The sequence below is a fragment of the Dasypus novemcinctus genome, chromosome 23 (genome assembly GCF_030445035.2).
Source record: "Dasypus novemcinctus isolate mDasNov1 chromosome 23, mDasNov1.1.hap2, whole genome shotgun sequence".
In the NCBI taxonomy this organism is placed as follows: Eukaryota; Metazoa; Chordata; class Mammalia; order Cingulata; family Dasypodidae; genus Dasypus; species Dasypus novemcinctus.
Genome location: NC_080695.1, coordinates 49,480,029 through 49,552,117, shown reverse-complemented (window position 1 = coordinate 49,552,117; position 72,089 = coordinate 49,480,029). Strand labels below are relative to the sequence as shown.

Sequence of the window (72,089 nt, the reverse complement as noted above, 5' to 3'; positions counted from 1 at the left end):
GGAACATTTGTTACAGATTATAAAAGAACATCATCAGACTATTATCACTAACTATGGTCCATAATGGTTAACCACACAAATATAAGAATGTTCTCCTGTGAACTAAAACAAACGTATGTCACTAACACAAGGCAATAAGAATATAGTGACACATGGGAAAACTACAACTAATATAATTAATATAACTTATGGACTGTAATTAACTGCAATATTGTACTATTCTTGAATCCATGTCGAAGAAGATACTGTATCAAGTATCAAGGGCCAGCAATAGGGGCATGGAACTATTGTTTTGGACTGAGGAAAACAGTTAAAGATTTCCTGGGTTGATGACTCTACAACTGTGTGATGACAGTCAGAGTCACTGAGCGCACACTTTGGACCGAATGTATAAGGCATGGGACTATATAACACTGTGAACCACGTGCTGGAAGATGGATTGTGGTTAACAGTACAAATCTGAGAGTGTTCTCTTATTAACTATAACAAATGTACAATACTGACAAATGTGTGAATAATAGCGGGCGTGTGGAAAAATATACCCAGCATTTTAGTTTTTAATTATGTCCTGAGAGAGAGCTAAGAGAGAGGACTGGTAGATCACTCTTCCCCTACAATTCCCAAAGCAGGAAATCTAGGGTGGACAAAAGGAGATGAATTGTAATAAGTGTGCAAGTTTATATACCTGTCAAGAAAAATTAGTTTGCTCTACATTATTAATGTAAACTACTTATTCCATATATGTCTTTTCACAACATTAATAAGAAAATATCTTTTACTTGTATCTTCCATATGATTGCCAAGATCATCCTGGCAGCAGAAATTTTGCAGGTAGACATTTATTGTGATATCAGCAGGAATAATTGCCTACCCGCCCTACCCTCCTCTTTGTCTCACTATGAAACCAGGGACCTTTTCTCAGCTGTATTTAGAAAAAATCTTTCAGCGCTATCCTCAGGTTGGGGAACTGAAAGGGAGCAATATGGGAGATTAAAGAAGAGGGGCAATAATAATGAAAAGAGACAGTGGACACCTTTGCTATGTTTCCCAGCTGTGTTTCCCTAAGAAGATTTTGGAGCTCTTGATTGAAAACTACAGATCCCTGAACTTCAACTCAAATGTACTTTCTTAAAATTTCTAGGAAAGAGATTTGAGGTTTGTTTATTATTTGGGAGATTCTGGGAAGCACCTCCTACTAAAACTAAGGAAACAAGAGCACCTATGTTAATGGTAGTGTTACGGGTATAATGACATAATGAAATAAGAGAATCTAGTTTGGAATAAGCTGATGAAAGGGGAAGAAGAAAGTGATTATTTTAATTTTATACCTATTGAATCTGAGGTGGCCGAAGTAAAAATATTTCATGTGCACATGAAAACATGATTTGGCATTTGAGAACAAGACAAGGGATGCTATTTTTTTTAATCTTTCTTTTTAAAGACACATAAATCACAGAAAATGTTACAATAAAAAATATAAGAGGTTCCCATATACTCCACTCCCCACCCCACCCCCCACACCTCCCACATCGACAACCTCTTTCATTAGAGTGGTACGTTCTTTGCTTTTGATGAGTACATTTGGGAGCATTGCTACACAGCATGGAGAGATGCTGTTTTCAGAATCATATATGTAGAGAGTTAAACCTATGAGGTGATGATGTAGAGTAAAAGAAGACTAGAAATGAATCTGAAACAGAAAGTGTTTTCAATTATAAAAAGTGATGGTGGTTTGAAAACTAAGCGGTAAAATTTTCTCTGCATCTTCTAAATATCAAAAAATTAGTTAAACCCCTACAAAGTAACCCTAACGGGAATAATGATATTCCAAATATCCACTCTGCCAAGAGACCAACCACCATTGTACCTCACCCGTCACTAATTTTCTAACTTCATGTTTTGAAGTGTATTTATATATTATCAATTCATAACAGAGAAATCTAGTATATTACTTAAATTTTATCTGTAAGAGATTATTCTAAAGCATAAATTCATCTACTATAAAAAGCTAAGGATGGTCATGCAGTTTTGTATGCATTTAAGTTTATTTTGTCTTTTCTGCTGGATGCTTTTTAAACCAAAATACTATGTAATATTGAATATTTTAAGACATTGTGATTCATGATATTTCATAATTTTTTGGTGGTGTTGTTTTTTGGCCTTACTTCAGATAAATATTTTGCTTAGTTTCATAGATCCAGATCATGAATTCAGACAATATGGTTCAAATGATTTTATTTCCGTGAATTATCCTCTTGCATATTAGTTTATGAATGAAGAGAATAAGGATTTATACCAACCAAATCATCCTTCTCAGAAATTTTACGATGATAAATTTGGGGTGAGGGAAAATAAAGGAAATATTTATACCATTCAAGAATAAAACATTTCTAATGAGTTTTGAAGGGAAAGTGAGAAATATTTGAAATAATAAAAAAGCTAACATTTTTACTGTTTAACATATGGCAAGCCCTGTGCTTAACTTCTTGCATGAGTTATTTCAGTCAATCCTCACCAAAATCCTATGACGTTATTTGAGCTCTTTAAAATTTTTGTATTACTTTTCTCTCTTTATTAACTTTTTAATGTTCCCCTTTGCCCTCAGGGCTCCCTCGTCTGTCTGTTCATTGTCTGCTCATCTCCTTTAGGAGGCACTGGAAATTGAACCCAGGACCTGTCATGTGGGACACGGTACCCAATTGCTTGAGCCACATGCCCTACAGAAGTTTGAAAGTTGAAGAAATGAAGGATCATGGAGATTCATCCATTCTTGTAAGGTCACAGCTCCAAAATGATGGAGCTGCAATTTGCAGTAGATTTTTCATTCTTTGCTATTTTCTACTATGAGAATATGTAAAACAATGTAGAAAGCCTCTGTGGATCTGCTGTTGAAAAGCTCTTGGGTTCCATGTGTCTCTGATGCAAACTTTAACACCTGACTCTAAAGAAAAGGACTAACCAAGTCCTTATCTTCAGACTTCAATCCTAAGAAAATTCCACACAGCTTTTGAGAATAACTGAGACAATGTTGGTTTTGTAGATTCAGGACCCTCTGTTTTATTAAGCTCTGAGAAGAATCATAGTTGCAATGTTCAGAATGTTTATTATTTGAAAAATCAAATAAAACTAAACTAAAAAGCCTGGTAGAAATAGAGAACTCCTGTAATCTTTTTTGCATGTGAAGAGGGTCTTCTTTCCTTATCGCAATGCTTTCTGGGTGAATCTTCAAGGACTCAATAGACATGAACGCCCACAGCTGTTTGCTCCCCCTGAGGATGCTCCTCCATGTTCCTCCTCTCTCTCTGGTGTTGCACAGCATTTCAACATGCGCACACCTTTCCATACCCTCGCCAGCAACTTCATGCCTGATTATTCCTCTTGACTCCCCTCTGCTGAGCAAGTCTGTCCTGGCCGTCCCATGCCATAGTCATATTACTACTGCCATTCTAGGCAGACATCCTTAAAGCCAAACCTGTGAAATCTTAATAGAAAAATAAAACCATCTACTGGAGCAGTGATATGGCCACATTTATATTCAGTTGTCATTCAACTAACATCTATTTAATACATCGGTTCACTATTATTATATATCAGTAGAATTCGTGAGTACTTATATTGGTACATCTATTAGAGTGTGTTCTCGTGAGAAAATCTCATGTGGGAAAAACCTTGATTAATAGATTTTATCAGTCATTATAGTGAATTAATGCATTATGATTCAATAGAAACCATTTTCTCACAAGGAAGGGAATGAGAGGGAATCCTAATTTCACAAAGACCATGCGTCTCTGAACACTGATCAAAATGGAGTTTTACTGTGCATGGCAATTAAAATTATTAACTAAGGTGGATAACCTGAAAGTTCATAAAATATTTATGAAGGAATAATGTTTTCAACTTGTGTGTCATATTCAACTTAAAATACGTTAGAATTTAAAAAGTGTGAAAAATTTCCAAAAGAAACAATACCCATTATTGAACTCTGGCAATAGATTTGAAAAGGAGGTATTATAAACACAGAGATAGATAAATGAATTAGAGATGTTGCATTTTGCACTTCACCTGCCCAGTTTATCATAATTCAGCTCATTTAATTTGCCTTGAAGAGAGCTGCACAGCTAACAGGATTTTTCAAATAACTGTTAGTTTTAAAAGTTATTCCCCAGAGCTTTAAGTTGTAAGCCACTTTCAATTAAAGGCACAGTTGTGTTAACAGAAATAGGTGTAATTATTATGCAGCTTAATTCTGTTCAAGATAGAAGAAATGAGAAGGTGAACTTTAAGAATGGGAACTGTGTTCACTTACTCTAGCCAATAGGCAGTGAGATCTTCCTAGGGCAGTCTAGGGTGTTGGGGAAGCTGCCTGGAAATCCTGGACTCAGGATCACGGCCCCAGCTGGACAACGTTCCTCCACATGTGGCTGTTAAATGAACAACAGCGTCAGTCCCGCGAGGGCACCCTTGTCTCCCAAAAACATGTAATTCAGACAACTCTACCATGCTAAGTGAAAGCAAGTCTTCCAAACTGAATTTTTCATCTAATTACAGCATGTAATACTAATATTTTACATTCGTTGCTTAAGGGACTTTTGCTCCCTCTTGACTATGAATCTACTTAAGGTTAAAGACAATTTCTCAAAATATACCTGTTCCTCGTACATAGAGGCTCTCAGTAAAAATTAAATTAATGTTTACATTTTGGTCACATATCTTTACTGGAAAGTATTTGTTAATGATATGCTACATACTATGCAGAGATAAATAGATCAACTCTCACAACAGCTCTAAAAGTTGATATTATTATTAATTTTTTTAGGAGCTACCATGATGGAACCTGGGACCTCGTGCATACAAAGCAGGTGCTTAACCACTGAGCCCCACTTCATTGTTATAAGGTTTAGACCTTAGAACCCCTGCTATCAAAAAGCAATAAAACAGAAAAAAAGTTTTATGAACCATGGTGTTTTATTTAATAGTATCAACAGATACATTTATTTGATCATTTCAAATATTAAAATTTGGACATTTAAAATATGCTGACTTATATAATTAGGATTAAATTTAATATCTCACAATAGATGTTTAAAATCCTGGCACTCTAATCTGGAAAAGCAAAGAAAACAAAACAAAGCCATAAAAAGACAAGTTCCCTAATGTGAACAGAAATACAGTTTAATGACTTCACCGACCATGGACCATAAAATGTAAAAGTTATGAATTAGACAAAAATGATAAGCCTCATCATGTCTCTGGAATTTATTGTAGGCATTAATCCAAAACCATTATACAAATTTCAAAATATAGTTTGTTTAAAACTTATAAATGAAAATTACTCTGAAACGTATGATAAACATGCAATTTTTATCAAATGTTTAGAAGGGAAAAATAGAATTTTGTAGATAAAATGAGTTGAAATAAATTTGCACAACTTTCTTCTACTTGGCATTGTCTTCATATTGATTGAGATGGTGAATTTCACCATTAGAAACTTAAAAAATATGCTATTCTAACTAAAATCTCAAAGTTGCAATGAATGAAGTAACCAACGAGAGAGGAAAGCAATCCAAGTGGAGAGATCAACTGAGTTGGATTATTTGTTAGGGAAAGAAGTCAAAGAATATGTATGTGAGTACTTGAACATGCAACATATAAGTAGATAATCATACACACTATAGAAAATTGGGAAGACTATCCTATAACTTTATTCAGAAGAAATCTTGCTCACACAGTTTAGTGAAAACAATTAAACAACAAATCTTTTGGAAAAACTCATATTTTATAAAAACTCATCTTTCTTTATGTGCATTTAAGTATAATACAACCTAAGACAGAATTGTTTTCAACTGTCTCTGTAAATCCAGACACAGGTGGAGGAAGAAATCACAGGTTCACTTAGGGAGACCCATGTAAGTTTGATGATACAGAAAATAAATGACAAATGCCATGGTCTCATAGACATAATATAACTGGGTTACTCTGGATACAGAGTTTTGTACTTCATTGTTTATTTAATGAGTTTATAAATCTTCATAACCACAAATGTTATTGATTGAGGAAAGTCCATTAATAAAAATAATATCCAAGGAAATCAAAGCAAACAGTTTTTTTCCCCTCATTTACTACCTAAGAAGTCTAGAGTGTATATGGAGCTAAAAATGTTTTCTTTTATCTATAAACTGTTGAACAGTTTCAGCCCACATAATAAACACTATTATGAATAAATGTTATTTCTATTTCTTAATTTTATTAAAGACTTAGTTTTATTATTTTTATTATTATTATAGATTGTTATTAATTGTTTGGTCTCTTAAAATCATAGGAGATTGTGTGTCCAGTGTTAACAGAGATGATAAGATAACTTGGGGGGAGTTGAATATTTTATCCCCCTCTTGGAGTTTCATAAAGTATGTTAATGTACTAAAAACATGGAGAAATCCAGCAGGGATTCACCTTCTTCAACTTTATTTAACTCTGGATTTCAAATATTTAATTGATCACAGAGCAAATTCAGTCTTTGTACCACCCATTAATGATATAGGGAGCTGGTGTTCTACAGAACATTTGAGAAGCACTGATCTTTTCCAATATTCTCATTTATAGATAACAATGTCAAGTCTCAGAGAGGTTTAAGTAATTTATCCAAGTTCCTATAACCGGAAAATGACAATGTGGTTTAAAAACCCAGATCTTATAAATGTCAGTCTCTTACTCATCCCACTAGCACACAATATAATCCTATGTATCATAGCAAGAGTAAAATTGTCCTGGACCATCAACTTATGTTATCTGGCTTGACAGGACTACAAATCCATTGAGACACAAACTGTTCATCTTTGATCTTTAATATACATCCTGCAGCTAGCTTGCTGTCCAGAAGAAGCCAAGATGTACTTGATTTGTTAATAAAAAATAGATGAAAGGACGATGAACTTTGACAAAAAAAGTCAGTCATTACTTTAAGAATATTTTGGCTGCTAAATAATGGTTTTTTTTCATATTTTCCTTTAATAAAGTATTAATGCTATGAAAGGAGTTGCTTTTGATGAAATGTATCTATTTATGAAATTACAATTAACAGGTTAAGAGTGCACAAGACTTGTTATTCAAATTATTCCTCTCTTGCACTGAAAAATGAAACATCTGGCTTTACATAGGGTCCTGAGTTGTGTGTGTATGGTTGATTTGAATTTTACAATTATTTTTGTGAATGGGAATTATTTATTTTATTCTTTTTTTTGGCCTTTACATTTTTAATGTTACATCCAAAAAATATGAGGTCCCCATATACCCCCCACCTCTCCACCCCACTCCTTCCCCCATAACAACCTCCTCAATCATCATGAGACATTCATTGCATTTGGTGAATACGTGTCTGAGCACCACAGCAACTCATGGTCAATGGTCCACATTATAGCCCACACTCTCCCACAGTCCTTATTAAGGATACAGTTGTGCTTTTTTCCTTCATGGAGCTATTTATTACTAATGCAAACAACTTTTATTCACATGCAAATTTATTAGACATACATGTAGCTCAAGAAATTTAGATGATTATATTTAATTAGAATTTAAATATCAAACATTGCAATTGAACTTAGTCTCGATTACACAGAAATGAATTCATTGTACTTTATAGCATTTCTGAGTAAAGACCCATTTTATTTTTAATGAGATAACAATGACAATAATATTTTAAAGGCTTCTTAGGTTGCTTAATTTGTATATCAGCTATATTAAGATGAATAATGACATTAAATGTGGACATTCAATATAAGTGAATATTTGTACATATATGATGCATTACAAATAATTTATATTCACATGGTTTCTGGATTTTTAATTTATACAACAAGTACCAGATGCTCAGATTTATTTAAAATCCTTAAAACCCATAGGCCAAATCAATAGGGAAATGGACTAATTCAAGCAGTTTTATTGAAATATTTAGTAAACAATAACCATAATTCTCATAAATGTCGTTTCAAGGTTTTATAGTTGGAGTCAATAAACTACATACTGTGAGAAATATCAGTCCATCCCTGTTTACATATAGTTTATAGATGTTACAATACTTATTATCCAATTCCTTAAATAAACATTTCTTGACCACGTGTTTATAATATTTTACTTTATGCTCAAGATATAATCCTAAATTTTTAGATATAGCTATTTGATCATTACAATCAGATCTTTTTGATATTTATTGTTCCAGAAATGCGAGGAAACAAGCTGGACTAATATATATATTGACAACATTTTAAAATATAATGTCAGAAATCTATGCAAAGTAATCATATTCACATTGAAACAAAATGTGAAATAATGTGACATAGAGGATTTTGATATTACTTAAAATTTGCAAGTTATTAACTCTTAACCACATTTCATAACAAAGGTAAATAATTCAACTATATACAATTATTCTTTGCTAATAAAATTAAGAAATTGATGGTGCAATAATGAAATAAAGGAATATTTTTAAAAATTTCTGTTGCATGAAAAATGTGGATTAATTTACTTAAGTCATTGTATTGCCTGATTCATACTTTACCCCCACCCCAAGATGGCTCTGTCATATCTGTTTGCTTGCTGTTTTTGCTTGTTTATTTGTTCTTGTTGTTGCCCATTGCTTTAGCTCATCTGCTAATTTTTTTTGTTTAACTTTTCTTTTTTGTTTTTTTGCTCATTGTCTCCTTGTGGTCTGTTTGTTTTTCTTTAGGAGGTACCAGAAACTGAACTCAGGACCTTCATGTGGGAAGTGGGTGCTCAACGACTTGAAGCACATCTGCTCCCAGTTCTTTGCTTTTGCTCATTGTCTCCTTGTTGTTTTTGCTCATTGTCTGCTGGTTATCTTTTCTTGTTGTCTTTTCTCATTGCCTACTCTTGTTTTTGCTCATTGTCTGCTCATGTTTTTGCTAAATGTCTGCACCCCATATGAGCGCTTCATGTGAACCTACGAAGATCTCAGTTCTCATCCCCTATGGAATGTCCTAGTTCTGAAATCCCTGGTATCACCCCTCATTTTTCTGTCTCTTTGTGGAGTGCTCTCTTCATTCTCTGAACTGCCATCAGAGATTCTCTCCTGTTCATAAGTCCCAATGAAGCATATTCCTGACTAAATGCCAGGTGTGTTCTCAGGTCTAGTGGCTGTACCAACTTGTGCCCTTTTGGAGTTGGGTTGTAACAATAGCCTTAGTAAATGCTTTCTTTTTAATGACTACATGCATCATGTGCACCTATAGAAAATACAAAGCAGTTGATAAATATGTAAAATTCAAAAATTATTCACACATTAAAGAGGTTAATTATAAATGTGTTTCCAATTGAATGTGAAAAGCAAGATATGACCACAGCTGCATCCTTGATCTCTTTAAGCATTTTCCCCAGATTATGTATATCAGTTAATAATTAAATCTCATGAAAACAAATGAGGCAACAAAATTTATTGAATTCAATGAGGAGATTAAAGAAAGAAGAAAGAGGCAAACTTGGGGGGTTCTAACATTGCCTATGATCCCAAAGGGCTAACTGTCTAATGAGGTACAAAGGACATAAGGAACAAAAAGTAGAAGAGAAAGACATGACCATGAATTGACATATTCAGGACTTAGAGAAGGGAACATCTTGAGCAGTTCTAGAAGTAAAATAAGGAAAATTAGGAAAATACAGAAGGCAAGAAGAATGCAGCAAGCATTTATTTGAAAGTGAAAACTTATAAGGCATTTGGGGGACTACATCAGTCTGAATTAAAAGAAAAGAGACAGAGATAAATCATTTGGCATTATGAAGATCCTGAGTACCAAGAAAAGGAGGGTGCATAATGGCACAGCACTGAAGGATTTTTAAGATGATTATTAATCACACGATCAAAGTGACATATGGGACAATGAAGAGTGTGACACTGTGATTAAAAAAAGGCAGAGACAGAAAGGTCGGTTACAGATTTATCACTTTAGTTCAAGAGTATGGAAAGATTGTGGAGAACAGACTATTTTAAAATGAAAAATATACAAGTGTCATAAAAAAAAGAAGTGCCATAAAAAGCTTTATTGCAAATTTCACTTACTTTAGGAAGTATTTCAAGATTTCATGATAAACTGTGATGAGTTCTCTAGGAAAGGAAGTTTTGACCTTATTTTCACTTACTGAGCAGAGCATAAAGACCAGGCAACATTGGTGAAGGGATGCTAGGACAATCCAAAAGTATGGGGAGTGGCCCTGTCCTCATGTCCACTTCTAATATCTCTTGACTCTCATAACTATCCCTCCAACCTGCCTCAATCCCATTTATACGACCAACATCCACTCCCCTGTGTCTAGTTCCTTGATCACAAAATCTAATAGGATTGAGTTGATCACAAATGATTAATTGGTGGTTGGCTAAATCACATATCCATTAGTCATTATTTATTCCCTTTCTAGCATCTTTATTCCATAGTTACTTACCATGAAAATGTTGCAAGACCTGTGATAGAATAGAGAATTCTTTCAAGTTTTAACATCCAAGAGATGATAATGTAGCATCACGAAATTTATGGTCTGTCATTTTAAAGAATATCCTAAAACCAAAAAACTGACTTTAAAATTAGAGTAATAATAATGTTCAAGTGACTGCACCTTGTTAGTAAGATAATATATTTCTAAATATGAGCCCCTATTGAATTAAATTCTGTGGAGGACACCTCCTTACATGATTCAATTATCTGGTCATAGAGTATTTATATGAATACAGAAAGGGTAAAAGCAGAGAATTGAGAATTGAATTTGTCTTAATAATTTAATTAAGTACAGATAATGTAAGTTTAATGTCTATTAAATAATTTCCCTGTAGTTTTCCCAAATGTAGACTCATAAACCCACTGTCTGAACAATTTTAGTTTTCTGCAAAATCAAATACTTACATTACATGTTCGATTATAGACTAGATTTAACTAAACAATGTAGCACTTAATGAAATCAAACTAAAAAATATATAGCTTTCAAAATTATAAAGACAGCTGCATTACAAAGAAAATAAATATCTTGCATTTTTCAGAACTATATAGATTCATATAATAAGCTAGAACCCCCAAATATTTCAGTTCCTTCACAATTTATGTGCAAACTCATGCTGTAACATCAATGGGGAAAGAAGCACACTGTTACATATTGGAAGTTTCAACATTTGCAGCAGACATTCAGAGAAGAAAACTGACAATAAACCCTCCACAGTTGGGAACAAACAACAAAACAAGGCATTAAAAAGATGTAGCTAAGAGGCATGACATGAAAAGATGGTGGTGTGAGATGTTCAAGGTTTTCCTCCCAAACACAAAATCTTGAAACAACCAGCAGATCCTGACAGAACCATCTATATTTAGTTTCCAAAAACAAAGCGCTGTATTAACTGGGTAAGTTCCAAATCTAGAAAAAGGTGATTTAAAAACTGCAGGAAAACTGTTGCTGATTCTTTCCTTACCTGCTTCCAGCACAGTGTGAAGCCAGCCCACAATCTCAGTGTGGGTCTCTGTTCTGGGTGCTGGAGAGAGCCTCTTTCTGTATACTGGTGTCAGCCGGAAGGACTGAACCAGGACACTGTCTCAAGCTCACTGTCCCAGAACCTGACCTGTATGCAGAAACAACCCACAGGCAACTAAATCAGTGTAAGAAACAATCAAATTCCAGAAGTCTGAGACAAAGGATTATCAGCTTTCAGAGATACAGTAAACTATGTATTCTTTCTGTATTATTTCTGCAATTTTCCTGTAAGTTTGAAATTATTTCAAAATAAAACACTTTATGTTAAAAATTAAAGATATGTAGTAGAGTGATCAGGAGTAGGAAAAAGACTATTTCATAGGGGAAAGAGGGGTCATCAGATCCCCGTAAAGAGGGGAAACACTAAGACTAAGAACAAAGGCCCAGGACAAAACATATTTAGAAAAGACCAGAGACTGCCCTGTTCAGACTGTTCTTCAGCTTCATTGCGAAAAGGAGTAAGCTCCAAAGGATCTCAGTACCCAACATGGAATCAACCTGCAGGAACTGTGAAAAGTATTTATAGTGTGTTTGTTTTTTGTTGTTGTTAGTTCCTGGTACTCAAGGAAACCCCCATCCGGTCATATCACTAGGTGGATAAAAGCTTAAGGAATAGATATTTCTAGGGCTATATCACTGATTTAATATATTAAAATATTAAAATATAATAGACAATAAAAAAATAAAAAAATATTGGAAGGAGAAAAAAAGAATAGTGGGGATGGAGAGAATAGGAGACAGTAGAGATCCAACCTACTCTTCTTCCATAAAGGTTACATTTTTCAATATGAGAATATATAATGTCAGCATATTTTGAATCAAATTCCATTCTCATCCTATTTCTCAAATTTTCATGGCCAGTGGGCTTGAGATTTCATTTTATCCTCACTTAAATAAAATCTTATTTTTATTGTCATACTTTTATGGAAAACATCTTAAAAAATAAAATAAAATAAAATAAATAAAATAAAATAAAATAAAATGTACATTGCATAACAAAAGATTAAAAGGCATACGAAGAAACCAGAAATGACGCCCCAACCAAAAGATTAAGGTAAAACAACAAAGCGACTCAATAAAGACCAGACTTTTTGGCCACACCATTCAAAGACATTAAACTAAATGGTACAAAATATGCTCAAAGACCTAAAGAGAAACACTGAGAATGAAGTAAATCATATCAGGAAAATGATATATGAACAAAATGAGAATTTTGATAAAGAAAAAGAAATTCTAAAAAGGAGCCAAACAGAAATACTGGACCTGAAAATTACCACAACTGAAATTTTTTAAAAAAATTACCTAGAGGGGGTCAACAGAACATTGGAACTGGCAGAAGAGACAATAAGTAAACTTGAAGATAGGATAAGTGAAATTATTCAGTCTAAGATTAAGAAGAAAACAGATTAAATAAAAGTGAATAGAGCCTGTGGGACTTGTCCCAGAGAAAGAAGGATAGAAAGGGACAGAAGGAATATTTGAAGAAATAATGGCAGAAAACTTCCCAAATTTAAGAAAAGTCATGAATATAAATATTAGAAAGTTCAACAAAATCCAAACAGAATAAAAGCAAAGAGATTCGTAAACAGAAACATAATCAAACTGTCAAATGCCAAAGACAATGAGAATATCATGAAAGCTGCAAGAGAGAAACAATATGTCAGGTACAAGGGGCCTTCAATAAGATTCAGTGCCACTATCTCATCAGGAACTATAGGGGCAATAAAGCAGAAGGGCAACATAGATAAAGGACTGAAAGAAAATAATTGACAAGTGTTTTATATGTGGTGAAACGCTCTTTTAAAATGAGGGAGAGATTAAGACAACCCCAGATAAACAAAGCTGAGGGAGTCTGTCACCATTAGAACTGCCCTACAAGCCAATGTTAAGGTGAGTTTTTTAAATGCAAAGAAGACACAAGATATTAGATTTTATAAAGAGAAAAAGAAAGATCTCTGATAAAGGCAAATATATGGATACTTATAATCACCAATATTCTTGTATTTTTGGTTTGTAAGTTTACTTTTTACTCCTTACAATATCTAAAGCAATGATATATCTATGGTTTTGAACACACTGTGTCTAAAAATGTACAAGAAACAACATAAAGGAAAGGGGAAAGAGGAGTATAGTAACATAGTTTGTGTGTTATTGAAGTTTGGTATCAAATCAAATGAATATATTATAAATATAGGGTGTTAGATGTAATCCCTATGGTAGCTACAAGTAAAATGTCTTAAAATATTCACAGAAAAAAAATAACAGAATAAGGCAGGAATGGAAGAATTGAGGGACAGAAAAGGCGTAAGACTTACAAAACAAATAGCAAAATGCAGAGGAAAATCCTTCTTTATCAGTAATTATTTAAAATTAAATGGTTAAACTTTCTAGACTAAAGGCAAACATTGGCAGTATGGACAAAAAAACATGACCTAACTATATATTCTCTGCATGGGACTCATGTTGATTTCAGAGATACAAGTAGGTTGAAAGTGAAATGATGGCAAAAAATATTCCATGCAAATAGTAAAAAAAAAAAAAAAAAAAAACTGGGATGGCTATGTTAATATTTGATAAAACAGATTGAATAAAAAAAAACTGTTACAAGAGACCAGAGAGGGCCCTCTATATTGATAAAAGCATTAATTTATCAGGAAGATGTAACAATTATAAATGTATATGCACATAACAGCAGAAAACCAGAATATATGAAGCAAATATCAACAGATTTGAAGGGTTAAATAGATGGTGCTCTATTAATACTAGGAGACTTTAATATATCACTTTCAAGAAAGGATAGACCATCTAGGCAGAAGATCAATATGGAAATAGAAGACTTGAATAATACTCTAAGACAACTAGATGTAATTAACTGGCAAAGAGAGAGAAGATACAAATAAGCAAAATCAGAAATGAAGGAGGTAGCATTGATTCCAACCCCACAAAAATAAAAAGGATTATAACGTGATATGAACTGTTCCATGCCAACAATTTAGAAACAGAAAAACTACCAAAACTGACTAAAGAAGAATCGGAGACGTAAACAAATCTATAACAAGTAAAATATTTGGTCAATGACAAAAAACAAAAACAAAAACTTCCAAGAAAGAAAAATCAGGACAGAAAGACTTCAGTAATGAAATTCACCATATATTTCAAAAAGAATTAACACCAATCCTGTTCAACTACTTCCAAAACATTGAAGAGGAAGGAACACTTTCCAACTCATTCGCTAAGGTCAGCATCATCCTAACACCAAAAAAAAAGACAGAGTTATAAGAAATGAAAATTGCAGACCAACTTCTATTATGAATATAGATGCCAAAATCCTAAAAAAAAAAAAACACCAAGAAATAGCAAACTGAATCCAATGGGATTATTCACCTAAGAGGGATTTATGCAAGTAATGGAAGTTTTGTTCAATATATGAAAATCAATCAATATAATGAACCACATTAATAGAATGAAAGCTAAAAAAAAAAAAAGCAAAACCAAAAAACCCAAAACACATAGTAATTTCAATTGACAGAGCAATGCCATTTTACAAAATCCAGCATGCATTCTTTAAGAGCACTGTATTAGTCAGCCAAAAGGATGCTGATGCAAAGTACCAGAAATATGTTGGCTTTAAAAAGTGTTTATTTGGGGTAGAAGCTTACAGTTACCAGGCCATAAAGCAAAGTTACTTCCCTCACCAAAGTCTTTTCCCACGTTGGAACAAGATGGCTGCAGACATCTGCAAAGGTTCAGTCTTCCTCTTCCTCTTAAGACTCTGTGGCCCCAGCTTCTTCCAATCTTAGCTATAGGCTGTGATGTCTCATCTCTCCCACGTCCATCTCTCTCTGAGCTCAGCTGCTTTGTTCTCTCTACTAGGTCAGCAGTAGACGATCAGGCTCTCTCTCTTCCTGGAGCCTCTGCTGTGTATGTGGAGCCATCTCTCTTCCTCTGTGTTCTTCTTCTTTGTGTATTTACTTCCTAGGGCTGCAGCATCAAAATACCAACTCTCCTCTGCCAAGTCATTTTCTAAACATCCTACTGATGTGGCCCAATCAAAGCCCTAATCATAATTTAATCAAGTAAAATGAAACCTCTGAACATAATACAATCTAATAGGTCCAGAGGAACAGACCCGTTTATAAACATAATCCACTATTTTTGGAATTTATAAACAATGCCAAACTGCTACAAACACTCAGAAAACTATGAATAGACAGAATCTTTCTCAACATTCCTCAACATGAAAAGAAGCATATATGAAAAACACACAGATGTCATCATGCTGAATGGTGAATTACCAAAATCTTTCCCCCTAAGATCAGGAAAAAAATAAAGATACACATTTTACTCTTCAACACTGTTCTGGAATTTCTAGCCAGAGTAAAGTAAGTAAGAGAAAAAAATATGTTTAGTTACCCAAATTGGAAAGAAAGAAAAAAAATTTCCCTGTTGGCTGATGACATGATTCTACATATAGAAAATCCTGAAATATCTGCAAGGAAGTTACTAACGATAATAAATTCAGCAAGATGTCAAGTTCCAAGACGATCTTAATGAAATCACTCATGAGTTTACACTCAGCAATGAACAATTCAAAAGGAAATCAAGAAAACAATTCCATTTACAATTCTAGGAATGAAATTAACCAAGGATATAAAGGACTCGTACACAGAACACTGCAAACATTGCATAAAGAAATTAAAGAGAATAATTTAAAAAGTCCTAAATAAATGGAAAAAGCTTCTGTGTTCATGGAGTGGGAGACTAAATATTGTTAAGATGTCAATATTACCCAAAGTGATTGACAGATTAAGTGTAATTCCAATCCAAATTCCTACCGCTTTCTTCACAGAAATGGAGAGGCCAATTTCCAGATTCCTATGAAAAGCAAAGGAGTCAGGAAAGATAAAATCACCTTGAAAAAGAACAATAAATTTGGAAGACTTACACTTGCTGATTTATAAACACATTAGAAAGCTACAGGAATCAAAACAGTGTGGTACTGGCACAATGACAGACAAATAGACCAAGATAGAATTGAAATGAGAGTTGATCAATAAACCCAGCTTCTATGGTCAACTGATTTTTGACAAGGATGCCAAAGTCTGCTCGATGGGGAAAAAAGTCTCTTCAACAAATGGTGCTGGGATAGTTGTAGATCCATATACAAAAGAAGGAAATGAGACCCTACCTTACACCATATGCAATAATTAACTAAAAATGCAATCAAAGGCCTAAATATAAAACTAACACTATGAAAGTCATAGAAGAAATTATAGAAGAATATCTTCTGGACCTTGCATTCCTCAACTCTACAGCAAAAGCAGGAGCAACTAAAGAAAAAAAGATAAGTTGGACATCATCAAAATTTAATAAATATTATGCATCAAGACATCATCAAGAAAGTGAAAAGATATAGAATGGGGGAAATAACATATTTCTTAAGGGTTTAATATTAATACCTACAATATATAAGTTCACCAACAATTCAACAACAAAAACAACTTCATTTAAAAGTGAGCAGGGGAGAGAAAGCAAGATGGCGGGTGAGTGAACTTCCCGGTTACTAGCTCCTGCGGGGAATTGGCTGGCGGCGTTGGAGACTCTTCAGGACTGGGCTGTTTTGGGATTTTTGCTGGTCCGGAGGTGTCTGGACATCGATTTGGAGGGAAGGTCCTGCAGGAAACACCTCACATTTGATGGGTTTCCTCATCCTCCACTGCCTCATTTCTCTGTGAATAGATTTAGGATATCTACACTATCCCCTTTCCCCTACAACTTGATATCCTCCACCATCTGCTATCTCTCCTATATTCCACCTCCCTTTCTTTGACCCACAAAGTGTCTAACTCTTAAATTCTAATACCTTTGTTTAGTTTTCCATCTGGTATCCGCTCTTGAAACTATTACCTCTGTTTTCTCTTTCCCTCTCTTACGAAAACAATAGCTTCTTAGTACGTACCATATTCCTCCCATATTCAGTCGTCTACCTCATTATAGGTACTTTCCTACTACTATAACTCTACACAATTTACACGATGTAACCTCCATCCTCCCAGAACTCATATTGTTGCTTTGTTAACATATATCACCAATATTATTTTACACTTTTTCCTTCCTTACACAATTGCCTTTCCCCAGCACTAATACTTTCCTTTAAAGTGAACTTAACCAGCAATAAGAAATCGGAATAGGAAGAACAAAGGGACAAAGAGAAGATATACCACTTACGCAAAAACAACAGCTAATTAATCTCCAAGACTAGACAAAGAAGCTAAGGAACTGATTAAACCCATCAAGAAGAAATGATGACAAGACAGCAACAAAAATATACAAACCAAACCAGTAATCAGGAAAACATGGCTGAATCCAATCAACAAACTAAAAATCAGGAAGGGGAGCACATCTTCGCACAAGCAATGAAAGATCTCAGAACATTTATCACCGACAAATTTGATGAAGTAATGAAAGAGGTTAACAACATGAAGACAACACTTGGAGGGGAAATTGCAGACATGCGCAAAAAAATAACAGATATGATGGAAATGAACACCACAATTGAAGAAATCAAAAATACACTTGGAGCAAATATCAGCAGACTAGAAGAGGCAGAGCAGAGAATTAGTGATGTGGAAGACAGTACATTGGAAATCAAACAGATAGTAGAAGTGGTCAATAAAAAGGTAGAAAAAATCCAGATAGGACTTAGGGACCTGAATGATAATGCAAAACGCTCAAACATACGTATTATAGCATTCCAGAAGGAGAAGAGAAGGGAAAGGGGTCAGAAGGAGTGTTGCAGGAAATAACGACTGAAAACTTCCCAAATCTACTGAAAGAGACAGATGTACATATCCAAGAAGCACAGCACACTCCACTGGTCATAAACCCCAACAGGCCCACCCCAAGACATATACTTGTCAAATTATCCAATGCTCAAGACAAAGAGAAAATTCTAAAAGCAGCAAGAGAAAAGAAAACCATCACATACAAGGGAAGCTTCATAAGATTAAGTGCTGATTTCTCATCTGAAACGATGGAGGCAAGAAGGCAGTGGTATGATATAGTCAAGGTACTAAGGGAAAACAATTTCCAACCAAGAATATTCTATCAAGCTAAAGTAGCATTCAAAAATGATGGAGAGTTCAAAATATTCACAGATAAACAGAAACTGAAAGAGTATATCAACAAGAAACCTCCCCTCCAAGAAATTCTTAAGGGAGTTCTGCAGGAAGAAAGGAAAAAACAGGACAGTCAGAGATGGAGGAGAGTGTAAGAGCAACAAAAAAGACAAAAATAGAAGGGGAAAATAAAATATTACAAACAAAATATAACAAACACAAATCCAACCAAAATATGGCTACCACAAATAATTCTCTGAACGTAATAACACTGAATGTCAACGGACTAAACTCACCTATCAAAAGATTCAGACTGGAACACTGGATAAGGAAATATGACCCATCCATATGCTGTCTACAAGAGACACATCTTAGACCCAGAGACTAATGGAGGTTGAAAGTGAATGGCTGGAAAACAATCATACAAGCAAACAACAACCAAAAAAAGGCAGGAGTAACTATATTAATATCAGACAAAATAGACTTTAAATGCGAAACAATTGTGAGAGACAAAGAAGGATACTACATTTTAGTGAAAGGGACAATCTGTCAAGAAGATCAAACGATCATAAATATTTATGCTCCTAACAAGGGTGCCTCTAAATACGTGAGACAAACGCTGGAAAAACTAAGTGAAAAAATAGATGCATCTACAATTCTAGTGGGGGATTTTAATACACCACTATCAATTCTGGACAGAACATCTCAAAAGAGAATCACTAAAAGAAACAAAACATTTGAACAGTATACTAGAAGAGCTGGATCTAATAGACATATATAGATCATTACACCCAAACACAGCAGGATATACATTTTTCTCAAGCGCACATGGAACATTCTCCAAGATAGACCATATGCTAAGCCACAAAGAAAGGCTTAATGAATTCAGAAAGATCAAAATCATACAAAACAATATCTCTGATCACAGTGGAGTGAAGCTGGAAATTCGCGAGGGATGGAGGCCCAGACTTCACACCACAATTTGGAAATTAAACAGCACACTCTTAGAAAAACAGTGGGTCAAAGAGGAAATCTCAAAAGAAATCAATGAGTACCTTGAAACAAATGATAATGATAATACAACATACCAAAATTTATGGGATGCAGCAAAAGCAGTACTGAGAGGGAAATTTATAGCCATAAATTCACATATCAAAAAAGAAGAAAGAGCAAAAATTGAAGAAGTAACTGCACTTTTGATGGAATTAGAAAAACAACAACAAAGTAACCCAACAGGAAGAAGAAGGAAGGAAATAACAAAGATAAGAGCAGAACTAAATGAAATAGAAAATAAGAAAGCACTTGAAAAAATAAACAAAACAAGAGCTGGTTTTTTGAGAAGATCAACAAAATTGACAAACTTTAGCGAGACTAACAAAGAAAAAAATAGAAAAGATGCAAATACACAAAATAAGAAATGAGAAAGGTGATATCACCACTGATCCCACAGAAATAAAGACTATTATAAGAGGATACTTTGAAAAACTATATTCCAACAAAAATGACAATTTAGAGGAAATGGACAAATTCCTAGAAACACATAAGCAGCCCATATTGATGAAAGAAGAAACTGAGGATCTCAACAAACCAATCATAAGCAAAGAGATAGAATCAGTCATTAAAAATCTCCCAACTAAGAAGAGCCCAGGGCCAGACGGCTTCACAGGTGAATTCTACAAAACATTCCGGAAAGAACTAACACCAATCCTGTTGAAACTATTCCAAAAAATCGAAACAGAAGGAACATTGCCGAACTCCTTCTATGAGGCCAACATTATCCTAGTACCAAAGCCAAACAAAGACACCACAAGAAAGGAAAATTACAGACCAATTTCTCTAATGAACCTAGACGCAAAAATACTTAACAAAATACTTGCTAATCATATTCAACAACACATTAAACGAATTATACACCATGACCAAGTGGGATTTATTCCAGGTATGCAAGGATGGTTCAACATAAGAAAATCAATTAATGTGATACACCATATAAACAGATTGAAGGAAAAAAATCACATGATTATATCTATAGATGCAGAAAAGGCATTTGACAAAATACAGCACCCCTTCCTGATAAAAACACTCCAAAAGATCAGAATACAAGTAAACTTTTTGAACACGATAAAGAGTATATATGAAAAACCTACAGCCAACATTGTTTACAATGGCGAAATCCTGAAATCCTTTCCTCTAAACTCAGGAACAAGACAAGGATTCCCATTGTCTCCACTCCTATTTAACATTGTCTTGGAAGTACTTGCTCGAGCACTGAGGCAAGAACCAGATATAAAAGGCATTCAAATTGGAAGGGAAGAAGTCAAAATTTCATTATTTGCAGATGACATTATCCTATACATAGAAAACCCTGAGAGATCTACAACAAAGCTTCTAGAACTCATAAATGAGTTCAGCAAAGTCGCAGGTTATAAGATCAATGCGCAAAAATCAGCAGCATTTCTGTACACCAATAATGAGCAAGATCAGGAGGAAATCAAGAAACAAATACCATTCAAAATAGTAAATAAAAAAATCAAATACCTAGGAATAAATTTAACTAAAGAGGTAAAAAACTTATACACCGAGAACTATACAAGACTGTTCAAGGAAATCAAAGAAGACCTAAATAAATGGAAGAATATTCCTTATTCATGGATAAGAAGACTGAATATTATTAAGATGTCTATCCTACCAAAACTGATCTACACATTCAATGCAATCCCAATAAAAATCAACACAGCCTTCTTTAAGGAACTAGAAAAACTAACTATGAAATTTATTTGGAAAGAAAAGAGGCCCTGAATAGCCAAAGACATATTGAAAAAGAAAAACGAAATAGGAGGAATCACATTTCCTGACTTCAAAACATTCTACAAAGCTACAGTAGTGAAAACAGCATGGTATTGGCATAAGGAGAGACACACAGACCAATGGAATTGAATTGAAAGTTCAGATATAGAACCTCATGTATATAGCCATATAATATTCGATAAAGCCACCAAAGCCTCTCAACTGGGAGAGAATGACCTATTCAACAAATGGTGCCTGGAGAACTGGATAGCCATATGTAGAAGAATGAAAGAGGATTACCATCTCACACCTTATACAAAGATCAACTCAAGATGGATCAAAGACCTAAATATAAGAGCCAAGACCATAAAGATCTTGGAAAGCAGTGTAGGGAAACATCTACCGGACCTTGTAATAGGAAATGGCTTCATGAATTTCACACCAAAAGCACGAGCAGCAAAAGAACAAATAGATAAATGGGACTTCCTCAAAATTAAAGCCTTCTGCACCTCAAAGGAGTTTGTCAAGAAAGTAAAAAGGGAACCCACACAATGGGAGAAAATATTTGGCAACCATATATCTGATAAGAGGCTTATAACTTGCATATATAAAGAACTCATAAATCTTGAAAACAAAAAGATAAACAACCCATTTAAAAAAATGGGAAAAAGATTTAAACAGACAATTCTCCAAAGAAGAAATACAAATGGCTAAAAAGCACATGAAAAAATGCTCCAAATCTCTAGCTATCAGGGAAATGGAAATCAAAACTACAATGAGATACCATCTTACTCCCATAAGATTGGCAGCTATGAAAAAAAACAGAAGAATACAAATGCTGGAGAGGATGTGAAGAAAGGGGAACACTCATCCACTGCTGTTGGGAATGCAGAAGGATCCAACCATTCTGGAGGACAGTTTGGCGGTTTCTCAAAAAACTTAACCATAGATTTGCCATATGACCCAGCAATACCACTGCTGGGTATATACCCATCAGAACTCAAAACAAGGACACAAACAGATATATGTACACCAATGTTCATAGCAGCATTGTTCACTATCGCCAAAAGTTGGAATCAATCCAAATGTCCATCAACAGACGAGTGGATCAATAAAATGTGGTACATACACACAATGTAATACTACTCGGCTGTTAGAACAAATACACTACAATCACACGTGATAACATGGATGAACCTTGAGAATCTTATGTTGAGTGAAGCAACCCAGGCATTGAAGGAAAATTCTACATGACCTCAATGATATGAAATAATCAAACTGCCTCAGAGAGCTAGACACCGGAAAAGAGGCTTACAGGAAATCGGGGGGTGGAGGAAGGATGTGAGTTAACGTCTGGAGGGGTGGAATCTGTGATGAGCTGGTGGTAAGTATGAGCACAAAGAAGGGACAAAATGGGGGCGAGGGGTTACCTTCGGGTGGGGCTTTATGGGTTTGAGGGGGGCTGGGGATAGGCAGAGGGGAAATATTGTCCAAAAATTGGGGGGAGGGAAGGGCAACATACGAACATGGGAGAGTGCCAGGTGTTAGTTGAGAACAAAATGTTGAGAAAATCGTATTAAAGTATAAGTAGGAGGGTTACCTGTTTAGGATGCTCAGGGGGTATGGGCTGATGCAGGACAGACTCTGGGCAAATGGCTGAAGGCTCATTTTGCCAAGGTGGGTTGTACCATTGGGAAGAGACCCAAGAAGTGAGAGTTGGGGTGGACCCACATCCTGGGGAGGACAAATGCCGTCAAATAGAGAGAACTGTATCTCTAGTGAGAAAGGATGGCTCCCAGGGCATTAGGGCAGTTGAGAAAGTCAGGCCCTGAATACTGCTGCAAGTATCTCTGGACATGGCTTCTTGGGAAATGGAGATTGGCTGGCGCTGTGGGCCCCAAGGGGAGGGGAAAATGGATGTGGAATGGATGGAAACAAGGTAAATATGGGGGCAAGAGAGGAGTTTTGTGAGAGTATACGAAGATGAATATAAAACATGTAATATTACTCCAAAAACATATAGGGGATGACAGACTAATAATGTAAACCATAAGGCAAAACATAGGATAACTAAAAAATTTAGAAAACTGTACAACCTAAAGTATGGACCACATAGTAAGCACAGATGTCACCTTGTTTGAAAGCTATTGTCCCGGAATCTGTACATCAGTATCAGGAAATATGATATGAATAAGCTAAAAGATTTTCGCTATGGAAGGGAAAAGGTTTTATGGTGGATCTGGGGAAGTACTGTATATTGTATATATGAATTTCGGTGATCTAAGACTCTTGTGAAGCTGACATTATGTTGGGATTCACTTTACAGGAAGTTTTGAATCATAGCGTGGTTCAACAATGGCAGCAGAGGAATACTGATATAGGATGTTATTGACATGATATATATGGCTGACAGGGAGTTATACAGGGCATATGCCCAGGATATATAGTAATGTCTAGATATACTCATAGTGGAAACAATTAAAAACAACAGCTGGGGCGGGTACTGGGCGCCTGGCCGGGGGGTCACGGTCATGGACCCTGGGAGCAGCGGCAGTCCGCCAGGGGCAACAGCAAGAACCAGGAAGGAAGGAGGGCCCAACAGTGGGTCCCTGATACTAATGGCTATGCTTTTGAGCCTATACATCTGCAATAAGAACAAGGCCTAGAGTAGCACTGTGCCTGGGAGTTTCCTCCTGACAGCCTTCATGTTACTCAAATGTGGCCACTCTCACAGCCAAACTCAGCATGTAGATGCAGTGCATTCCCCCCAACGTGGGACATGACACCCGGGGATGAGCCTCCCTGGCACCGAGGGATCACTACCACATACCAGCTGAAGATGCAACTAGAAAATGACCTTGAATTAAAGGTTCAATACGGATCAGCAGAATATCCTTGTCTACATATAATAACATGACTTCAAAATGCTATTTGACCAGGAACCCAGTACCCCCCCTGCTGTGGTTTTTAATTGTTGCCACTATGAGTATATCCAATCATTACCATGAACCCTGGACATATGTTCTGTACAGCTCCCTGTCAGCCATATATCACTTGTCATTGGTATCCCATACCAGTATCCCTCCATTGCCATTGTTGAAACACTCTGTGATCCAGAACTCCCCGAAATTTGAGGCCCAATATAATGTCGTGGTCCCTTACTAGTGGGTTCCTGGCCAGTGGTGCTCTGTCGTGGTCCCCAGGGGAACAGCGACAGTCTCCCAGGTACAGTGGCGGGGACCGGGAGTGAGGGTTCAACAGTGAGCCCCTGATGCTAATGACTATGCTTGTGAGCTGATAAACCTAAAATAAGAACAAGGCCTAGAGCAACATTGTGCCTGGGAATTTCCTCCTGTCAGCCTTCATGTTACTCAAATGTGGCCAGTCTCGAAGCCAAACTCAGCATGTAAATGCAATGCCTTCCCTCCAGCGTGGGACATGACACCCGGGGATGAGCCTCCCTGGCAACGAGGGACCACTATCAAATACCAACTGATGATGCAACTGGAAAAGGACCTTATATGGAAGATTCAATGCGGATCAGCAGAATATCCATGTCTACATAAAATAACATGACTTTAAAATGCTGTTTGACCTAAAGTAAGGGGGAAATGGAAAGGAGAAATGAGTTTATATGGCTACGAGTTTCTAAAAAAGAGTCTGGAGGCTGGCAGAAGGTTTGCCCTCATGCACAACTGAGCAGAGTCAGAGAGACAGATAAAGCAGATACAACCCCCAGATATTGGTTCCTATGAAGGCTAAAGAGACCCATGAGAGTTATGGTCATGGCCGATGGGGTTTACTGCCAGGGCAGATGGCCCCTCTTTGGAAATGGTGTTTATGTGTGATGAATCTGGACTCAGATGGGATCTCCCTTCATAAGACTTTCATGCTAATGTGCTGGAAGTGCAGTTGGGGTTTAAGATAGATTTAGGGGATTTGAATCTCTGGACCGACAATGTGATAACCAGGTCCTGAGTCTCAACAGACTCCAGCACCTACAATCTGATTTATTGGACTTACCACACTCAGCTAAGATGGAGTTGAAGAAGGACAATCACCACACCATGGAGCCTAGAGTGATTACAACCGAAAATGGGAGGATTGCATCCAGCATCCATGTGGAATCTGAGCCTCCTCTTGACATAGAGGTGCAATGGACACTACCAATCCAATGTCCACAAAGAAGAGGTGGCATTGGATTGGGAAAAGTGGACATGGTGGACGATGGGTGTGGGGAAAGGCAGGAAGAGATGAGAGGTGGAGGTGTCTTTGGGTCATGGAGCTGCCCTGGATGGTGCCTCAGAGGTAATCACCGGACATTGTAAATCCTCACAGGGCCCACTGGATGGAATGGAGGCGAGTATGGGCCATGATGTGGACCATTGTCTATGAGGTGCAGAGGTGCCCAAAGATGTACTTACCAAATCCGATGGATATGTCATGATGATGGGAACGAGTGTTGTTGGGGGGGGAGAGGGGGGTGGGGGGGTGGGGATGAATGGGACCTCACATATATATTTTTAATGTAATATTATTACAAAGTCAATAAAAAAAAAACAAAGTAATAAAATTTGACATCCTAATAAAATAGTTTTTCTCCCAAAAAAAAAAAAAAATGCTATTTGACCTAATATAAGGGGGAAATGGAAAGCAGAAATGAGATTATAAGGCTATGAGTCTCTAAAAAAGAGTCTGGAGGTTGTCAGAAGGAATGCCCTTATGCACAACTGAGCAGAGTCTAAGAGACAGATAAAGTAGATACAACCCCAGGTATTGGTTCTTCTGAGGGATAAAGAGACCCACGGGTTCTATGGTCATGGCAGATGGGGTTCACTGCCATGGCAGATGGCCCTACTTTGGAGCTGGTGTTTCTACATGATGGAATTGAACTCGGAGGGGATCTCTTCCCACAAGACTTGCATGCTACTTTATTGGAATTGTAGTTGGTGCTGGGGTTTAAGATATATTTAGGGGATTTGAATCTCTGGACTGATAATAAGACACCCAGGCCCAGAGCCTCAACAGACTTCAGCTCCTACACTTTGATTTATTGGACTGACCCCACTCAGCTAACATGGAGTTGAAGAAGGTCAACCACCACACCATGGAGCCTAGAGTGTCTACAACTGAAAGCAGGAGGAGTGCATCCAGTATCCATGTGGAATCTAAGCCCCCACTTGACATAGATGTGCAATGGACACAACCAATCCAATGTCCACAGAGAAAATGTGGAATGGGTGTGGGAAGGGTAGCCATGGTGGCTGCTGGGTTTGGGGAATGGGAGGAAGAGATGAGATGTGGAGGCATTTTCGGGACGTGGAGTTGTCCTGGGTGGTGCTTCACGGACAATTACAGGACATTGTAGACCCCCCCAGGGCCCACTGGATGGAACAGGGGAGAGTGTGGGCTATGATGTGGACCATTGACTACGGGGTGCAGTGATGTTCAGAGATGTACTTACTGGGTGCAATGGATGTCTCACGATGATGGGAGAGAGTGTTGCTGCGGGGGGAGTGGGGGTGGGGGCGGTGGGGTTGATTGGGACCTCGTATTTTTTGAATGTAATTCGTAAAAATAAATAATTTTAATTAAAAAAAAATAGTTCATATTGAATGCCTAAAATTATCTTATGAGAGAAAAATTCACATTCCTGTAAAGATCTCTTTGATGTGAGGTAGAAGATAGGACTTAGAATATTTTACATGTTCCCATGGTCGTTAGTGTGTCTCAAACAAGTAGGGAATGAGGAAGTCATGAATTGATCTAAGGCAATTTTAACAGGAAGCAGGAATACATTCTTTACTCATCAAATCATAGTTAAAGAGCATCTTAATAAAATTTTTAAAATTAAAAACACTTAGAGAAAACCTCAATCATTGGATAATTAATGCAGAACAATGTATAATAAGTAGTTTAACATGAGGTGATTAGGAAGATAAGTTAGTTATACCATTGAGTGAGCACTCATTTATAGAGCATCCATTTTGTGCAACATTCTGAGCTGTCATTTCTGGATATCTGGAAATTTTCTGTAAGCATATTCTGAAGTATATCGAAACTCAGTCTTATCCAACCTCTCATTAATCATCATTCAAGTTGAGAAATTTCATTAATATTGTTAATGTAACAGTTAAAGTGCATAGAAATATATTAATATTCTACATGAATTTGTAAGGATTATTATAATTGTATAAGGCTAACCTAAGTGGTCAATATTCAGTTATAATAACATACTGTTAAGATATTTAGTACATTTCATTTTAAAAGACTTAAGTCATTTTGCAGATATTTAATCCTCAAAACACATGCCTGTTTTGAGACTAGCACACAAAGGAAATTAAAAGCAGTCCATTATAAATTACTGAAAACAAGCATGGAGAAAAGTAATTTTAAAAGAACAACTTCAAGTAACATGATTTTAGTAACAATTTTCTATTGGCTGATTTAAACATTCCCCTGAAAAAATTAATGTGAAGTATATCATATTCCCAACATTTTATCAAAAATTGATGAACGATTGTCATATAAAAATCATTTCTGTACTTTTTAGAAAATCTTCGTTTGATGACTACTTCCCTCACAAGTGACAAGTATCATGTCGAAAATAGAGCCTAGAGTGCCTACAACTGAAAGCAGGAGGATTGCATCCAGTATCCATGTGGAATCTAAGCCCCCTCTTGACATAGATGTGGAATGGACACAACAAAGCCAAGGTCCACAGGAAGGAGGAATACAGTAAGGATTAGAGTGGACTTAATGATAGTCTATTCATGAACTATTGTGGTTAATAATCGAGAAAATGTGACACTGGTGTGGAAAAAGTGGCCATGGTGGCTGCTGGGTGCGGAGAATGGGAGGAAGAGATGAGATGTGGAGGCATTTTCAGGACTTGGAGTTGTCCTGGGTGGTGCTGCAGGGACAATTGCCAGACATTGTATGTCCTCCCATGGCCCCCTGGATGGAACGTGGGAGAGTGTGGGCTATGGTGTGGACCACAGGCCATGGGGTGCAGCGATGCCCAGAGATGTACTCACCAGATGCAATGGATGTGTTATGATGATGGGGGAGAGTGTTACTGTGGGGGGAGTGGTGGGGTGGGGGTGGTGGGGGTGAAGGGGGACCTCATATTTTTTGAATGTAATATTTTTTTAAAAAATGAATAAATTGAGTAGAATTTGAAAAAAAAAGTTTACTTAATTGCTATTTCCTTTTTTAAAAAGATTTATGTAAATACATCTTATTTAATGTTTTTGCTTTTATTGTCAGAAGATTCGAAGCTAAATTTAATGTTTAATAATCTAGGTGGCTAGAAATATTTATATCCTTTTCTTCAGTTTGGTTGTCTTTTTTAAATTTTTATTTCTTTTAAATAATTGTATTTTTGTATACATAATATTTTAAGATGCAGCAAATACTTTTTGGAAAGCAAATTGATGATCAAGTTTTTTAAAAGCCTAGATAATCATTTTGTTAATCATTTATCTATATACCTTTTGAATAAGATCTTATCTATTCATGATATATAATGTTTGTTTACCACATATCTACCAATTACACAAATGCATATGGCAAAGGCTTAATGAGTTTTAAGAAACTTGTACTTTGCACAGTAATACTATATTTCAGAATGCTCTGAATAAATTAATATCTGCAAAATTTTTGAATTGTGAATGAAATCAGCTATAAAATATTTCTTATGTTTGATAATGGTAAGAAATCATTTTAACTAATTACAGTAATTACAAATTATAAACATGCTAAAAATGTGGAAAATGTTTTTCATTTAATCCTACCTTGTAAAGGAATAGCATTTAATACAAACAAGTAATATTTACTTTCTTTCTAATTTTCTCTTTTCTCTCACATCTACAAATCATTGATTCAAATTTTTCTTTTCTTAGATTAAATGTAAATCTGCTACTACAATATTTTTTACTTTCCTTTACCTTTTCTTTTTTTCCTTTCCTTTCCCTTCTTCCCTCCCTCCCCTCCTCTCCTACTCCTCCCTCTTTTCCTCCCACCCTCCTATTCTTCCTTCCTCCCCCTTTTCCTTCCAGGTTCCCTCTTCTACTTCCTTCCAATTTCTGTCTTCTTTTGGGTATGAAACTGACATTGCCACTGATTTTGTGTTTCTTGTTCTGATCCATCTGTAGAGTCTTTTATATGTGAGAACCAAAGCCTACACATAGGAGCATGGTTTCCATATTGAACTGTGTCTGCCTGCTAGACTGCTTTGTAAGATAACTGGAATTTATACTGTTCAGTAGCACATCTATCTTACTTTTCTATTGCATTTCCCAGTAGCAAATGTTAATAGCAAAAAGCTATTAAAGAGAGTAAAATAAAAATGCTTCCCTATATAAAATTACATTGGTGCCATTTTGAATCAGTGCCAATCATTATCACTAAAACAGTCTTGAATAATTGCAGCAAGCTTTCCCTTGAGATAAAATAAACTGATCAGTTTTATGACATTGATTTTGGATAGATGCCAATAAATGTTGGTGTTAGATGGCTCACTCCTGTCTCAGAAATTAACTATCTCTAGTGATTTAGCAAGAAGTATAAACTCACAATAATTGTCCAAATTAATAAAGAAGTTCTTAAAAATGAAAATATGATTATTAAACAAGCATTGCTATATATAAAATCAGAATGAATAGTTTCTATTTCAAGCAAACTCTAAATTGGAATCACATCCAAACTAGGTAAGAGTTCCCTGTTAATTAATTTATTTTACTAACCTTCTGGTATTTTTCATAGTTATGGTAAAAACTATATCACTACTTTAAAGTTATGTGGGTATAATTAGATAGATAGATAATTTCTTTTAACAATATTCGTTCAAGAATAAGTTTCTCCACGGTAATGTCATGGATTGAGTCATGGCTCAACAAAGACATGCTCAAGTCTTAGTCTCTAGTCCTTTGGATTTGATCCTATTTGTCAAGAGGATCTTTGAAGATGTGATTAGTTAAGGTTGGCACCATATTGAGTAAGGGAGGATCTCATCCAATGTGACTACAATCCTCATAAGCAGAGGAAATTTCAAACTCATGACAAGGAGACAGATGTGTAGAGCAATGACCACGTGACAGAGGCAGATATAGAGTTATGGATTGCCTGCACGACACCACCAGGTTATTACAGACTTCAGAGAAAGCATCTTCTTACTGAAACCTTGATTTTAGACTTCCTGTCTCCAAAATTGTGAGCTGATAAATTATGGTTGTTTATACCAAGTAGTCTGTGATACTATGTTACAGCATCCCTGGCAAACTGAGAGAACTAACCTAAAAAATAATCTTAGTATCCATATAACCATTGTTGATCCAGACATTTAATAAATCTTATAATGGGAAGTGGCTGTGGCTCATTTGATTGGGCTCCCATCTATAATATGGGAGCCCTGAGTTTGCATCCCAGGGCCTCTTTGTGAAGTCAAGCTGGCCTGTGCCTGGAGAGAGTTGATAAGTTGTGCCCTCAGAGGGCTGGCCCAGCAAGATGACACAACAAAGGGAGACAAGCAGACACAGAAGAATGTGCAGTGAATGGACACAGAGAGCAGACAGCAAGCAAGCTGCAAGGGGGCAAGATAGATAGATAGATAGATAGATAGATAGATAGATAGATAGATAGATAGATAGATAGATAGATAGATAGATAGATAGATAGAATCTTTTTTTAAAAAAACCTTCTGATGATTTCCACTTTTACTTATGAGGTAGAATCTGCAAAATAAAACAGCAATCCCATTTTAACAAGGAGAAAAACTAGAGAATCTATAAAATAATAACTTTTTAATAATGCATCAGGATGCTGATGTGGGAAGATAAATAGGTAATCCAAATTCAAAGAAGGACAAGCCTTTTCAAGGAGAGCTGGGACATATAAACTGCTCCCTTTTAGCTGAACACAGGAGGAAGAGACCAACTTCCATGGAAACAGGAAAAAATAAATCAGTTAACATTTTAGCAAATTGTCAAGGCCATGTGTAGGTCTCAAGAGCTCAAAGACCCAGACATAAGGGGAGTTTGCATTTCCTTTCCACCAGGTGATTGAGAGAAATATTCAGGACACAGCAGGAGCCTGGAGACAGTCCCTCCTCAGCGTTCTGTGGAAGGAACAGTCATCAAACATATGACCATGCACCTCTCTCAACCTTGTGCTCTTGGAAATCAAAAGTCTTAAATTATCCAAAAGCCTGCAGGGAACATGGGGGAAATGAAAACAAAAAACAGATGAGTCAAACAGAAAACAATTGGAAAGATGGTAGATTTAAATTTAATCATTATTGATAATTATATTAAATGTAAATGGCTAAATCTCCCTACAATTTTTTTGTTGTTTCTATTTCCCTGTGAAGCTGCTGGAAGGGTTCTTTCAGTGAAGAAGGCACTTAACTTTATACTACAAGACTCACAGGATTTTCATTAAAGATGTTGAAAGAATTAATACAAGATGTATAGATATTTAGTGCCCTTTGAAAACATTTTATAAGACATTTGATACAGCATAGCAAAAATATTAAATTGCATCATAATTGTATCTTCATGGAACATAAAATATAATGAGGAAATTAAAAACTAGCCAGACCTATGTCTATAAGTTGAGTAAACTAGTCACATGAATGGTTTTCTTAGAATAAAGGAGCTACAGCTTTATTTTAAAATACTTTAACATTAGGGAAATTTGGCTTACTGGAGGAAGTAGAGGATTTCAGAATACAAATAAAAAAGAAATTCCCTGAAAGGTTATCAGATATTATTATACTGTCACCTCACATAAATGATAGAGATTCCAATACCATGGCTCATGTGTTCAGTCTTTTAAATCTTCTTCCCACCAAATTCCACACTGAAATGAAAATCTTATTTAGTTGAGTATGTGTATTTAGTTTAGTTGAGAGAGAGTATGTGTATGTATACATGTATAGTCTCTTTCTCTCTCTAAATATGTACACATTATATTTTCTGCTTTTTTTGTCATGGTGAATTCAAGAATATTTACTGTATTCTAGTTCCCTCTCAGCAAGTTCCATGCCTTTAGGTCAGATTTTGTAATTTCCAGGGTACAATAACACCACTATTATCTACATATCTGTATTCTAAATTTTCTGGATATTTTGTTCATTTATTTTGTTTTGTTTTGGTAGTTTTTCTTCAGAAAAGAAACTAGGTCAAGAGTGACAATGTATATATTATATTGTTTTACTCTGGTCAAATATCAAATCAAACCACTAATATAAAAGGAGGATAGATGGCAGCAGGAATATAAGTGGCATTTCAAATATCCTGATCTTTCAAGTTTGATCTAGGTTTTCAAAATTAGCAGAAAATCTAGATCATACATACTAAAGTGGACCTCCTTGGAACTGCTGTGTTTATTATTAATATTTTACATCCTATCACTTCAAATGAAGTTTATTGTTTACTGTGTGAGATATTCTTACCAGCTTTCATTGAAAATAAGGGACTGTTATATTTTCTAGATGAGAAAATTTTTTCTAGATGAGAAAAACAATGCTCCCCAGATGAAAGCAAATGTGGGAGAGTCATAAAAGCATAGGGTCTTAAAGCCAGACCACCTTGATTTCCAACACCAACTCACAAGCACTTTGATTTTCCATTCAATGTTTAATACTACTGACTCTTACTATCTGAAATTGTAAAACAGGGCAATCTGCATGATACTTTTCTAATATGGGAATTGGGATAGTTATAACAGGATAGTTGGAATACTAACAAAAGGTAATTGGTGAAGTGTTATTTGTGATAAAGTATCTTTTTGTGCCTCTGTATTCTATCAGTATTAGCAGTGTGACTGTGACCAGGGTAGGTTAATAACACTCCAAATTCTCTTCTTTCACCTTTAAATACCCAGGATACTAATACCACACTAGCATTGTGTGAGGGGAGAGGAAAAAACAGTTGGAACTCGCTACAAGCAAGATGTGGCACAGGATAAGTGTTTACTGTTGTTTTAATCAGTATTGTAGGATATAGATCTTAGGGAAAATCTCAATTTAGAAAATTGCAAATTGGAAATACTGACTTTGAGGCATATGAAAAAATATGTTAACAAATTTAAAACATTGGCAATCTCTTGGTAACATTTCAACAGTCTTTGTACACTTTGGTGCAGATGTTAATAAGGTTAATTCTACGGATTCCTCATATAGTCCATATTTCAAACTCTGAAACAATGCTTTATTTTTTTTATTTTTATTTTTTTTAAAGATTTATTTTTATTTATTTAATTCCCCTCCCCTCTCCCGGTTGTCTGTTTTCTGTGTCTTTTTGCTGCGTCTTGTTTCTTTGTCCGCTTCTGTTGTCGTCAGCAGCACGGGAAGTGTGGGTGGCACCATTCCTGGGCAGGCTGCACTTTCCTTCATGCAGGGCGGCTCTCCTTACGGGTGCACTCCTTGCGCATGGGGCTCCCCTACGCGGGGGACACCCCTGTGTGGCAGGGCACTCCTTGCGCGCATCAGCACTGCGCATGGGCCAGCTCCACACGGGTCAAGGAGGCCCGGGGTTTGAACCACAGACCTCCCATGTGGTAGACGGACGCCCTAACCACTGGGCCAAAGTCCGTGAAACAATGCTTTAGAATAGAGAAATGACAGCCTCTAAATGCATTGGAAGTAATGAATGACATGAACTATCAGAATGGTGTGAGCATCAGAAAATAACCACTTGAAAACGAAATGATAACACATGAAATGCTCACTTTAAATTGGTCCAAATAAAAATAAATTAATTAAATAATTTAAATCTTAGACTCTTGAGCAAGGTTCATTTCAATGATAAATATAGTAGTCTTGCTCTTTTAATGAATTATAATGATTTAGAATTAAATAGATTGTAGAAAATTATACTGTTAGAGCTGAAGCCCATCTGTGTAATCATAGAAGAGGTTGCAGAAAAATTATTTTATTAGTACCTCTTTGTATAAAAAAATGAATGAAAAGTCAGAAACTATTTTAATAGGAATAGAAAGGAGCATTCATCAGTTTTAACACTGCTAAAATACTAGTGAATTTATTAAGACTATCATAAATAAATTTTATAATTTACTACCTACAGATGTTCACAAAATGTACCAAAGTAACAGATTTTCCCAAATATATCCTACACAAATAGCATCCACAGTATCATTTTACACTATCATAAAATGGTCTCTTTCAAGTAAATTGGGAAAAAATTATATAATAATGCCTGTAATAGGAAAATTTAACTAGAATGCAAAACAGTCCTGTATTTTTACTAGATTTCTAGTGGAAATCTGGCCTTTCAAAAACATGCATGCAAACTGTTGATCTCAATTCAAAAGATCACTTATTTAAGCTTATCCATGTGTTTGCTTATTTGCAGCTGCTTATTAAAAGAGATGAATATCAACATTAAGCATTTTTAGTGCTCAAAAACATGTCCTAAAATAAACCTCACCCTCATTGGAAATTCTTACTTTACTTTTACAAATTTTACCTGCACAATCAAACACCAGAGAAGATTTGTGATTTTGACCTTTGTCATCTTATTTAGCAGACCATTAACTCAAGTCACACATTCATTTTTAAAAGGTTTGAGCCTCCTTTGTAATGCCTACATCCAATTAAAATGAATACACAAATGAAAACACTGAAGATACTGCACTTTGTTAGTCCTGTTTTTAAGAGCTTTTGAGACTAGAAATAAAAGGGCTTATAACCATAATCTATTTGGAAATTACAGTTTTCTATATTTTTGGACACTAATAAGAATATCTGCTATCACTCACAAGAAAACTGGTAATATATTAAATATATATATATATATTTTGTGCTTTTACATGCGAACAATACAAAATTTTAGTAGTTGTTTTATATAAGCACTCCATTCATTGACTTTCCAATTTTCTCATTAATATTTTATTAAAATGAATATGTCATCAAGACAGGTTTTCTAAGATCCAATTACATGCAAATCTTAAACATGGTTTTAGAATAATATTATTTCCATGTACAATAAGATCATGAATTTATTTTTCTCCTTTAAGAAAATTCCTCAATATAACAAAGTTGGCAGCAGAAATGGTTGATCATACTTTTGTATTCCAGATGAAAACCAGCAGTGGCCACCCTAATATCTGATTGGAATTTTAAGTAGAGTCAGTTGGAAGTGCTGGGACAGTGTTTCCTATAAGAAATAAGGTAGATTTAACTTTAACCAAAGCATTCACTTTTTCAAGTATTAAATTTGTGAGGATATTTTTAGGCTTATAAATCTCCATAGTTTGTCTCATCTAATGTAAGTATTGGCATTTAGCATTATATATTGGGTCTTTCTACTGTTGACTGTACAACAAAAATTTAGACTTCGTCTTCTCTACCCTGCTCAAGCAGAAGACATGACTAGCTTTATATCATGTCAGTGAATGAACACAAAAAATCTTATTATATTTTAATGATGCATTTGGTTTTCTACATTGCTTTTTTAACATGTAATATTCTACCTTTTTTTTTTTTTTACTTGACATGTACAAAGAGGGAATAAAATCTAAGCCTCCAAGTCTAATGGGGATGAGGGAGCAGTCAGTCTGAGGAGATGTGGATCCAATGGATTATTTTTAAGATGTTGCTTTTGATTATGTATCTCTGTTCTATTCTCTGTGTGACTCATACTGAATCATGTTCCCCCTGAAATCTTTGAATGACTTCAACTAAGAATGTGTGAAAAGGGAAATAAAGGTTTATTTTTATATAATGCTCTTTTTACTTAAAGTGTCCTAGCCTGTGTCACAGCAACCCAGAAAGGGAATTACAGATGCCAAGGACAAGGGGGAGAAAGAAACTCTGACACTGGAAGATGCTGAGGTAAAGAAAAGTGTTCAAGTCAGTTTAAAACATTTTGGCTCAATGTATTGTCCTGTGGGAAAATACTAAACAAGTTTAAATAATTTATTTCCTAAAGCACATATGTTTGATATTCTACTATATTAAATCTATTCCCTAGGCAAGAACTGTGTACATAGTAGTTGTCAAGGAAATATCCATTCTATAAAACTCACCACCGTACAGGCAAATTATTAGAGGAAGGTACCATGAAGATAACTCCAATGTATGAGAAAATAATATTTATGTAGTAAAACAAAGAAATAATTTGATTATTAAAAACAGATAAACATTAATGAAAAGATAAGATACTCTATAATTTTCCTCGTCTACTTAAGCAATCCTGCTGTCACAATATCAGCCAGTAGCTTTAAATAAAGAGCTCCATGCAAGGACTCCAGTTTTCTCTTGATTATCTTAAGGCTTCTTAAACTGGATGTGTCCAAACCTGGATCATAACCTGCCTCTGGATGACCTCCCTTGTTCAATGTCTCAGTCAACAACACTATCCATCTCCAGCCACACCCTAGCACTGGAAAGTTCCTTCCTCTCCATCGCACCATACTGCTTGCAGTCAGGCCATCAGGCCCTTAGTAGCCTGCTGCCTAAATCCCTCCGCCTTTCACTCACCCCATCTTTCCATCTTCACAACTAGCTGGTTCAAGCCACCAATTCTTTTAACCAGGATAAGGGTGATAATTTTCTAACATGTTTACTGAACCCAATCCAATTCGTTCTCTGTTTGGCAGTTAGAAAGCTCCTTTTAAAATAAACATATGATTATGTCATATAAAATTCTCACAGATTCCCCATTATTGTAGGATGACTTTCAAATTCCTTAATTTGGCCTACAGAGCCTCTTTAATTTTCACAATTCATTTCTCCTGTCACATGGCATTCCCTAAATATAGGCCTAGAATGCTTTTTGACCTCATCTCTAGTCCATTTCCCCTTTCTTATTCTTACTTGTACAGAAGAATCCACTTTTTCCCTAACTAAGCCATTCACTATTAACTCAACTACCATGGCTTTACAACCCATGTAGTTCTATTAGACATCTCTCCAAATACACTAATTACTTTTTTTTCATTTTAAAAACATTTATTGAAGTATATCATTCATACATAAACAATCAGTGTTTAGTAAATGTTGTGACCTTACAAAACAAGCATGCACATCATCATACAGGGCTCCACACATCACCCTACCACCAATGTCTTACATCGCTGTGAAACATTTGTAACAAATTATGAAATGGCATCCTCAAAATATTACTACCAACTACAGTCAGTATCTTATCTTACATTTAGTGTATTTTCCCCCCAACCTATTCTCTTTTTGTTTGTTTGTAAACCATATAATTTATCTAAAGTGCACAATCAATGGCATTCAGTATAATCACCAAGTTGTGAATTGATCATGTCAATCAATATAGACCATTTTTGTACTCCAAAAAAAAAAGAACGACAACACCGGAAAACAAACCACTATCATTCCCATAAGTTAGCACTTTTAATTACAAATCCTATAATGTGCTTTCACCATTTCTATTCATTTCCAAACATTTCCAAACAACTTTTTATCAATTTTGCACAGACAAAATCTCAGCATTCCATTCTCTAACCATATTCTATTCTCTGGTGACTTACATGCAAGCTATTAACTCTAGGAGTTTGCTCATTCTATTTAGTTCATAATAGCAAAATCATACAATATTTGTTCTTTTGTGTCTGGATTGATTCACTCAACAAAATGTCCTCCAGGTTCATCCATACTGTCATATGCTTCATGATTTCTTTTCTTCTTACAGCTGAATAATATTCCACTGTGTACATATACCACATTTTGTTTATCCATTTGTCTGTTGATGGACACATGGGTTTTTTCTATCTTTGGCAATTGTGAGTAATGGCACTATGAACATTGGTGTGCAGACGTCTGTTCATGTCATTGCTCTCAGTTCTTCCGGGTATCTACCAAGTAGTGGTATTGCCAGGCCACCTGATAGATCTACATCTAACTCCCTTAGGAACTGCTAAACAGACTTCCACAGTGGCTGTTTTGACTCAGTACAAAGTCCTGATTGGGACTGAGCTCCAAAAATATCAGCTTCTTTAAATGCTTTAGAAAGATGAACAGACCAATGTTGCCACACCAAATATGAGACGGCTAAAGTTTCAGTCATCTATTCCTTACTTCTACTGCCATCATGCTAGCCTAAGCCACCTTCATCTCTTACCAACACTAATGAAATCGCCATCAATTTAACTTCAAAATCCCTATTTGCCATTCTATATATTCCTCCTCCTGCGTGCAAAACAAGCTTTTGACAAATGCATATTATTTGTTAATTTTATTCATAAACACGTGATATGCGCTATTTCTTTTAAATATTTGCTTTCTTTTCTCTCCTTTCACTTTTTTAATATTTATTTTTTTTAATTTTAAAGCAGTTGCATTGAAATATATTCACATACCATATGCTCTATTGGAAGTATAATCAATTGCTTTTAGTATAGTCGCAATATTTTGCATTCATCACTACAAATAATTTTATAACAATTTCATTACCCTATGGACTATTTCTTTTATTTAAACTCTAAAGTAATTTCAATATGCCCTGTGGGCCATTCTACAGAGTTGGGGGACATTTCATCTCTAGCATTACTGAGGAGTCCTTCCCTGCCCCAGGATATTAAATAGTCTGAACACTGGGTCCCCTGCTTTCGATTCCCCATATCCTCATTCTCCAAGCTCACATTACCCCTTGAATTCTAGGGCTTCCAATACTCTCTTGCACACTTTTACAGAATACACTTTGCCAGTTAAGGCCCTGACCCTAGAATCTAGCCTTTCTAAGTACTTCCTGCTGCCATTTTCATTCTGAGGTACTACCACCTCCTTGTGGTGCTGCAAGGATATTGTGATGACTTAAGTTATGGGCTGATGGCTGGGCCAAGGGAAGGTCACTAACTTTCAATCTTGGCAGTCATTTTAACCTGTTGAACTTCGAGCCTTCACCACCATCCTCTCAGCTTCTTCAACAGTGAGCTTAGGCTTTTAAGTGTCCAAAGCTAGGAGGAGATTTTACCTTAGAATATGGACACCTGCTGCTTTTAGTCTAAGCCAAATGTTAATGAAGATCTGGCTCTCTTCCTGGAATGAGGTAGAGAAAAATAACAGTCGAGAGAGACACAAACAATTTCACAATAATATATCCTGTCACAAATGCAAATGAGTTTTTTTTTTAATTCCATTCTGAAAATACCTCAAGGACTTCTTGTTGAACTAACACCAAAAAATCTTTCATTGGGTTTAAAAGTTTCATCTACATTTCGGACATATAAACGCAACTAGTAATTTTGGCATTTTTGACCAATGAATCTCAAACCATTATCAGCATGTATAGTAGGAACAGAGAAAAGGAGAGAAAGATATCTATCATTCACTCCTTACAGATCATATGTGAGCCTGTGTGCATTACACACATGCATGGAAAGGGGCTCTTAGAAATCGTATTCCCGACTGAGATTTAGGGTTTGTGCCGCAATCCATTTACTCACATCCAAAGTGGGTTGACTTCCAGGAGTCTTTCCATTCCTGCATCGTTAGTGCACAGTTCACTGTAGGGGCACTAAAAATGCGTGTGAAATGTTTTCAATTGTTACTCCTTTGCTTTATGACCCTGGTAAATATATCTTCTAATTGAACAGTTTGGGGGGAGAAGCTGTAAGTTTCTCCCTGCTGGTGAGCAGAAATATACAGAGAGAATACTGCTAAAAGCTACATAGTAACTCACAGATATACATGGGGAAATGCAGTGAGTGGGGGAGCCCAGGCCTTTTTCCCAAAGAAGCAATCTTCCTGAGTAAAACCCTCTCCTCTGCCAGAAGCAAACTGCTGGCTGCCAAGTTTAAAAATAGAGCCCACTGTGTGGCCACGAATCCCAAGGACTTAGAGTGAGACTTGTGCAGGCCAGGGAAAGAAGCAAGGAAGTGAGTGAGAACTGGACTGTGCCTGTGGTTGGACCAGCTCTAACCCATTCTCATACCAAAAAAAGAGACATCTATTTAAAACAAAAGTTATTTATCTATTTATGATGTTTGCTGCCCTTTTGTCCTTTCACTAGGTATTATTTTTATATTTTGGCTGATATTTGTAGAAAATACAATATTACTATAGCTCTAACTAATTTAACCAAAAAAGTTTCTATTGTAGCATATACTTTTTGCCTGGCTTTCCTATGATTTGTATTAGTTTGTGACTTTTCCCACCACATTACTCTAGTATTTTAATTAACTGTAAATCCTTGTAAGAAATGCTGTCCTTCCTTGCTTTCCAACTATGGATGTCCTGTTACCGAGATGAGAATCAGCTCGGTTCTCACCTACTCATAGAAACCACTGTTGGCCACCCGTGTCTGTAGTGGGATATATTTTCTCTGTATGGAAAGATACGGCTTTTCACTTCTCATACAATGCTTTATGCTTGGTTCATTTTTTTTTTTCAAGTATAGCCTTTTTTAGAGATGAGACCCTCCTTATCTTTTTTTTAACAGCCCACAACCCCCAGGACAGTAATTCCCACATGTAGGTATTCAATACACATGCATTGGTTGTTCGACTTTATTGTTTGTTCATTTTCCTTGGCTGCATTACTGTGGAAGGGCTCTGGATAGGGAATCAGAAAACCTATTTCTAGTCCTGGCACTGATGCATATTTGCTCTGTCACCTTGACTAGGTCACTGAAAAAACTGTACTATGTTCCAACTTCGATAATGATAATTACTATCTTATAGGGATATGCAAGTCATAAATGAATTGTGTATATGAAAGTGCTTTGTAAAGTATCATGCTCCCTCTACTGTTATTATTAATTGCAACAAGAAAATTTGTAAGCAGTCCTGTCTGTTCTTCTATTACGACATATAATCATTTTCTACTCTATGAAAATTCTGGATCTTGATGCATCAGGTGGTATAAAAGATATGCAGGTATCTGGGGAGGGCTAAGAGGATTCTGTGTACCTGGGCACCCAGACCACAGCTGGAGAGAGGGCATGCCCTGCTCCACCCCTCTAATTGGATTTTCACTTTGGGCTCTTGTCTGAGTGGACTGTAAGAAAGCGCTTATTTCTGCTATATGAAATACAATTGATTTTTTTTTTTAAATTGCCAGAAGCAGAATCATTTTATCATGTTGTTTTACTGTGACCTAGATAGACAAGTAACTAAGAAAATGGAGAAATTTTATTATAATCCTTACAAATTCTAACTTCAGCACACTAATATTTACTTCCCCTTAATATTGATTGTCAGCTACAAATTATGAATTTTGCTCTATTTTTTGCATTTATAATTTAAAGCCTGCTTATTTCCTGATTTGAAATGGCTTACAAAACCTAGATATGTATGGCTTATATATGTACACACGCACACACATTATATATTTATTTAGTTCAATATCTATAAATATTAAAACCATGAGTTTACCCAAATGTCTCTAATTCAAATACAACACTGTTTCATTCTATCCTTCCTGTTTGCCATTTTTTCTAATGCTCTTCTCAGACAGGTAGAAACCTGATTCATGTTAACCTCAGTATTTTTCTTTATGTTCTCAGTTCCCAAGTGTGTACATCACTGGCATTTCCTCAGCCCACAGCCCTACCTAGCCACCACCATGCCAAACCGCATTCTTGTTCGGTTCCTTAATGTGCCAAACACCTCCATATATATATATGGAAAGTGCAAGTCAGTCAATATGAAACCTTAAGGTTCTCATGAAAAAATGTCTAGAAAATGTAAGAGCACATTACATAAAAATGAGTAACCTAAATAAAAATTTGAGTATGGACAAGCACAAAAAAAATGGCATGGTTCCTTTTGTCTGGAGCATTTGTTCTCCCTTGTATTTTTCAGGCTATGTTGTACTTATCTATTAAGATACTTTAAATTTTCCCAGGCAGCCTATTTTTTTCTCCAAAATCTAGGAATCATACTTCTTTTGCCCTCCTGTAACACCCAATTGCTTCCTCTAATGGTTGCTTAACCTATCACACCTCATTCTCATTGCTATGATTAAGTTAAATGTGAGGTCTACTTGTAAATTTTAAATAATGTTGTTTTAAATGACAAACACCTGATAATTTAATCCCAACAATAAATAGGGTGCTTGATTTATGTAGCAGGCACTTTTTAAACATGCATGTTAACCTGAACTGGTGAAATATTTTATCTTACCTGGTAAGGGAAAATAAGAAATAGCCCTTGAGATCAAGCCTGAAGAATTATAATAATTGTAATGGGCTGTTGGAAAGGCATGTGCCAAAAGAAATAAATAGTGTAAGGCAGACAAATATAGATTGTATGTGGCAGACTCTAAAAATTAGACTGATATTTTATTGCACAAAACTTTATATGTCCATGTAAAAATATGAATTTATTTGCTGGCAACTAGAAACAAATCATGGAAAGCTATGAAAGAGGTCAGTGATAAAATGAAAGTTGTGGCAGATGTTGGTAATGTCTTAACCCACTGTAAAAGTTTGATATAGTTATGTATTCCAAAAATAGATACTGGATTATGTTTGTAAACTGGTGTTTACCTGAGCATGATTAAATTATGATTAAGGCTTTGATTGGGCCACATCAGTAGGGTGATGATAAAAGGTATGACGCAACAGAGTTGGAGGCATTTTGCTATTGGAGTTTTGATTTGGAGTTTGATGCTGGAGTTTTGAGCTGGAGCCCCAGGAAATAAGCACACAGAGGAAAGAGAAGCAAGGCCCAGAAGAGAGGACATGAACCAGAAGAAGAACACAGGAATAGAGATGGCTCCTTAGACATGGTAGAAACCCTGGGGAGAGAGACAGAAGCATCTGCCTGACAGTGTACAGCTGACCTTGTGAAGGCAAAGCCTAGAGAGCCTCATTGTCTACAGCTGAACTTGTAGAGAAAACAGAGGACCCAGAGAGAGTCAAGACCTGGGAAGAGAGGAACCCAGGAAGTCCTAATCCAGAGAGATGTTGCCAGCCATATTGCTCCAACACATGGAAATAGATTTTGTGAGGGAATTAACTTATGCTTTATGGCCTGGTACCTGTAAGCCCCTACCCCAAATAAATACCCTTTATTAAAGCCAGCAGGCTTCTGGTATTTTGCATCAGCACCTCTTTTTACTGACTAATACACCCACTACCAGTTTTCTTTTTCTTATTTGTTAAGGAAGAGTAGAATAAAGATGCTGTTTAAGGAATGAATGTATTTGGTTTAAAAAAAACAACAACAAAACAAGCCTTCCTTTGTAGTCTGGATGACCAAACAGTAGTTCAATGAGATATTAATATATTTATAAACTTAAATATATTTATAATGAGCAACTTGGGGGACCTTTTTGAAAAGCTATTACTTACCAGATAAAATAAGCTCTCTAGATTCAGATTTCTTATTATGTCAAAAAATTAACTTTCATGTGCTTAAATCACTCTTTTATTATATGATCCCTAACTCAGGCAGTTGTATTCAGGCTCTGTGTTTAGACACACTTGATTAAAATCCCAGTTATACATTTCCTATCTGTGTACTTGTATTAGTCAGCCAAAGGGGTACTGATGCAAAATACCAGAAATTGGTTGGTTTTTATAAAGAGTATTTATTTGGTGTGGGAACTTACAGACACCAGGCCATAAAGGATAAGGTACTTCCCTCACCAAGGTCTATTTGGAGGAAGGTGGTTGCCAAAATCTGTGAGCATTCAGGCTTCCTGGGTTCCCAATTCTTGGGGCTGGCTTTTCTCTGGGTTCAAGTTTCCTTCCTTCCTGAGCCTGGATTCTCCTTCCTTTGTGAGATTACTTCCCAGAGCTCCAGTTTATGTCTTCAACATCAAACTCCAACATCAAAACTTCAACATCAGAAACCCTCAACTCTATTCTTTGCCATGCCTTTTATCTGTGAGTCTCCACCCACCAAGGGGTGGAGATTGGGTGGGCACTCAATGCCCTAATCATATCTCAATCATATCCAGGTACAGATCAGATTATTAGCATAATCCAATATTTCTTTTTGGAATTCATCAATTATATCAAACTGCTTCATTACCCTTGGAAAATTCTAAAATATCTAAAGTTTTGTTCCTCAGTTGTAAAAAACAACAACAAAATTTATCTCACAGTTAGGAAAAAATAGATAATGCATGTAAACAGGCAAGCCTGGCACAATAACTGCAGAAAATGACAAGTATTGGGATGATAATGATGATGATGAGACCAATGGTAACTACTCTGACTGGGAAGACTGATGTGTTAATGCTACAGAGAATGGAAGAGGCAGTGACAAATGTCTAGAGGCAAGATAACCTAATAAAATGAAAGAAAAGGTAAAAGGATCTGAATAAAGTTTAGGGGCAGTGGGAAGGGAATGAATGGCATGACTGAAGGGAAGATTTTGAAAGAAGAATCGTTATTACAAAGATATATTTGTGAGAGCTGGAGGTGGACCAAAGAATGAGACAGGACTTAATTGCAGTTCACTACAACTTCAGGTCTGACTACTAGGTATGAGTAGGTAGGGCAGTGCCTGATGTAAAAGGTGGAGATTTCTGCAATTCTTATATAACAAAGAGCTGCAAATTTTAGGCATAAACAGCCTGTTTTCCTGATAGCTTGAAACTGCAGAGTGTAATTTCCACAGATTACTTACCTTTACATCATCTGTTTTGAAGAACTGAGAACTGTGATCTGATCTCTGCCTTACCCCCACCTCACACTCCTACTTCTCTTTCCCCCATCCCAGGACCAGTCCAAGGCCTGTGACCTATAAAGGCTCTGTTAGCCTCAGGAAGGTGGAGTGGGCAATCACACTACAATTGAAGCTTCTGCTCTCAGCGAACACAGCTTTCTTTTTTCTCACCTGGTTTCTTAGTGGTCTTAGATTTGCAACCCTAGAGAAAATTATGGATATAGGAGAGTTTGTAGGAAAATTCTACATTGAGCATTTTGCTGTTTATTGTTTATTGTTTTATCAGTGTGTGCAGATCTTGAGACACAAGCAAAGAAAAGGGCAACTGTGTCTTACCTGAAAAACTTCCCAGTCGAGATGCAGTCATGTCACCACCATCATAGATCTTGAGAGCCCCAATTCTGTTCCATGGCAAAGCTGGTCACCTCAATCTAAACAACAATATTAAGCTAATTTTGACTTTCAGTTGAAGGTAATTAATCTAACCATATGGGATGTCTCATGAAATTAAAAGCACAAATATAAGAAAAAGGACAAACTCAAACAAAATTATCCAAGTAAAGGGCATCCAAAAACGTTCACAAATGGCAGTGTTGATATTCTTTTTACCCAACATGTTTATTATTTTCATTCCAAATAGAGAGACATGATTTGAAACACTATGCAGAAATAGTATGGATATTATAGTCTATATATTTAAAACAGCCAATACAAAAAGAAATGGAAGGAGAAAAAAAAAAAGAAAGAAGCCCCTGGATGCTGACTTAGCTCTGTTTATTAGACTCTGGGCTTCTGGACTTACCTGAATCCCTGGTCCTTCTGTAACTGTGATTTTCTGTATACAGTTTCAGTTGTTACCATATGGTTCAGGATAACCAGGGGATAGGATTGTACCTCTCCACTAAGTGAAATTGACACTACAGGGGACTGAAAGTCAAAGCCATATTTAATAAAAATAAAATACAATGAAGCACAATATTAATTTGTGTCTGGTTTATTTTGGAGTGTGATCAGACTTTAAGAGAAATTTTACATGTTCTAGAAACTTTAATTGACATTTTTTTGCCAAGGTAACATTTAGCCTGTTCTTTTTAAAATTGGCAATACTATTGATTATTTACTATGATGCAAATAAATTATACATCCTGAGTCTAGAAATAAATTTTTTCAGGTTATCAAAGAAGGCAGTATACACAGCAATGCCATCTCTGAAACGAATTCTTTTTAGAATAATTTATCTACTACAATTTAAGAAATTTTGTAGAGCATTATCTTCTATATGTAGGCATGCAACTCCAAATAATATTCATGGGATTTTTATGAGCAAATCCAGAGAAGAGGAGTGGAAAATGTACAAATGAATCTGAGCGTTAATCATGACTGCATTAGAGGATCTTATTCAAAATGAAGCAAATAAACTATAATTTAAAATGCCATTGTTATTCAGTCTGCATTAACCTATCGCTTTTCAAACATTCATCAGCATAAATGTATTAAAGGAACATTACACAAGTAATATAGCAAATCAACATTATAATGATTTTCCACAAAATCTAATTATGTTGAAAATTCATGGCTTTAGCATTGATGGCATTCTTAATAAATATTGAGAAGGAAAACATGTTTCATGCTTGTTAATCTGATGAGCTATTTTTTGAAACAATATTTTAAAGGTTGGCTGCTATCAGTTTTTTCTGATAAAATATTCTTTCAATAGGTCACAAACATTATCAATTCCATTTGTGTGGCCCTGTAAACAAGATATAGTCATTGAAAGCAGCTCTGTGAAACTGTTCCTCAGGTCTGATTTACATATTTATGCAAGTTCTCACACTTTCCCAGACATGGTTACCTACACAGCTTGGTATTGTGTCATTCCACTGAGTTAAAGCCTTTGGCACAGACTGACAGTGGACAGCCATGGAGCCTTGTAGCAGGTTTCCTGGGTTGTATTCAGATTGAATGATCGAACCAGTGGAAAATTCAGAACCGATACTACTTCCGTATCTGGGCCCTGGGACAGAGCTGCACAGGGAATCACTGCTGCAAGGAATAGCTAAAGGCAAAGCATGTACAACAATGTATCTTCCTGAAGAAGCCAAATATTTTCTAGAAAAGAGATTTAAAATGAGTTCAGTGAGTTTGTGTTGATATAAAATTAACAGCTTCTTTAAAATCCCTGTAAGGAATGATTTTTGGAGCACTTTCACATTTATATTTTATCCTCATATCAATTTCAATGACCACCTGAAGAGTCTCATTTTTAAACAAAGAAACCAGGGCATAAGTAGAATCTCCGCCTTTAGAAGACTGATTGATAAACAGTTACAGTTAATTGAGCGCCAGTATTATCCTGCTAGTGATAACGAGAGGTGAGAACTTTATACTCAAAGACCACACAGACTAGTGAGAAAATCCAATCAATGAATGCATTTGTGATAAAAAAATAAATGTTCTATGGGAAAACAGAGAATTAACCCATTCTGCATGGAAAAACTTGGAAAAGAATATCAGGGAGAGCTAGTTTGGATCCCACTACTGGGGTATAAAAAAAAGCCTACCATCTCCTTCCCTGGGTCTACTCATTGGACCAGCAATTGTCCACGGAAGAGCATGGGGGCTGAGAGCGTGGTTGTGTGGGGCTGGAATGGAGGGAAGACAGGATATTTCCACAGCTGACCATTCTAACATTAGTGAGATTGTGTGTATTTAAAAACGCATGTTTAACAGTACGGTTGTATGTCTTCCAAGTGGGAAAAAAAAGCAAGTAGGGAAGTTTAATAAAATATTCCAGCTGGTGAGGACACCATTCTGCCTAAAGGTTGACAGAAAAAAGGAGGTTCTGACATCTGTCAGCTGGTAGCTGCCTGGCACCAAGAACTAGGCTGTGATGCTCTCCTGTTGAAAGTAAAGTCTCACAGAACATCCATATCAGATGGCATCAATCTGAGACCACTTTGTATTCCCATCTGATCACAAAAAATATCAAGAATACTATGTAGGTGGCAGACTTGGCCCAGTGGTTAGGGCATCCGTCAACCACATGGGAGGTCCACAGTTCAAACCCGGGCCTCCTTGACCTGTGTGGAGCTGGCCCATGCGCAGTGCTGATGTGCGCAAGGAGTGCCATGCCATGCAGGGGTGTCCCCCATGTAGGGGAGCCCCATGCGCAAGGAGTGTACCCCATAAGGAGAGCCACCCAGCGCGAAAGAAAGTGCAGCCTGCCCAGGAATGGTGCCACACACACGGAGAGCTACACAACAAGATGACGCAACAGATTCCGGTGCCACTGACAACAACAGAAGCGGACAAAGATGACACAGCAAATAGACACAGAAAACAGACAACCAGGGTGGGAGGGGCGAGGGGAGAGAAATAAATAAATCTTTAAAAATAAATGAATAAAATAAAATAAAAAGAATACTATGCAAAGCACAAGAAAGACCAAAAATCCCCATTTGCTTGTTAACCTGAGTCATAGTTGGTTCATTACTAATTTAGAGCTTTAGCCTCATTCCATTCCTTCCATCTCCTAGATAAAATCTAAGATGTTCAATAATACAATTACCCCCTGACCACACCAATCCAGAGGAAACCAAACTGCCTTGAATCCTTCCCAAAATCAGTTAACAGAAGCCCAAATCCTATAACAAGCCTCTTCTGACACTCTCTAACTAAGATATTCCCAGGTCCCCATGGTGTGTGGTCTTTCTTTTGTAGTGAGCACTAAACCCAAATTTGTTTGATTATGAACTTGGGACGTTTGCCATGACAGGTCATTCTCAATGCAATACAGAGAGTGAGATATCTACTTTGGGACTACATCAGAACTTATCAGCTATAAGAAAATTTTATGTCTATGACAAGGGGCAGAGCTAAAGTTTGAGAAATACTTCCATTGGCAAACAGGTCTGAAAAGAGATCCCCAAATTTTGCACTCTAATCTGCATATTTTGGTTTTGTTGTCTAAAGTTAAACATCAATATGTCTTTATCTTTAAAATAATACTATCTCTAGGATACCATTACGCTGTCCTTGTGTTTCTTTCTTCAAAAATACAGCCATGTATTTTTGTGTTCATGTCCTCATTTTCTTTAAAAAGAATGTTTCTGTTTTCAAACTACTTTTCCTAACCCACTGGCATCATTTTTGAATTGAAACTGAACAATAACCAGCACCATTCGTATTACTGTTGCTAAGGCAATTCCATAAGAATAGAAATCAAAAGAGTATTTTGATTAAACTTTGTTTCAATTGAGTATGCAAATATTTTATCAAAGGGCAAAAGTTAATAAATTTATATACCATCTTATAGCTATAGTTGAAATAATGATGTATCAGAATTTGTCTTTTCTATAACTAAAGCTAGAATATAAAATAATTATAATATTCCACTGCAGTGAAACATTGTTTAAAACTATATTTTCCATGTTTTTATTTATGAGTATTTTGTTACAGTTGAATAGTTCTATGAGAGAAAGAAAATTATTTCCCATAGAGACTTCCACAGTCAATTCTCAAGATTTTCTACAAAAAACAAAACAAAACAAACAAACAGAAATATCTCTAATGGTCACTTCTCTACTTAGGCTAAACTACTTGGAAAGTACCGGCTATTTGAGTTTCAAACTTGTCTAAGTGGCTTCCAACATAGAGTTATACATTTGTACACTCCCAGGATATTATTGTCATGCTAGCTGCCTGAAAACAAGGAGTAATAGGGTATCTAGGGTGATTTGGACACATGTCACTATTAAAACTGTCCTTGTGAATTTCATACTTGCCTATTTCAAGGAAAATAACAATAAATACTCTTTCATTCCCGATATCCTTTGGGTCAAAATCTCCAACATCTGGTGCCCAACATGGGGCCCGAAGAAGTTAGCAAGTCTTCCAAATCAGTATTGGGAACCGCAGAAAAGACTTCGTTGAGGGTCGTGTGATGTCCAAAGCAGAGTGACTCGAGTCTTCTTTTAAGATCAACCTCTTGTTTGCCATGTTGGGACTTCATCCAGCTTCATACTGGATGCCAGATCCATCTTCCTCCAGTCGAGATAGAGTAGCAAGGGCATTCTGCACCTTGGTAGTCAGGGTCTGCAAGCCCCTAACCAGTAAGAAGTAGTTACAGAAGAAAGATCATCTTCCTTCAGCACCCCTTTAAGATTAAAAGTGTAGATATTTCTGAGGGGGAAATGAAGCAGGCTAATAAGATAGGGATTTAATAGATGGATCTGGAACCTGGCAGAGTCCACGTGGACATGTGGAACTCCCAAGATGACTGCTGGAAGAACCCCACCTCCAGGATTCTGCTACCTAGAACAAAGACTTCTTCATGGGAACAAGAAAAGCTCGGATGTTCTCTAGGAACTTTATCATTAGGTCCTCACTAAGGATTGAAGGGTGGGATAATGTAAGAAAGAAATCTTATTCTGGAAGAAAATAAGGCTCACCTGATTGTGGAGAAGAAAAAAAAAATATTCTCAATGTTGCAAGAGGGGGTGCACAAACAGAAATCATGGCTGGCTCCCGGAACAAAGAAGAATGATACAATTTATACCCCTATGCCTAGCAACAAGCCCTTCCTCTGTTTCTCCATAGATTGGATACTTCAGAGTTTACAACCTATCCAAGAAGATCTAACTTTCCCATGCAGAAGTTTGTGATTAACCACTTCCCCCATCACATTCCAACCATTTCAGTTTTTACCTGCTCCCCTTTGCCAAATAAGGAATGGAATTTAGTGCTGAATTGGTATTGACTAGCTCTTTCTTGGACATCTTTTTTATTGCCTACAGGACTAGCTTCAGCTGGTTTCCTTTGTCCCTGTTTAACCCAAGAGTGGGAGACTGAGGCAGTAGGCTGCCAGATTACATTAATTAATATTTTCTTCCATTATGTTAAAACTGAATCTTCATTTCTTACAGATAATCAGTTCAAACAGCAAACAGCAGGAACACCCTCCCCTTCCATTGGCAGAGGGGTAGAATAATTAACAGTTTAAAAGCCAGGCACAAACCAGAGCCCAGGCTCTCTTGCCCTGCTCTTTTGTCTGTATCTGTCCTGCCCTCTGTGTACCACTGTTGACATTTTCCCTTTGCCTTGTGGCCACACAAGTAATCCTGGGGACTTATAATCAATAATGGGGAATTGTAGCTTATAAATTAGCTCTTTTCATCCCTTTTCACCCCCTTCCTCCCTACCTGGGACCCCTGCTCTGCTATCTTCTGTTATTTTCTCTCATTTCTCTTCTCTCCCTACCTGAATAAATTACCAGTCTAACTAAAACAAAACAAAACAAAACAAAAAAAAACCCAATAAATAAATAACACCTGAATTTGCATGAAATAATAGGTTTTTTTAAGAGGAAAAGTAAAAACCAATTTTAAGTTTCTGAGACACAAGAGGAAGACTGTAGCTTTGAGACATCAACACTGGAGGTAACTTCTCAGAAAAAAAATTAAACAATGTTCAGTAACATTTTCCTCTCAGTCAATCCTCTATTTTTGCCCTTAACCTGGACAGCATCAATTTCAGGCAGCATCAGAGGGAAATTCTACTTCCTGTAGTAATTATTCTCTATCTTTTCATAAATGTTTCACACCACTGAGAAGCAAATTGAAATCAACTCAGTGGAAAAGTGAAGAGGGAATAAGGTCAGCCCAGAATAGAGGGTGATAAAATGATTGACTTTTCAGGCCAAATTATCACATTGGTCAGAGAAGGAAGGTGTTCTCTGGGACTTTTCTAGTGCTGCAGGAAGGCAGTCTGTGGATGTGTGCACGTCTCTCAGGAGAGGAGACAAGAGAAGTAATGTGGTAGATTTATTAACCGCCTTACACTGCCACAAATATTCTGAACAACAGCTGTGGATACACAATTCTAATACAGCACTTCCTGTAGAGTAGATGTAGTGAAAAGAAGAAGAAAATACATCTGAATACAGGTAAGAATAATTGCAATACCTAAGTGAGGTGGTCTTCCCTGCTTCATTTAATGATGAAGGATATTTTGTGTTTCTTAAACTCGTTCTCCACGGGAGGTTGTAAAATCTGATTCAATAAGACATTACTAGTCAACAGAATCAAACATCCATCACTGAGTTATGAGCAAAATTTCATGTCCAGTCTTCTTTGTAAAGTAGCATGCATTTTGAAAGCTCTTAACAGAAAAAGTGAATTTCTTTAAAGTAGAAATGAAGCAACTAAACCTCATGATATATGCCATCTAAAAGCTGATGAAGTCTTGGTGAAATAGCAACAAAAACATGTATTTGCAGTCCCAGGAAAGACTTAAAGCAGGGGAAATCTTAGGGTAAATTCTTATTGTCCATACTTAGAAAAAACATTTCCATGTTTCTAATTCTGCTTCTTTTAAAGGATTCCTTTCCATTGCCTTTATTAACATTAATGCCAAGGAGAGTGAGTCTTAACAATAGAAAATTCCTGAAATAGGAATATCATGAATGAGTTAGTCTGGGAAAATATCCTTGGGAAGGCTCAGAAGCAACATGCTGTTTCAGGTGAGGATGGAGAGAATTGAGAAGAGTTGGTCGCCCAGCAAGCATGCCTTAGAAAGACAGAGACAAAGCCAATTGACATTTCTAAGCTGTGAACTGTGGGAAAACATGATATGAAACAATGGCTTCCTTTAGGCCTTGAAATGGTCAGTAAAATCTTCAAGGTTTATTAATTTTAGTGTGAATGAATTATTTTGAGAAAACTCAAAGTATTGGCTTCTACATCAAAACAAATATCTAAAACAGACTGTGTGTGGAAACAGACAGGCATAAATATAAGGCAAAATAATAGGATTTTGATGAGACATTGTCAGCCACCAAGTTTAACCTAGACACATTCAAACAGTTGCCATAGTTGGGGTGAGGGAAGGAGAATATTGGTGATTTTTAACTATCCTTCCATAACTTACCATGTGCTTTGAGTAAGCAGGAAAGGAAACCATCTCAGATGAACTCTGTTGCCACATATATCACCACGCCAGGTTGATTCTCAGTTTAAAAGACATGTATTTATGGCAGAAAAGAAAAATTGCTACAAATGCAATGTACTTGCTTTCTAGAATAGAGTCAAAAGTCCATTTCAGTACCGGAAGAAACATTGACTATGGTGGACTTACCAAGAAATGGTAACTGGGTCTCCTATATGCCGATTTTCTAAGGCATTTATATAAGCAATTTAGAATCTGTGCGATTTCTTACTTTCTCATTGATCTTAGAATACATTGACTAGATGCAATTCCACTACTTGTTTTCTTTGGAATGGCAAAGATAATTAAAACTCTACAACAGTATCTAGTGATTTCAGGTTCTTCAAGTATTGGGCAGACAATGAAAGGGCTAGAGGGCTTACAAAGTGGAGTGAGTTTTCCTCAGGAGCTGCATAACAGGGCCAAGGAAAACTTCCTACTTGATGTCTAAAGGGAAATCTAAAAAGCTGTTTGAAAATGTTGACAATATAATAGCAAGAATTGTGAGATAAAAGTGCCTAGATAGAACTTTTTAGGAGTATTGCTTCAATAACTTGTTGAGTTTCCTTTTACTGTTTTTTTTTAAATTTGAAATAAAGTTTGAATTAAAAAATGTATTCCTCCATTCTGTCTTCAGGGATGTTTATGTATGAAAACTGTTATACTGATTCAGAACTAGAATGACAGAATAACTCACATTTCATAAGGAAGAAAATTAGACTTTTTTCAGCAAAGAATCAAACCATAGCTTTGTTTTTATGTACTATTTGCCTTTCACCAAGCTGAGGCCCAAGGCTGCTGATTCAGAACTGGATGAAGTTGGGCTAGCGTGATTGAGACCTGAGTCGCAAGTTACAGAAGGTGCCAAGTTGTCACTGAACTATATTGGTAACATAAGGCCATTTCCCCAGTCTCCACACCACTCTTTCCATAATAAGGGCATGTGACTCCTGTAGGCTTCGTCCCCTTCAGAGTGGAAAGTATCCCATGTGTAGTCTTTACCCAGCGTCCAGAAAATGAACAAACAAGACTCCCCACTGGTGGAAAGCATTCTATTAGGAAGTCATCCCATGTTAACTCACTTTTTACTACTTAGTAAAAAAGGGGGAGAAAGAAACAGCAAAGTATGAGCTATTAAAGTACTACATTAGAAAGCCTCTATACTTCCCATTTCTTCAAAAGTTCCCAGACAGGGTAATATCATGAATGGTTCCCCAGGTGTAGAACCAGATGTCATAGAGAAGTAGGGGACAGAGGGCTTGAGAATCTGACCTTTCTAGACCTGGAGTCATGTATAAATTTTTTCACGTGCAACACTTATTTTTCACAGAAGACACTAACAGCTCATCATGCTGGAACTAACTGTTAACAAGAGTTAGACATCCCACAACAACAGAATTCATAAGCCCCTGTGCAATTTTAAGCATGGATAATGTGAAAAAATCCGGCTGTAAGCAGTATATGAAAGCACTGTTCAGAAAAATTTTCATGAAAGAATTCAAAGAATTTCAAGTCTTCACTATAACTACTACCTGTCAGGAAGCAATGTTCAATTTAACTTTTCATTTGTATTGAAAAATCTTCCCAGTTGCTGTTGAGAGATTTATAAATTGCATTCACGGGAAACGGACTTGGCCCAGTGGTTAGGGCGTCCGTCTACCACATGGGAGGTCCGCGGTTCAAACCCCGGGCCTCCTTGACACGTGTGGAGCTGGCCCATGTGCAGTGCTGATGCGCGCAAGGAGTGCCATGCCACCCAGGGGTGTCCCCCGCATAGGAGAGCCCCAGGCACAAGGAGTGCGCACCGTAAGGAGAGCCGCCCAGTGCAAAAGAAAGTGCAGCCTACCCAGGAATGGTGCCACACACACAGAGAGCTGACACAACAAGATGACGCAACAAAAAGAAACAGATTCCTGTGCTGCTGACAGCAACAGAAGCGGACAAAGAAGAAGACAGAGCAAATAGACACAGAGAACAGACAACCGGGGTAGGGGGGAAGGGGAGAGAAATAAATAAATAAATAAATCTTAAAAATAAAATAAAATAAAATAAATTGCATTCACAATTTTAGTTGTTTAGCTCCAAAGGATTTGGCTTAGATAAAAGACATCAATTTTTGTATAACCTCAGTGGTAGAAACAAGTCAAGAAACAGAGTGACACTGGACTGTTATCTGATTTCGGGAATGTTGGAGTCATTATACTTTCTAAAATACAAGTAAAATATATTATTTTAATGTGATCTCTTTTTCCTTTCTACTTTTCTTTATTATATACATGGTAGTGACAATATATTGCCTTAAAAGAGGAAACATAATTTTTTAAAGTATGCCTTTTGAAGATAACATTTGAGGATAGAATAGACTTTGGGTCATTTGTATTAGATATTTTATCTGATTACCAGATGCTTTTCCAATCTCTACCTGAAATCGAAAGAAGCACCTTTTGAAGGAGAAATGCCTTTAACAATACCAATGTACTTAAACTAAGTGATCCGATCTTTTTTTCTTTTTATGTGTCACATAGCCTTACTTTGATCTGTGAGTCTGCTCTTGGCAAAGAACTATAGATTTCATCTGAAAAAAATTAGGAACCCTAAGAGGTGGATCTGTTAAACTGTCCTCTCTCCAAAGACAGTCCACTTTTTAATACTGGTGTGATTATTTACATTTTAACCAAAAGTGCCATTTAGAATAATGAAACTGATTTTAATTCAGTATCATCATGAGTCACTATTTAATTTGGATTAAAGACATTTTTCACCTTACTCACATGTTCAAACATTTCTCACTCTCTTCATTATTCTTTAAGTCATCTCATTGCCAAACACTGAAGAGTTTTAATAATGATATATTTTGAATGGATTTTGCAAGTGAGATTATCAGGAATTATTTATAAATGATATGAATGATTATATTCTCCACAATTTTATGAAGAAACATAATGCTTTCAAGAATGTTCCCTGGAGAAGGTTTACTAAATAGAAAATAGCCTCTGCTTTCGACAAAAATATATTCAAACACATCCAGTAACATCTCTAGCTTCAAATTAGAGGCCTACTTAAATTAAGTATTATTTCTTATTTTTTAACACAGTGTTTACCTCAGAAGATGGCAATGTCTTTCAAATCTCAACCTGTGTACCCATTACAAGTCATATTCAAAACCATACTCTGGGCTTCTGAAAATTTATGAAGAGTTTCTACGGTACTTTTTTTTAGTTTGTCTAACAAATATACAAGATAAAGTCAAAATAAACTTCCTTGCTTTCCAGAAAATGATCTTTGAGCAATCTCAAACATTTTGAATAAACTCCAAATCCAACAATAAGTATAAAGGTGTGTAGAAGTGCCAAAGGCTAATAGATCACAAACAGAGTAAATGGGTATTTAGTTAGGGTGATAGAAGTATGTTACTTGTTTTTGTTAAATTGCCTTGATGAAATTTTAATTGTATTTTCACTAAAATGATTATAAGGGAGTAGGTGTGGCTCAAGGGGTTGAGTGCTCACCTCACACGGAGGAGGTTCCAGGTTCAGCTTCTGATGCCTCCTAAAAACAAAAGAACAAAACAACAAGTAAAGGAAAAACCAACTCAGGGGAGCCAATGTGGCTCAGTGGCTGAGTGCTGGCTGCCAAATGCAAGGTCCCAGGTCCAATCTCTGGCCTTGATACCAAAAAAAAAAAAAAAAACTGCTGAAACCTAAAACAGCCACAAACTATATTATGAACGTTATTTAATTAGATCAAATAATATAATTGGAATCATTTTGAAAATGTGAAATACTGCACAAAGGTAATTTGATCAATACCTGTTTCCTTATAGTGCCAGGTAAATGGGATATTATTGTCTTTGTAATAGAAATATAATATTTAAATGTCGGAGAACTATTCAATATTTTATTAAATAATTTTTATTACAAATATATAAACACCTTAAATTCCCTAAATACCATAAAAATGCAACGCAGATGATTCTAGTACTTTACCTGGAAGTAGTGGTGTGTGCTATATTATGAAAAGGCCAAAGTAAAATGCAGAAACAAAATGGAATCCCCTGGCTTATTCATCATTTTCTGCACTGAATCTGATCAGAATTTGATTTGACGTAGCCAAAGACAATGTTTCTCCTGGAAATAAAAACAGAGATGATACATGGAATCCAGAAAACATGCAGAACTTTGGTATCAGCCAATATTTTGAAACATAATTGTCAATTTGCAATTTAAAAATTAATATTTGAACTTTTAAAAAGTTCTCTTTGGGGTTTAGGACCCAAAAGGATAATTTCCATAAAGTTTTTAAAACTCTGTTCTTGCTTATAACTTCTATGAAAATACTATTTTTTTTTTTTTTTTAAAGATTTATTTATTTATTTAATTTCCCCCCCTCCCCTGGTTGTCTGTTCTTGGTGTCTATTTGCTGCGTCTTGTTTCTTTGTCCGCTTCTGTTGTCGTCAGCGGCAGGGGAAGTGTGGGCGGCGCCATTCCTGGGCAGGCTGCTCTTTCTTTTCACGCTGGGCGGCTCTCCTCACGGGCGCATTCCTTGCGGTGGGGCTCCCCTACGCGGGGGACACCCTTGCGTGGCACGGCACTCCTTGCGCGCATCAGCACTGCGCATGGCCAGCTCCACACGGGTCAAGGAGGCCCGGGGTTTGAACCGCGGACCTCCCATATGGTAGACGGACGCCCTAACCACTGGGCCAAAGTCCGTTTCCCTAAAATACTATTTTAATCATTATCTCATTTAACCTTTCTTTTGAAGAAAACACTGGTAATGGCCTACTGACCGATAATACAGGATATTTAAGTATTCAATGAATTATTTATTCAGAATCACCTTAATTTAATAAATCCTTGCTAGAATTTTGCTTAAAATCAAGAAAATTTCTCTCATGTCAAAACCGATTAAAATTTTTAAAGGATTCAGAAAAAAAGTTTCTGAAATATTTTTGTCTCTGCAAAAAGTTGCCCGGTGGCAGGTGCTGCTCATACTTACATCTAAATTCCAGCCCAAAGTCTTTCTCTGAGACCTCCTTAGGACGGGTGGAAGAGGATGGGGAGATCTTGAGGACATTTTCTCCTCTGTGCCTCAGTGTTCAGTAACTTTTCCTCACCCAGCCTGCTCACCCAGCCCCCAGCTCTGCGCCACTGCGGGAGCCTTTCCTGCGGCTCACGGGGAATCCTCACACCTGAGCTGGTCCACCCGGTTCCCGCCAGGTGGCGCTGGTTTCACGGGGAAAATGGAACGGGAGCTGACGCTTTCTCCCAGGGCTAACCTCTTGCTCACACAATCACAGCTTCCTTTTTCACTCCCACTTTGACTTTGCTTGTTTTAATCGACCACCTTCAACAACTGGGGCGCAGCTCAGCTCTCTCAGCTCAGCTCAGCTCCTGCCATGTAAGTATTTAGAAGTTTGGAATGACTTATTCTCAAATGTTCCCTATTTATCTCCAAAAGATTAAGGCAAGAGATTAAAATAAAAGAGAGGACATTTTATCATCCCCCTTTCCTTTTCTTGCATTTGCCTGATTTTATTGAGGTGAGTATGATATTTTCCACGATTTTAGTAGGCAAAATGATCGAGGCAAGTGCTTTATATATAGTGTAAAATACTTTTGAAATCCTATGATCTAAAATAAGATTGTACTAAACAAGCATATCCAAAGAAGATTTTCTCATTCATTAAAAAAAAAGAAGAAACAGAAAAGTTTTTCTATAACCACCCAAGATTGCTAGCCCTCATCCCAAGGAAATGCAAATTAAAATCACAATGGGATGTCACTTTACACTATTACAATGAATAAAATCATTTTTTTTTTTTAAAGCAGAAAACAGCCAAGTATAGGCAAGGATATGGAGATACTTTCATTGTTGGTGGAAGTAAAATGGTGCAGCACTGTGGAAAATGGTTTTGAGTTCCTAAGAGAGTTAAATTTTGAATTACCACATGACCTGGCAATTTCATTTTGAGATGTATACCCACAACAATTGAACGGAAGGACTACAACAGAAATCTGTAACCAATGTCCATAGCAGCATTATTCACAATAGACAAAAGGTGAAAACAACCTAAGCGTCCATCAACAGATGAATAGATAAACAAAATGTGGTGTAGGTATAATGGAACATTAATGCACTGTTAAAAAGGAATGGAGTTCTTATACACGTTACGTGTGGACAAACCTTAAAGGTATCATCTTGAACGAAATAAGCCAGACATAAAGGGACAAATACTGTGTGAGCCACTTATATGAAATAACCAGAATATGCAAATTCATGGAGACAGAAAGTGGATTACAGGGTGTGCGGAGCAGGGATGAGGGTAGGGAATGCTTAATGGGTACAGAGCTTCTGTTGGGGGTGGTGAAAAATTTTTGGTAATGGATTTTGGTGATGGTAGCACAAACATTGTGGATGTCATTAAAACCCCTGAACTGTGTAGTTGAGACCAGTTCAAATGAGAAATTTTATGCTGTATATAAGTTGCCACAATAAAAATATTTAAAAGATGTTTTATTTATTTCATCAGCAATCTTTATTGACCCCACCACTTCAATGTTTTAATCATAAAATCATGTGATTCCTAAAAAATAAAAAAAACAAAATATTTTGAATATGTATAAAAATTAAAACTGAAAGAAAATGTTTCTCTCTTACACCTTCATAGGAAAATAATTGAATATATATTTTCAGAAATCAGAATGTATTTGTGAAGGTCGGAATGGACTCTTTGGAGAAAGTATTTTTAAGTACCCCTCTTTCCTCCCATATCTTGGCAGACAGCAATCAAATCAATTTTTCCAATCAAATAAAAATTTCCCAGCAAAACTCTCGGGCATTCTTATTCCCCACCTTTCCTTGTTCTCTTCACCCATCGTCACCTCCTGTTACTTCTACCTCCCATTTGCATTTCAAATCCATCTGTTTTCCCCTGTCTGGTCATAGCTATATAATCTTTGATCTGGACTACTGCACTGGCTGCCTGACAAAGGTTTTTCTCTTGGCAATCTCCATACTGTTCTCTACTCAATTACCCAAGTGATCTGTTTAAAATAGATACCAGATTATGTCTTACTTCCCTGACTAAAACCCTTTAAAGCTTTTCACTTGCCCTGAGAATAAAATCCTGACTACAAAGTCCTTCAACATATAGTTATACCTAATTTTCAAGCTCATTTCATGGCTCTTTTCTAACTGCTCGTACCACTCCACTTATTCTCAACTTCTGGTTTGTTTCATGATTGTGCCAGGTAGGCTCATTCCCACCCACAGTCTCTAAGCTGGCAGTTCCCTTTGAATAGGATGCTTTTCCTCTAGGTCTTTGTGTGACTCACCAGGGCATATTTTTTTCACCCTTCTTTGAAAGAATACTTCAAGTTCTAAAGTAGAGTCAGCACAGTTATCTACATCTCAGAACTGTTTATTTACTGCAAAGTGTTTATCACAATCTGTTACCATCATGGTTACTTAGGTGTTTTCTTGTTTATTTTGCTCCATCACTCAAATGTAAATTCCACCTAATCAGAGACCAGAACTGTTTTGCTCTTCTCACTACACTATCTAGAATACTCACAGTCTAGAGGACAGATCATGGCTATATAAGAGGTGTCCAAATAATTGGTGATGAAGCAAGGATACCCAAAATTCATTTTTTTTTTTGATGATGGGTAGGAGATGAAATAAAAAGTACATGTGCACACTGCTGTGAAAGCCACTCCACATGGTAAACAACAAACATAAAATGCTCTCCCATGAGTCACAAGAGGAAACTCAATAAATGACAACTATAAATTTGAAATCAAACTCCTTTTCATGTGGGAAACTCTCAAAGTAAGAAGCAGCAGAATTTATTTAATGATTGACAATTCTCTCAAGTAATGACAGAGCAGCCAGTTAGTATGTTTAAAGTTTTCAATGCCTTTTAAATAAGTGCAGACAGAACAGGTGACTGTCCACAAGATTTGACTTTATGATAAGATCATAGTTCTATAAAATCTACCCTTCCCCTACCTTTCTCAGATCTATTAATTATTGAAATTCTAAAGACTATCAGATTTGTTAAGAACAAGGAGAAGCTTTGTGATAATCCCTTTATTTTAGAAGAAAGTAAAATGAAAAACTATGAAGTAATTTATATAGCATCCTTCACTTAAATTTAATACCAGTTAAAATGTCCAAATATCCCAGGATATTAGTCTTATATTAGAGTCAACACCATATATACCTGGGTTCTCCTGTCAGAAAAGTTAACATTGACTGCCTAAAATTATCTTGTAAGAGAAAATTCACATTCCTATAAAGATCTCTTTGGTGTGAGATAGAAGACAATATTTTACAGGTTCCCATTGTCCTTAGTATGTTTCAAACAAGTAGGGAATGAGGGAGACATGAATTGATCGAAGGCAGTTGGAATAGGAAGCAGGAATACATTCTTTGCTCATCAAATCACAGTTAAAAGAGCATCTTAACAAAATTTTTAAAATTAAAAACGCTTAGAGAAAACATTCTCAATCATTGAATAATCAGTGCAGAACTATATATAAAAAGTAGTTTTAACATGAGGTGATTAGGAAGATAAGTTACTTATACCATCGAGAGAACACTCATTTATAGAGCATCCAATTTGTGCAACATTCTGAGCTGTCATTTCTGGGTATCACGGAAGGAAATTTGCTGTAAGCATATTCAGAAGTACATTGAAGCTCAGTCTTGTCCAACCTCTCATTACCTATCAATTTATTCCCACTCATCATTCAAATTGAGAAATTTCACTAATATTGTTAATGTAATAGTAAAGTGCATTGAAATATATTAATATTCTACATGTATTTATAAGGATTATTGTAATCATATAAGGCTAACCTAGGTGGTCAATATTCAGTTAAAATAATATACTATTAAGATATTTAGTACTTTTCATTTTAAAACAGTTAAGTCATTTTCCAGATATTTAATCCTCCTTTGGATGCTTTCACACGCCTGTTTTGAGACTAGCACACAAAGGAAATTGCAAGTAGTCCATTTTAGCTAAGAACTGTGGGCGGCCCGTGTGTTTGGGTCTGGGTGTGTGCTGGTGAGTATGAGCACGGGCAGGCAGCGGTGCCATTTCATGGAGCTGGTCCACGTTGTCGCAGGGGTGGATCCTGAGCTGCCGAAACCGCTGTCCTGCTCTCCTGCGCGGGCTGCTTTGATCCCGTTGTTCTTTTTAGGTCCGCTCGGGTCTAGCCGCACGTGGAGCCCGAAATCCGGGCTGGGCGCTACCGCGGCCTGGGCCGAGCGGCTTCACCGCAGTAACAACGGCGCCCGCGGCGGCGGCAGCAGCCTCTTCCCGGACAGGAGAGCACAGGCGGCCGAGAGCCCACACGGGCGCTTAGAGACCACGGCAGACGGTACTGATAGTGGAGAATGCTTGAAGCTCCTTACAAGACTTGCCTAACTGTATCTCTCCTCTACTCCCATGAATTCACCTTGATTCCACTGTGAGCTGTCAATCGTAAGCATGAGAACAAGTTGGGCAGTGCTAACAGCCATGAAGAACTTAGCAAAAAAATGCTTTGCATTTAAACTTTAGATCTTCTTACATGGAAGAGGTCAAATCCAGTTAAAGCAAAACACCTTTACAGCAGAGGCCATATAACCAAAAAGTCCAAAGGCCCAGCCCAGGGGACCATTTACTTCAATGATGTTCAGTTCAAAATTCCACTGCCAATAAAAACATTGGAAATTCCCCTTTAAGTTGTAACAGGATTTGACTATTAGGGTGGGTTTTGATAAAGCTTCTTAATAAAGTTTAAATTGTTAATCGAGTTTTAAAAAAGTGCCTTTTAAATTACTGAAAACAAGTATGGAGAAAAGGAATTTTAAAAGGACATCTTCAAGTAATGTGATTTTAATAATTTTCTATTGGCTGATTTAAACATCCCCCTGAAAAAATTAATGTGAAGTATATCATATTTCCAACTCTTTATCAAAAATTGATGAATGATTGTCATGGAAAGACATTTCTGTATTTTTCAGAAAATCTTTGTTTGAAGACTACCTCCCTCACAAGTGACAAATACCATGTAGAAAATAGCACAAGTAAAGAGTTTACTTAATTGCTATTTCGTTTTTTAAAAAGATTTATGGAAAGAAGATACAAAGCTAAATTTAATGCTTATTAATCTAGGAGGCTAGAAATATTCATATCCTCCTCTTTAGTTTGGTTGTCTTTGTAAAACTGTTATTTCCTTCAAATAATTGTATTTTTGTATACATAATATTTATTTTAAGTTGCATCAAATACTTTCTGGAAAGCAAACAGGTTATCAAGTTTTTAAAAAGTCTAGGTAATCATTTTGTTAATCATTTAACTATATACCTTTTGAATAAGATCTTATCTATCTATTCATGATATATAATGTTTGTTTACTACATATCTACCAATTACACAAATGCACATGTGAAAGGCTTAATCAGTTTTAAGGAACTTTTACTTGACATATTAACACTATTTCAGAATGCTCTGAATAAATTAATATCTGCAAAATTTTTGAATTGTGAATGAAGTCAGCAATGATATAGTAAAATATTTCATGTTTGATAATGATAAGAAATCATTTTAACTAATTACAGTAATTACAAATTATAAACATGCTAAAATGTGGAAAATGTTTCCTACACTGTAAAGGAATAGCTTTCAATACAAACAAGTAATATTTACTTTATTTCTAATTTTCTCTCACAACTACAAATCACTGATTCAAATTCCTCCTTTTCTCAGAATAAATAATAGTGTAAATTTGCTACTGCAATATTTTTTACTTTACCTTTTCGTCTTTTCCTTTCCTTTCCCTTTTTCCCTCCCTCCCTTCCTTTCCTATTCCTCCCCCTTCCCTCTCTCCCTCTTTTCCTTCCTTCCTCCCACCATCCTTCCATGTTCCTTCTCCTTCCTTCCTATTTCTGTCTTCTTTTGGATATGAAACTGACATTGTCACAGATTTTGTTTCATGTTCTGATCCGTCTGTAGAGTCTTTTATATGTGAGTGCCAAAGCCTAGACATACGAGCTATGGTTTCCACATTGGAAACTGTCTGCCTGCTAGACTGCTTTGTAAGATACCTGGGATTTATACTGTACAGTATACTTTTCTAGTGCATTTGCCAGTAATAAATGTTAACAGAAAAAAGCTATTAAAGGGAGTAAAATAAAAATGCTTCCACATTTAGAATTGTATTGGTGCCATGTGAATCACTGCCAATCATTATCACTAAAACAGGTTTGAATAATTGCTGCAAGCTTTCCCTTGAGGTAAAATAAACTGATATGTTTTATGACATTGATATTGAATAGATGCCAATAGAGGGTGGTATTCGATGGCTCACTCCTATCTCAGAAATTAACTATCTCTAGTGATTTAGTAAAGAATATAAACTCACAACAATTGTCCAATTTAACAAAGAAGTTCTTAAAAATAAAAATATGATTAGTAAACAAGCATTGCTATATATAAAATCAGAATGAATAGTTTCTATTTCAAGCAAACTCTAAATTGGAAACACATCCAAACTAGGTAAGATTTCCCTGCTAATTAATTTATTTTCCTAATTTTCTGATATTTTTCATAGGTATGATAAAAACTATATCACCACTTTAAAGTTATGTGGGTATAATTAGATAGATAGATAATTTCTTTTAACAATGATCGTTCAAGAATAAGTTTCTCCACGGTAATGTTACGGATTGAGTCATGTCTCAACAAGGAGATGCTCAAGTCTTAGTCCCTAGGACTTTGGACGTGATCCTATTTGTAAAGAGGCTCTTGAAGATGTGATTAGTTAAGGTTGGTGCCACATTGAGTAAGGGTGGATCTCATCCAGTGTCACTGCAGTCCTCATAAGCAGAGGGAATTTCAAACTCATTACAAGGAGACAGAGGTGGAGAGCAATGACCACGTGACAGAGGCAGGTATAGACTTATGGTTTGCCTGCACGACACCACCAGGTCACTACAGACGTCAGAGAAAGCATCTTCTTACCGAAACCTTGATTTTGGACTTCCTGTCTCCAAAATTGGGAGCCAATAAATTACTGTTGTTTATACCAACTAGTCTATGATACTTTGTTACAGCATCCCTGGCAAACTGAGATAGCTAACCTAAAAAACCTTAGTATCCATATACCCATTGTTGACCCATACAATTTAAAAAAAGCTATGATGGAAAGTGGCTGTGGCTCCTTTGATTGGGCTCCCATCTACCATCTGGGAGGCCCTGAATTCGCATCCCAGGGCCTCATTGTGAAGGCCAGCTGGACTGTGCCTGTGGAAAGCTGGCGGCCTGTGCCTGCAGGAAGCTGGCCCAGCAAGATGACACAACAAAGAAGACAAGCAGATACAGAAGAATGTGCAGTGAATGGACACAGAGAGCAGTCAGCAAGCAAGCCACAAGGGGGAAAAGAAAGGGAAAGGGAAAGGGAAAGGGAGTAAATAGAAATAAATCTTAAAAAAAAAGACCTTATGATGATTTCCACTTCCACTTATGAGGTAAAATCTTCAAAATAAAGCAGCAATCCCACTTTAACAAGGAGAAATACTAAAGAATCTATAAAATCATAACTTCTTAATAATGCATCAGGGAGCTGATGCTGCAAGGTAAACACGTAATATGAATTGAAAGAAGGACAAGCCTCTTCAAGGAGAGCTGGGACATACAAACTGCTCACTTTTAGCTGAGCACAGAAGGAACAGATACCAGCTTCCACGGAAACAGGTAAAAATAAATCAGTTAACATTTCAGCAAAGTGGTAAGGCCAGGTGTAGGTCTCAGATAGCTCAAAGACCCAGACATAAGGGGAGTATGCATTTCCTTTCTACCAGGTGATTGAGAGAAATATACAGGACACAGCAGGAGCCTAGAGAGAGTCCCTCCTCAGGGTTCTGTGGAGGGAACAGTCATCAAACATATGACCATGCACCTCTCTGAACCCTGTACTCTTGGAAATCAAAAGTCTTAAATTATCAAAAAGCCTGCAGGGAACATGGGGGAAAATGAAACAAAAAACAAATGAGTCAAATAGAAAACAATTGGAAAGATGGTAGTTTTAAATTCAGTCATTATTAATAATTACATTAAATGAAATAGCTTAATTTCCCTACAAAAGTTTTGTTGTTTCTATTTCCCTGTGAGGCTACTGGAAGGGTTCTCTCTTGAAGATGGCACTTAACTTTATACTACAAGACTCACAGCATTTTCATTAAAGATGTTGAAAGAATTAATACAAGATGCATAGATATCTTAGTGCCCTTTTAAAAGGTTTGATAAGACATTTGATACAGCATAGCAAAAATATTAAATTACATTATAATTGCACCTTCATGGAAAATAAAATATAATTAGTAAATTAAAAACTAGCCAGACTATGTTAAGTAACCTAGTCACATGAATGATTTTCTTAGAATAAAGGAACTACAGTTTTATTTTAAAATACTTTAATATTGGGGAAATTTGGGTTAGTGGAGAAAGTAGAGCACATCAGAATACAAATAAAAAGAAATTCCCTGAAGGGATACCAAACCTTTTTTTAAGTGTTATACTGTCACCTCGTATAAATGATAGAGATTCCAACGCCATGGCCCATGTGTTCAGTCTTTTTAATCTTCTTCCCATCAAATTCCATGATGAAATGAAACTCTTATTTAGTCGAGTATGTATATTTAGTTTAGTTGAGAGAGAGTATGTGTATGTGTGTAGTCTCCTTCTCTCTCTAAATATATATATAGAACATTCTGCTTTTTTTTTTCAAGGTGAATTCAAGAATATTTACTGTATTCTAGTTTGCTCTCAACAAGTTCCATGACTTCAGGTCAGATTTTGTAATTTCCAGGATACACTAACATCATTATTGTCTACATATCTGTATTCTAAATTTTCTGGATATTTGTTCATTTATTTTGCTTTGTTTTGTTTCGGTAATTTTTCTTCAGAAAAGAGGCCAGGTCAAGAGTGACAATGTGTACATTGTATTGTTTGACTCTGGTCAAATATCAAATCAAACCACTAATATAAAAGGAGGATAGATGGCAGCAGGAATATAAGCAGCATTTCAAATATCCTGATCTTTCAAGGTTTTACCTAGATTTTTAAAGTTAGCAGAAAATCTAGACCATACATATTAAAGTGGATCTCCTTGGAAGTGCTTTGTTAATCATTAATATTTTACATCCTATCACTTTGAATGAAGTTATTGTTTACTGTGTGAGATATTCTTACCAGCTTTCATTTAGAATAAGGGACTATTAGATTTAAGAGGACCTAACTGTCCATTTCCAAATGAGAAAAATGATGCTCCCCAGGTGAAAGCAAAGGTGGGAGAGTCATGAAGGCACAGGGTCCTAAAGCCAGACCACCTTGCTTTCCAACACCAGCGCACAAGCACTTTGATGTTCCATTCAATGTTTAATACTAGTGACTCTTAACACCCGCAATTGTAAAACAGGGCAATCTGCGCACTTCCTTTCTAATATGGGAGTTGGGATAGTTGTAACAGGATAGTTGGAATACTTACAAAAGTTAATTGGTGAAGTGGATCTGTGATAAAGTGTATTTTTGTGCCTCTGTTTTCTATCAGTATTAGCAGTGTGACTGTGACCAAGGCACACTCCAAGTTCTCTTCTTTCACTTTTAAATACCTAGGATACTAATGTCTCACTAGCATTGTGTGAGGGGAGAGGAAAAAACAGTTGGAACACGCTACAAGCAAGATGTGGCACATGATACGTTTTTGTTTTAATCATTGTTGTAGGATATAAATCTTAGGGAAAATCTGTTTGGAAAATTGCAAATTGGAAATACTTTGAGGTATATGAAAAAATATGTTAACAAATTTAAAACGTTGGCAATCTCTTGGCAACTTTTTTCAACAGTCTTTGTACCCTTTGGTGCAGATTTTATTAAGGTTAATTCTACAGATTCCTCGTATAATCTGTATTTCAAACTCTGAAACAAACCTTTAGAATAGAGAAATGACAGCCTCTAAATGCATTGGAAGTAAAGAATGACACAAACCATCAGAATGGTGTGAGCATCAGAAAACAACCACTTGAAAAAGATATGATAACACATGAAATGCTCACTTTAAATTGGTCCAAATAAATATAAATGAATTAAATAAATAAACTAAATCTTAGACTCTTGAACAAGGTTCATTTCAATGATAAATATAGTAGTCTTGTTCTTTTAATGAATTATAATGATTTAGAATTAAATAGGTTGTAGATAATTATATTTTTAGAGCTGAAGCCCATCTGTGTATATAGAAGAGTTTGCAGAAAAAATCATTTTACGAGCACCTCTTTGTATAAAAACTGAATGAAATGTCAGAAGCTATTTTAATAAGAATAGAAAAGAGCATTCATCAGTTTTAACATTGCTAAAATATCAGTGAATTTCTTGACTATCATAAATCAATTTTATAATTTACTACCTACAGATGTTCACAAAATGTATTAAAATAACAGACTTTTCCAAATATATCCTACACAAATAGTATCCACAGTATCACTTTATACTGTCATTAAAATGATCCTTTTCAAATAAATTGGAAAAAAGTTGCATACAAATTCCTGGAATCAGTAGGGAAAGTTAACTAGAATGTGAAACAGCCCTGTATTTTGAGTCTGGTAGAAATCTGGCCTTTCAAAAACATGCATGCATTTACATCCTAGCAAACTGTTTATCTCAATTCATAAGATCACTTATTAAAGTTTATCCATGTATTTGCTTATTTGCAACTGCTTATTAAAGGAGATGAATGTCAACATTAAGCATTTTTAGTGCTCAAAAACATGGTCTAAAATAAACCACACCCTCAGTGGAAATTCTTACTTTGCTTTTACATGCAAAATCTAACACCTAAGATTTGTGATTTTGAACTTTGTCATCCCATTTATCAGACTATTAACTCAGTCACACATCTATTTTCAAAAGGTTAGAGTCTCCTTTGCAATGCCTACTTCCAATTAAAAAGAATAATACACGAATGAGAGTACTGAAGATACTGCCCTTTGTTAGTCCTGGTTTTAAGAGCCTTTGAGACTAGAAATAAAAAGGCATATAATAACCATAATCTACTGGGATATTATGGTTTTCTATAGTTTTGGACACTTATAAGAATATCTGCTATGACTCACAGAGAAACTGGTATTATACAAACTATATTTTGCATTTTCTCATGCGAACAATCCAAAATTTTGATAGTTGTTTTATATAAGCACTCCATTCAATAACTTTTCAATTTTCTCATTAATATTTCTTTTAAAATAAATATGTCATCAAGACAGATTTTCTAATATCCAATTACATGCAAATCTTAAACACGGTTTTAGAATATTATTATTTCCCTGGATAATAAGAACATCAATTTATTTTTTTTCCTTTAAGAAAATTCCTCAATATAACAAAGTTGGCAGCAGAAATAGTTGATCTTACTTTTGTATTCCAGGTGAAATCCAGTAGTGGCCACACTAATATCCCACTGGAAATATAAGTAGAGTCAATTGGAAGTGCTAGGACCGTGGTTCCTATAAGAAATAAGGTAGATTTCACTTTAAGCAATGCATTCACTTTTTCAAGTATTAAATATGTGAGGATATTTTTAGGCTTATAAATCGCCATAGTTTGTCTGATGTAATGTAAGTATTGGCATTTAGCATTATACATTGAGTCTTTCTACCGTTGATGGTACAACAAAAAGTTAGACTTCTTATTCTCTACCCTGCTCAAGCATAAGACGTGACTAGCTTTATATCATGTCAGGGAATATAAAATCTTATTATATTTTAAAGGTGCATTTGGCTTTCTACATTGCTTTCTTTTAACATGTAATATTCTGCCTTTTTTGTTTGTTTGTTTTGACTTGACATGTACAAAGAGGGAACAAATTCTAAGCCTCCAGGTCTATTGGGAATAATGGAGCAGTCAGTCTGAGGAGATGTGGATCCAATGGATATTTTTAAGTTGTTGCTTTTAAATATGTATCTCTTTTCTATTCTTTGTGAGACTAATACTGACTTCAACTAAGAATTTGTGAACAAGGAAATATGGATTTATTTTTATATAATGCTCTTTATACTTAACCTGTCCTAGCCTGTGTCACAGCAACTCAGGAGAATTACAAATGCCAAGGACAAGGGGGAGAAAGCAGCTCTTACACTGGAAGATGCTGAGAAAAAGAAAAATGGTGATGAGTCAGTTTAAAATATTTTGGCTCAATGTATTGTCCTGTGGGAAAATGCTACGCAAGTTTTAATAATTTTTTTTCCTAAAGCACATATGCTTGATATTCTAATATATTAAATCTATTCCCTAGGTAAGAACAGTGTACATAGTAGTTGTCAAGGAACTATCCATTCTATAAAATTCGCCATAGTACAGGCAAATTATTAGAGGAAGATATGATGAAGATAACTCCAATGTATGAAAAAATAATATTTATGTAGCAGAACAAAAAAATAAGTTGATTATTCAAAACGGATAAATATTAATGAAAAGATAAGATACTCTATAATTCTCCATGTCTACTTAAGCAATACCGATGTCACAATATCATCCAGTAACTTTAAATAAAGAGTTCCATGAAAGGACTCCTCCTGTCTCCAGTATCCTAATTATCCTAAACTGAAAGTGTCCAAACCTGGATCATAACCAGCTGAGCGAGACACAAACGATTTCACAATAATATAACCTGTCACAAATGCAAATGAGTTTTTTTTAAAATTCCATTCTGAAAATACCTTAAGGACTTCTTGTTCAACTAACACAAAAAAATATTTCATTGGGTTTAAAAGTTTCACCTACATTTCGGACATATAAACTTAACTAGTCGTTTTGGCATTTTTGGCCAATCAGTACACTATGAATCTCAAACCATTATCAGCATGGATAGTAGGAACAGAGAAAAGGAGAGAAGAATATGTATCCTCCACTCCTTACAAGATAATATGTGAGTCTGTGTGGATGACACATGTGCATGGAAAGGGGCTTTTGGAAATCGGATTCCTGACTGAGATTTAGGGTTTGTGCCGCAATCCATTTACTCACGGCCAAAGCGGGTTGACTTCCAGGAGTCTTTTCATTCCTGCATCGTTGGTGCATAGTTCACCCAAAGGACGCTAAAAAATGTGTGTCCAATGATAGACACTTTGAAATGTCTTCAGGTGTTACCCCTTTGCTTTATGACCCCGGTAAATATATCTTCTAATTGAACAGTTTGGGGGGAGAAGCTGTAAGTTTCTCCCTGCTGGTGAGCAGAAATATACAGAGAGACTACTGCTGACAGCTACATAGTAACTCACAGAAGCACATGGGGCAATGCAGTAAGTGGGGGAGCCCAGGCCTTTGTTCCCAAGGAGCAATCTTCCTGAGTCAAACCCTCTCCTCTGCCAGAAGCAAACTGCTGGCTGCCAAGCTGAATAATAGAGCCCACTCTGTGGCCTCGAATCCCAAGGACTTAGAGTGAGACTTGCGCAGGCCAGGGAAAGAAGCAAGGACGTGAGGGAGAACTGGACTGTGCCTGTGGATGGACCAGCTCTAACACATTGTCATACCAAGGAAAGAGACATCTATTTAAAACAAAAGTTATTTATCTACTTATGATGTTTGCTGTTCTTTTGTCTTTTCACTAGGTTTTATTATTATATTTTGGCTGATATTTGTAGAAAATACAATATTACTATAGATCTAACTAATTTAACCAAAAGTTTCCATTGTACCATTTATACTACCTTTTCCCATGATTTGTGTTAATTTGTGACTTTTCCCACCACATTACTCTAGTATTTTAATTAACTGTAAATCCTTGTAAGGAAAGTTGTCCTTCCTTGCTTTCCAACTATGGGTGTCCTGTTACCAAGATGAGAATCAGCTCAGTTCTCACCTCCTCATAGAAACCACAGTTGATCGCCCGTGTTTGTGGTGGGATATATTTTCTCTGTATTGAAAGATACAGCTTTTCACTTGTCATGCAATGCTTTATGCTTGGTTCTTTTTTTTTTTTTTTCCCCAAGTATAGCCTTTTTGGGAGATGAATCCCTCAC

The 72,089-nt window shown here is 36.1% G+C and overlaps 1 long non-coding RNA gene across 1 annotated transcript; it reads right to left on the bottom strand.

The window, feature by feature from the left end:
• Positions 1–35,491: 35,491 nt before the first annotated feature.
• LOC131275691 (uncharacterized) lies at positions 35,492–57,139 on the bottom strand. The gene is made up of 4 exons (XR_009183142.2): positions 57,005–57,139; positions 56,528–56,567; positions 45,372–45,466; positions 35,492–35,602 (listed from the first exon to the last, which is right to left on the bottom strand). It is a non-coding gene; the product is annotated as an uncharacterized lncRNA (long non-coding RNA).
• Between the last annotated feature and the right edge of the window lie 14,950 nt (positions 57,140–72,089).